Source organism: Nicotiana tomentosiformis, chromosome 4 (genome assembly GCF_000390325.3).
Source record: "Nicotiana tomentosiformis chromosome 4, ASM39032v3, whole genome shotgun sequence".
Classification (NCBI taxonomy): Eukaryota; Viridiplantae; Streptophyta; class Magnoliopsida; order Solanales; family Solanaceae; genus Nicotiana; species Nicotiana tomentosiformis.
This window is the reverse complement of record NC_090815.1, coordinates 35715724-35787812: the sequence shown is the minus strand read 5'-3', so window position 1 is coordinate 35787812 and position 72089 is coordinate 35715724. Positions and strand designations below refer to the sequence as shown.

Sequence of the window (72089 nt, the reverse complement as noted above, 5' to 3'; positions counted from 1 at the left end):
CGAATAAATTTACAGGTGAATATATGTTTCACATGTAAATATATTCGAACCGTACCGAATAAATTTACATGTGAATATATGTTTCACATGTAAATATATCAAACCTATTATTAGACCAGGTATAAATATATGTTTCACATGTAAATTTATTCAGTACGGTTTAATATTTATATATTAAGTTTAAAAATGATAATGGGTCTAATATTTATAAAGAATGGGTCGAATAAGTTTAAAATTTGAGCTCACTAATAACCATGCCGATAAAAAATGAGTCTAATATTTATATTTGTAAATAATAATATATTTATATAAGTAATTTACAAATTTTAATATATTATTATTTTTAAACTTAATATATAAATATATGTTTCACATGTAAATTTATTCGGTACGGTTCAATATTTTTTCGATTTATTTTTATAAAATAAAAAACCTACCCTAATTATCGGTACAGTTATAGATTTATATAAAAACATACGGTTTTATTTAAAAAAACCTAAAAATCCGTTCGGTACGGTACGATTATGTCGATTTAGTCAGTTTTTAAATATTTATTTACTCCCCTAATCATTACTAACTGAGGAAAAATAGCAGTATTAGACTCATTCTTTAACGCCAGGGTCATTAGTGAGCTCAAATTTAAACAAGGGTTATAATTGATCCATTTTGAATAACACAAGGGCATTATTAGACCCATTTTATAACGGCGGGGTCATTTTTGGACTCAAATTTAAATGGGGGTTATAATTGATCCATTTTGAATACCACAAGGTCAGTTTTGGGCCTTTTCTATAGAGTGTAATACTGCAATAAAATAAAGGCTGAAATTTAACAATAATAAAATCATAGAAGGTAACAGCTTAGTACACAGAAACACAATAGGGGATCTCCCGAGATACCGTCTCGTAGTCCCAAATGTAAATGTGCAGGGGGATCTCCCGAAATACCATTCCGTAGTCCCAAAATAAATGTGCAAGGGGATCTCCCGGAATACCGTTCCTTAGTCCCAAAGTAAATATGCAAGACAGGGGGATCTCCCGGAATACCATTAAGTAGTCCCAAAGTAAATATATAGTACATGGGGATCTCCCGGAATACCGTTCCATAGTCCCAATGTAAATATGCAGCGCGAATGATAGAAATACAACTAGATCACAAAATTCTTATAATTTAGACTAAGTACCAGTCAGGGAAGAAACAGGAAATTCACTAAGCATGTTGCACATAATTCACATAAACAATTAAGAAACGTAGACATGTTGTATTAGACTAAACATGATAGCTACACATATTGGAATAACTCAATTAAAAATGAAAATAGATTAGTACTCATTAAAATGGTATAACTCAAAATAACAGGAAAAAAAAACTTGTTGCTGCTCAGTAAGAAAATTTGGGTTTTACCACAACTAACCCGTGTACGTACTCCTCACCTCACGTACACAACGCTCACCTATCACAATAGTTCCAAATCTTAAGTGGATTTCCCCCACATAAAGTTAGGCAAGCCACTTAGGTCGAACCAAGCTCAATCAATCGGTCACAATGCCTTTCTCGCGAATATCCGGCTCTGAATGGCCCAAATCTAGCCAAAAGCAATTACATATCATAAATACAACAATAATAGACTCATCCAATTAATGAAATCAACATTTTAAAGAAAATTCCTAAATTAACTCAAATATTGCCCATGAGGTCCACGTCTCGAAATCAGGTAAAAGTCATAAAATACGAAAGCATATTCACTCACGAGTCCAACCATATCAAATTTACTAAAATCCGACACCAAATGGTCCTCCAAATCCACAAATCAAATTTTCAAATCCCTAGCCTCCAACTTTCACTTTTCACCTTAAATACACACTAACTAGGTGAGAAAATACATGGCAAAGCAATATTATTGATAAAAAATAAACACAAGGGACTTACCTCAAGAAATGCCTCGAAAATTCTCTCAAACATCGCCCTAAACCGAGTTTGCAAAGTCAAAAATGACAAAAATCATGAAACCCTTCGGTTTTAACCACTGCCCAGGTATTTCCGCACCTGCGGAACCTGGGCTCGCACCTGCGGGTGCACTTGTGCGGAAAATATGTGCATCTGCACAATTCAGTTGCCCCCTCTGCCTTCGCACCTGCGACGAAAGGGCCGCACCTGCGCGTGCGCCTGCGGAAATCCCTACCGCTTCTGCGTACCTTGCGCACTTGCGAACAGCCTTGCGCATTTGCGGGCATCGCAGATGCGGCCTTTTTCCATGCACCTGCGACCCCTGAACAATCCACCCAAGTCCTCTTATGCGCCAATTTGCTCGCACCTGCGGGCAGCCTTGCGCAGGTGCCATTACAACAGAACCAGCAAAAGCACCAGATTTTTTCGAAGTCCAATTTCATTCCGTTAAGCATCTGAAACACACCCGAGGACCCCAGGACATCAACCAAACCTACCAACCAATCCTATAACACCATACGAACTTAGTCGAGCCTTCAAACCACATCGAACAACACCAAAAATCATGACTTAAGCATGGATTCAAGCCTAAGAACTTAGAATTTTCCAAATTCTACAAACGACGCCGAACCACGTCAAATCTAGTCCGAATTACCTCACATTTTACACACAGGTCACAAATGACACTACAAACCTACAACCACTTTTGGAAATCCATTCCGAGCTCGATATCAAAATTTCCACTTTCGGCCGAAATCGCCGAAAATCTAACTTTCGCCAATTCAAGCCAAAATCTACTAAAGACCTCCAAAACACATTTCGGACACGCCCCTAATCCCAAAATCACCCAACGGAGCTAACAGAATCGACGGAATTCCATTCCGGAACCGTATTCACACACTTCCGACTACGGTCCAAATTCTAAGAGTTAAACTCTCATTTAGGGACTAAGTGTCCCAAAACACTCCGAAACTCAAAACAATCATCCCGGCAAGTCACAATAGCATAAATAGATATGGGGGAAGCAGTTAATAACGGTTCGAGGCTCTAACTCTCAAAATGACCGGTCGGGTCGTTACATCCTCCCCCTCTTAAAACAATTGTTCGTCCTCAAATGAGCATAGAGATATACCTGAAGTGGTGAAAAGATGAGGATAACGGCTGCGCATATCCTGATCGGTCTCCCAAGTCGCCTCCTTGATCGGTTGTCCCCTCCAATGAACCTTCACGGAAGCAATGTTCTTTGATCATAGCTTTCTGACCTGTCTGTCTAAAATAGCCACTGGCTCCTCAACATAAGATAGATCCTTGTCCAATTGAATTGAGCTGAAATCCAACACATGAGACTGATCGCCGTGATACTTTCGGAGCATAGAGATGTGGAATACTGGATGAACTCCTGCTAGACTGGGAGGCAAGGCAAGATCATAAGCAACCTCCCCAACTCGACGCAACACCTCAAATAGACCAATGAACATTGGGCTCAGCTTGCCCCTCTTTCCAAACCTCATAACGCCCTTCATAGGCGAAACCCAGAACAAGACTCGTTCTCAAATCATGAATGCCACATCGCGAACCTTCCGATCCGCATAACTCTTTTGTCTGGACTGGGCTGTGCGAAGTCTATTCTGAATCACCTTCACCTTTTCCAAGGCATCCTGAACCAAGTCCGTACCCAATAATATGGCCTCGCCGGGATCGAACCAACCCACTGGGGACCAACACCGCCTACCGTACAGAGCCTCATACGGTGCCATCTGAATGCTGGACTGATAATTGTTATTGTAAGCAAACTCCGCAAGTGGCAAGAACTGGTCCCAAGCACCCCCAAAATCTATCACACACGCACGGAGCATATCCTCTAATATATGAATAGTGCGCTCAGACTGCCCGTCCGTCTGAGTGTGAAATGTTATGCTCAACTCAACCCTAGTACCCAACTCATGTTGTACAGCTCTCTAGAATCGTGATGTAAAAGCCTACCCCAGTCAGAGATAATAGATACAGGTACGCCATGAAGCTTGACGATCTCACCGATGTAGATTCGAGCTAGATGCTCGGAAGAATAGGTAGTCATCACAGGAATGAAATGAGCCGACTTGGTCAACCTATCCACAATCACCCAAACTGCATCAAACCTCGGCTGAGTCCGTGGGAGTCCAACAATGAAATCCATAGTGATCCGCTCCCATTTTCACTCTGGAATCTCTAACTTCTGAAGTAATCCACGTGGTCGTTGATGCTCATATTTTACCTGCTAGCAATTCAGACATCGAGCCACATACTCTACTATGTTCTTCTTCATTCTCCTCCACCAGTAATGTTGTTTCAAGTCCTGATACATCTTTACGGCAACCGGATGAATAGAGTACCGCAAACTGTGAGCATCCTGAAGAATCAACTCACGCAAACCATTTACATTGGGAATACATAGCCTTCCCTGCATCCTCAATGCACCATCATCTCCAATAGTAACCTCCTTAGCATCACCGTTCTGGACCGTGTCCTTAAAGACAAACAAATGAGGGTCATCATACTGACGCTCCCTGATACGATCATAAAGAGAAGACCGGGAGACCATACAAGACAATACTCGACTCGACTCAGAAATATCCAATCTCACAAACTGGCTGGCTAAGACCTGAACATCCAACGCCAATGGCCTCTCTGCGGCTGGTAGATATGCTAAACTCCCCAAACTCTCTATCCAGTGACTCAAATCATCGGCCACCACATTGGCTTTCCCAGGGTGGTACAAAATAGTGATATCATAATCCTTAAGTAGCTCTAACAACCTCCGCTGACGTAAGTTAAGATCTTTTTGCTTAAACAGATGCTGCAAACTCCGATGATCGGTGTAAATCTCACAAGGAACACCATAAAAATAATGCCGCCATATCTTCAAGGCATGAACACTAGCTGCTAACTCAAGGTCGTGGATAGGATAGTTCTTTTCGTGCACCTTCAACTGTCTGGATGCGTAGGAAATCACCCTACCGTCCTGCATGAACACCGCGCCGAGACCAATCCACGATGCATCACAATATACAATACAAGACCCCGAACCTGCAGGTAATACCAATACTGGGGTTGTAGTCAAAGTTATCTTTTGCTTCTGAAAGCTCTCCTCACATTCCTCTGTCCACCTAAATGGAGCACCCTTCTGGGTCAGCCTGGTCATTGGTGCTACAATAGATGAGAATCCCTCTACAAAGCGACGGTAATACCCCGCCAAACCAAGAAAACTTCGGATCTCTGTAGCTGAGGATGGCCTGGGCCAACTCTGCACTGCTTCAATCTTCTTCAGATGCATCTGAATCCCCTTACTCGATACTATATGACCCAAGAATGCCACTGAGTCTAGCCAAAACTCACACTTTGAAATTTTTGCACATAACTTCTTTTCTCTCAAGGTCTGAAGTGCAGTCCTCAGGTACTGCTCATGATCCTCCCGACTCCGGGGGTATACCAAAATGTCGTCAATAAACACAATGATGAATGAGTCAAGATAAGTCCAGAACACATTGTGCATCAAGTGAATAAAAGTTGTTGGGGCATTGGTCAGCCGAAAATACATAACAAGAAACTCATAGTGACCATATCTGGTCCTGAAAGCAGTCTTCGGGATATACGGATCCCGAATCTTCAACTGATGATAACCTGAACGTAAGTCAATCTTGGAAAACACTCTGGCACCCTATAACTGATCAAATAAGTCATCAATACGAGGCAATGGATACCTGTTCTTCACTGTGACTTTTTTCAACTGGCGGTAGTCAATACACATACACACAGAACCATCCTTCTTCTTCACAAATAAGACAGGAGCACCCCAAGGTGACACACTGGGCCGAATGAATCCTTTATCAAGCAATTCTTATAACTGCTCTTTCAACTCTTTCAATTTAGGAGGAACCATACGATATGGAGGAATAGAGATGGGCTAAGTGCCCAGCAACAAATCAATGCCAAAATCAATATCTCTGTCGGGCGGCATACCCGAAAGATCAGCTGGAAATACATCTGGAAAGTCCCTAACTACTAGAGCTGACTCCACTATAGGGGTATCAATACTGACGTCTCTCACATAAGCTAGATACGCGTCACACCCCTTCTCAACCATTCGTTGAGCTTTAAGAAATGAAATAACTCTGGTGGGAGTATACTCTAAGGTACCTCTCCACTCTAACCACGGTAAACCTGGCATAGCCAGCGTCACGGTTTTAGCGTGACAATCAAGAATAACATAATGGGGCGACAACCAATCTATGCCCAAAATAATATCAAAGTCCACCATGCTGAGCTATAATAAATCGGCTCTAGTCTTAAAACCACTAAGATCAATCAAACACGATCGATACACACGGTCCACAACAAGAGAATCTCCCACAGGAGTAGATACATAAATAGGGGAACTCAAAGAATCCCGAGATACACCCAAATAAGGAGCAAAATAAGAGGACACATAAGAATATGTAGAGCCTGGGTCAAATAATACTGATGCATCTCTATGACAGACCGGAACAATACATGTAATAACAGAATCAGAAGAAACTGCCTCTGTACGAGCAGGAAGTGCATAATATCTGGCCTGGCCTCCCCCTCTAGGGCAACCTCTACCTCCCCGACCTCCACCTCGAGCTGGTTGAGCAGGTGGGGTGGTAGCTGGTGCTGTAATCATAGCTTGAGGACCCGGTGGAGCACGTTGTGGCTGAAAAGTTTATAGAGGTGCACCCCTCCTAATCTTGGGGCAATCCCTCACCATGTGGCGAGTGTCGCCACACTCAAAACAAGCTCTGGGAGGGTGTGCCTATTGTGACTAGCTCGGGCCAGGTCTGCTGGACTGGCCGCTAAAAACACCCCATGCAGGAGGCACACTAGATACTGGTAGTGCATAATAAGGCTCTTGGGGTCTAGAAGGAGCTGGAACACCGTTGGAGGCTAGAAGAGCTGAATGAACAGGGCGGCTCACATAACCCCTACCATGGCGAGCTGCTGGGACACAAGCACCAGAATAAGAACCAGTCTCTCGAGACCTCTTGGCCTCCCTCTCCTCTCTATCCCGGGCAAGCATGCCCTCTAATTTCCTGGCGATACTCACAACCTGCTGATAAGAAATATCCATCTCCAACTCTCTTGCCATACTAATCCTGATACTCGGGTGGAGTCCCTCAATAAATTATCGAACCCTTTCACGAATTGTGGCAACCAAGGCCGGTGCATGTCGGGCCAAATCACTGAAGCGAGATGCATACTCTAACACAGTCATAGCACCCTGGCGCAACTGCTCAAACTCCACGCGCCATGAGTCCCTGAGGCTATGAGGGACATACTCTCTCAAAAACATGTTCGAGAAATGAGTCCATGTAAGCGAAGCTGCCTCAACAGGACTACGCAACTCATAAGCATGCCACCACTGATAGGCTGCTCCTCTAAGCTGGAATGTGGTGAAAGAAACCTTGCTCGTCTCCGCTACACCCATAGTACGGAGAATACAATGACATTCCTCCAGAAAACCCTGAGCATCATCTGTAGCCAATCTGCTGAAAGTAGGTGGGTGGTACATCTTTGTATCTCTCAAGTCTGAGTTATTCCACCTCAGAAGCTACTACCCTAACCTCTGGCTGAGCTGGAGCTACATGCTGCATTGGTATAATATCTGGAACATGGTCGACCTGAACCCGCTGCTCTGGAGTATCAACGATGGGAGTCTGTGCTCCTCCCCCGGCTTGAGATGTGGCAGGAGCAAGTGGAATCAATCTAGCCTGAGCTAAGGTGCTGAACATGCTCAGAAGCTGGGCTAGAGTCTCCTGGAGGGCTAGTGCAGGAACATGTATCTCAGGTGTCTGCCCTCTAGCTTGAGCTACTGGGGGCTCCTCTGTAGCAGCTCATGCGGGTGCTCTAACTGCACCACGTGGACGTTCTCGGCCTCTACCCCAGCCTCGGCATCTCGCGGCTAGCAGAGGACGCCGGTGCCTGGCCATCAGATCCGCTTGTACGTGTCCTCACCATCTGTGAGAGAATAGAATACAAAAATTTAGAATCTTTGAAGTCAACAATTTTCGCACAACAAGGAATCAAAGTAGTGAAATTATCCTAGCAGTTCCATAGCCTCCCGAAGATAAGTACAGACGTCTTCGTACTGATCCATGAGACTCTACTAAACCGATTTGTAGAGTGTCTGTCTCCGTAAATTCTCATTTTAATATCTTTGAAATCATAGTGTTTCCCCTCAATTAAATAGCAAAAGATGGAGTTTACAAAATACATGATAATATCTTTACAATTCCAATACAGTGCAATCCATAATCATCCCAAAACCCGGTGTTACAAGTAGATGAGCATTAACTAGGAATGTAAAATAAAATACAACAGCTATCGGAAATACAAATTGGACAGGAAAAATATAAGTACTCTGAAGGAGACTCTGTTGGCTGCGGAGCATCGTATATAATGCATCTCACCTAAGTCCCCGCCATAATCGCGCCTCTACGCCCACAAGGCCGCTAAACATATGTGTACCTGCACAAAACTGTGCAGCAAGTGTAGCATGAGTACGTCAATCAACGCGTACCCAGTAAGTATCCCGCCTAACCTCGAAGAAGTAGTGACGAGGGGTCGACTCGGACATATACTATGGGCTATAATATCAAGTACAATAAAGAAGTGAATAAATATGAAACCGAGTAAATATATGAAATAAACATGTATAAAATGTGTGGTATAATTCCCCTCTTTACAATTTTACTCAAGCTCTCATCTAGCAGGATCCCTCTATAACCGGAGCATATATATAGAGATAGTGTATCTCGTCAAAGAGGTTGTGATATTTCAAATCAAGGAAAAACCTCAGATACATTGGCCTCTTGCCAAATATTACGCACGATTCCATGAGGATAATATATATAGGAAATGGTGAGGCATACGACCCGATCCAACATAAAATAAAATTGTGCACTGCCGAGGGTCGAACGACACGAACCATAGATGTATCTATTAACCTGCCGAGATGAACGGCCCGCTCCCATGAGAGTGTGGTATATAAATTCTGCAGAGGCGAACGATTCGATCCCATAAGAATAGTAGGAAATACCCTGCTCGCGAATCATACGTACGACGCGGTCAAACGTAAATTTAAGGAATCACCCCGCTCGCGGATCATACTTGCGACGCGGTCAAAAATAAATTTAACATTAAAATCATATCACTTTCTTGATTCTTTTCAAAATAAGGGAAATTAAGCTTGTAGCTTTTTAAGGAAATTACCCCGCTCGTGAAACATACATGCGATACGGTTACACATAGATTTCTTAAGTTATTATGTTGTTCCTCAATTATTTTTAGAGATACGAAGTTCAAATGAAACCTTTTAAATATTAAGTTCTTCAATTTCAACTCCTTTCAAAACATTTAATAAGCAGACTCAATCTCGCTCCCTTTCAAGGCAGACAATAAACATAAATCAATAACAATATCAACAAGGCATAATGAGAGCCTAAAACTACCCGGACATAGGCATAGCTAGTAGCTACGTACGGACTCTCGTCACCTCGTGCGTACGTAGCCCCCACAAATAGAAGCACACAATAATTTAGTTCATCTATGGGGTTAATTCCCTCTTATAAGGTTAGAATGGAGACTTACCTTGCTCCGAAATTCCATAACCGGCTCCAAGGACGCTCCTACAATTCAAACCGATGATCGTCACTGAAAACCTAGTCAAATATGACGCAACCGAATCAAAATATACTCTAATACTCGTAATTAATCATTTTATAACAATTTCGAACTCCGTTCGAAAAGTTGTTAAAATCACCCTCGGGCCCACGAGCCCGGATTCCAAAAATATTCAAAGATAAACTTTACCCATAACCCCACGAACTCAAATATATAATTTATTCTCCATTTCATGCCCAAATCGTGATCAAAATCCAACAATACCAATTTCTAGGTTGCCTACCAAACCCTCATAATTTTTACAATTTTCCATGTCTAAATCCATATATAAATCATGTATTTAACTTGCAATATGTGGGAATCACTTACCTTGACATAGATGATGAATGTCACGACCTAATTTTTCCTCTGTGTGACGTTATGACGGCACCTAGTCTCTACAACTAGGTAAGCCTAACATTTTTGCGGAATAATGAAATAAAAATATAAATTTAACCAACTACTCAAAAATAAACAACAAATCCCAAAACCCGGAACATCGTGAATCACAAACTACAGAAGGAAAAATCTAGTGTCTCTATACATCAGAGTCTAACAAGGAAAAATACAAAAGATAATGGACATGAGAAAGAGTAGAAGCGGACTCCGAGGTCTGCGGACGTGGAAGATATACCTTGAAGTCTCCAAAGGTGTCCCGACTCACTGATATTATGGCTGATAAGGTACACCTGGATCTGCATACGAAAAACATGTGCAGAGAGTAGCATAAGTACACCACAATCGGTACCCAGTAAGTGCCAAGCCTAACCTCGGCCGAGTATTGACGAGGTCAGGTAAGGGCCCTACTGGTAAATATATAATAAAACAATATAGATTGTAATACCGCAATAAAATAAAGGCTGAAACTTAACAACAATGAAATCATAGAAGGTAACAGCTTAGTACACAGAAACACAACAGGGGATCTCCCAAGATACCGTCTCGTAGTCCCAAATGTAAATATGCAGGGGGGATATCCCGGAATACCATTTCGTAGTCCCAAAGTAAATATGCAAGACAGGGAGATCTCCCGGAATACCGTTCCGTAGTTCCAAAGTAAATATGCAGCGCGAATGATAGAAATACAACTACTTCATGAAATTCTTACAATTTAGACTAAGTACCAGTCAGGGAAGAAACAGGAAATTCACTAAGCATGTTGCACATAATTCACAAAAACAATTAAGACATGTAGACTTGTTGTATTAGACTAAACATGATAGCTACACATATTGGAATAACTCAATTAAGAATGAAAATAGATTAGTACTCATTAAAATGGTATAACTCAAAATAACAGAAAAAAAAAACTTATTGCTTCTCAGTAAGAAAATCGGGTTTTACCACAACTAGCCCGTGTACGTACTCCTCACCTCACGTACATGGCGCTCACATATCACAATAGCTCCAAATCTTAAGGGGATTTCCCTCATATAAAGTTAGGCAAGCCACTTACCTCGAATCAAGCTCAATCAATCGGTCACAATACCTTTCCCACGAATATCCAGTTCCGAATGGACCAAATCTAGCCAAAAGCAATTACATATCATAAATACAATAATAATAGACTCATCCAATTAACGAAATCAACATTTTAACAAAAATTTCGAAATTAACTCAAAATTTGCCCATGAGGCCCACGTCTCGGAATCGGGTAAAATTCATAAAATACGAAAGCCTATTCACTCACGAGTCCAACCATATCAAATTTACTAAAATCCGACACCAAATGGTCCTCCAAATCCACAAATCAAACTTCCAAATCCCTAGCCTCCAACTTCCAGTTTTCACCTTAAATACACACTAACTAGGTGGGAAAATACATGGCAAAGCAAGATTATTTATCAAAAATAAGCACAAGGGACTTACCTCAAGAAACGCCTCGAAAATTCTCTCAAAAATTGCCCTAAACCGAGTTTGCAAAGTCAAAAATGACAAACATCACGAAGCCCTTCGGGTTTAACCACTGCCCAGGTATTTCCGCACCTGCGGAACCTGGGCTCGCACCTGCGGGTTCGCTTGTGCAGAAAATGTGTGCATCTGTGCAATTCACTTGCCCCCTTTGCCTTCGCACCTGCGACGAAAGGGCCGCACCTGCGCGTGCGCGCCTGCGAAAATCCCTTCCGCTTCTGTGTACCTTGCGTACTTGCAAACAACCTTGCGCATTTGCGGGCATCGCAGATGCGGCCTTTTTCCAAACACCTGCGACCCCTGACCAATCCACCCAACTCCGCTTCTGCGCCAATTTGCTCGCACCTGCGGGCAGCCTTGCACAAGTGCGATAACAGCAAAAGCACCAGATTTTTCCTAAGGCCAATTTTATTCCGTTAAGCATCCGAAACACACCTGAGACCCCCGGGACCTCATCCAAATCTACCAACCAATCCTATAACACCATACAAACTTAGTCGAGCCTTCAAACCACATCGAACAACACCAAATATCATGAACTAAGCACGGATTCAAGCCTAAGAACTTAGAATTTTCCAAATTCTACAAACGACACCGAACCACGTCAAATCTAGTCCGAATTACCTCAAATTTTACACACATGTCACAACTAACACTACGAACCTACAGCCACTTTCAAAAATCCATTCCGAGCTCGATATCAAAATTTCCACTATTGGCCGAAATTGCCAAAAATCTAACTTTCGCCAATTCAAGCCTAAATCTATTACAGACCTCCAAAACAGATTACGGACACGCTCCTAAGCCCAAAATCACCCAACAGAGCAAACGGAATCGACGAAATTCCATTCTGGAATCGTCTCCGACACAGTTCCGACTAAGTGTCCCAAAACACTCCTAAATTCAAAACCAATCATCCTGGCAAGTCACAATAGCATAAATAGATATGGGGAAAGCAGTTAATCGGGGTTCGAGGATCTAACTCTCAAAATGACCGGTCGGGTCGTTACAATGAAGATGGATCTCCAAAATCCCCCCAAGACCGGCTCCCATGGAGAAAATGAAGTAAAAATGGCCAAAAAACCCATTTTAAAACATCTGCCCTCCAGCTTGAGCTACTGGGGGCTCCTTTGAAGCAGCTCGTGCGGGTGCTCTGGCTACACCACATGGATGTCCTTGGCCTCTACCCCGGCCCCAGCCTCTCGAAGCTCTAGCAAGGGGCACGGGTGCCTGGTCATCAGACCCGCTTGTACGTGTCCTCACCATCCGTGAGAGAATAGAATACAGAAGTTTAGAATCGTTGAAGTCAACAATTTTCGCACGACAAGGAATCAAAGTAGTGAAATTTTCCTAACAGTTCCATAGCCTCCCGAAGATAAGTACAGACGTAAATTCTTATTTTAATATCTTTGAAATTATAGTGTTTCCCCTCAATTAAATAGCAAAAGATGGATTTTAAAAAATACATGATAATATCTTTAAAATTACAATACAGTGCAACCCATAATTATCCTAAAACCCGGTGTCACAAGTGCATGAGCATTAACTAGGAATGTAAAATAAAATACAACAGTTGTCCGAAATACAAATTGGACAGGAAAAATATAAGTAATCTGAAGGAGACTCTGTTGGTTGCGGAGTGTCCTATAGAATGCAGCTCACCTAAGTCCCCGTCATAACCGCACCTCTGCGCCCACAAGGCCGCTAAACATAAGTGTACCTGCACAAAAATGTGCAGCAAGTGTAGCATGAGTACGTAAATCAACACGTACCCAGTAAGTATCTCGTATAACCTCGAAGAAGTAGTGACAAAGGGTCGACTCGGACACTTACTATGGGCTATAATATTAGGTACAGTAAAGAAGTGAATAAATATGAAACCGAGTAAATGTATGAAATAAACATGTATAAAATGCATAGTATAATTCCCCTCTTTACAATTTTACTCAAGCTCTCATCTAGCAGGATCCCTCCGTAACCGGAGCATATATATAGAGATAGTGGATCTCGTCAAAGAGGTTGTCATAATTCAAATCATGGAAAAACCTCAGATACACTGGCCTCTTGCCAAATATTACGCACAATTCCATGAGGATAATATATATAGGAAATGCCGAGGCTTACGGCCCGTTCCAACATAAAAGTAAATTGTGCACTGCCGACGGTCGAACGACGCAAACCATAGATGCATCTATTAACCTGCTGAGGTGAACGGTCCGCTCCCATGAGAGTGTGGTACATAAATCCTGCCGAGGCGAACGGCCCGATCCCATAATAATAGTAGTAGAAAATACCCCGCTCGCGAATCATACGTGCGACGCAGTCAAACGTAAATTTAAGGAATCACCCCGCTCGCGGATCATACTTGCGATGCTGTCAAATATAAATTTAACATTAAAATAATATCTCTTTCTTGATTCTTTTCAAAATAAGGTAAATTCAGCTTGTAGCTTTTTAAGGAAATTACCCCCTCGCGAAACATACATGCGGCGTGGTTACACATAGTTTTCTTAAGTTATTATGGTATTCCTCAATTCTTTTCAGAGATACGAAGTTCAAATGAAACCTTTTTAATCTTAAGTTCTTCTATTTCAACTCCTTTCAAAACATTTAATAAACAGACTCAATATCGCTCCCTTTCAAGGCAGACAATAAACATAAATCAATAACAATATCAACAAGGCATGATGTGAGCCTAAAACTACCTGGACATAGGCATAGCTAGTAGCTACATACAGACTCTCGTCACCTCGTGCATATGTAGCCTCCACAAATAGATGCGCACAATAATTTAATTTACCTATGGGGTTAATTCCCTCTTATAAGGTTAGAAAGGAGACTTACCTTGCTCCGAAATTCCACAACCTACTCCGAAATTCCATAACCGGCTCCAAGGCCTCTCCGAAGATTCAAACTGATGCCCGTCGCTCCAAAATTAGTCAAATATGAGGCAACCGAATCAAAATATACTCTAATACTCATAATTAATTATTTTATAACAATTTCCAACTCCGTTCGAAAAGTTGATAAAATCATCCTCGGGCTCACGTGCCCGGATTCTAAAAATATTTAAAGATAAACTTTACCCATAACCCCACGAACTCAAATATATAATTTATTCTCCATTTCATGCCCAAATTCGTGATCGAAATCCAAGAATACCAATTTCTAGGTTTCCTACCAAAATCCCACAATTTCTACAAATTTCCATGTCTAAATCCATATATAAACCATGTATTTAACTTGCAATAGGTGAGAATCACTTACCTTGACATAGATGATGAAGATGGAGCTCCAAATTCGCCACAAGACCGGCTCCCATAGAGAAAATGAAGTGAAAATGGCCACAAATCCTGTTTTAAAACATCTCACTGCTCAGTCCGACTCCTTCTTCGCGAACACGGCAACACCTTCGCGTTCGCGAAGCTCAGCCAACCCATCCCCAGAAAACCTCCTTCGCGTTAGCGTTCCTCACGACGCGTTCGCGAAGGTTTCCACCCTCACTGCTTCACGTTCGCATACCCAGCCTCGCGTTCGCGTAGGCCAAACATCCTCAGGCCCAGTCCTCATTTCCTTCTACGCATTCGCGACTCCCCACTCGCCTTCATGTAGGTTCCTCAAGTTCTTCACCGCGTTCGCATCTCAACCTTCGCGTTTGCGAAGGCCAATCTCAACAGCTCTATAATTTTCCTCTTCGCGAACGCGGGACTTCCTTCGCGTTCGCGAAGAAGGACACCAGCAACAGCAGTTCCCAAGCAGCTCCAAATGATCCGAAACCACTCCGAAACACACCCGAGGCCCCCGGGACCCCATCGAATCATACCAACCAGTCCCATAACATAACACAAACTTGCTCGAGACCTCAAATCACATCAAACAATATCGAAATCATGAATCACACCCCAATTCAAACTTAATGAAGTTCGAAACTTCAACTTCTACAATCGATGCCGAAACCTATCAAATCACGTCCGATTGTCCTCAAATTTTGCACACAAGTCACAGTTGACATTACGGACCTACTCCAACTTCCGGAATCAAATTCCGATCCCGATATCAAAAAGTGCACTTCCGATCAAACTTCTCAAAAACCTTCAAATTATTAGCTTTAGCCAAATGACTCCAAAATGACCTACGGACCTCCGAATCCACTTTCGGACGCGCTCCCAATACCAGAATTACCATACAGAGCTATTCCCAAACTCGGAATCCCAAATGAACATTGATAACATTAAAATGCACTTCAACCCAAATTTATGAAATTTTTCCAAAATGCCAACTTCCACGATAGGCGCTGAAACGCTCCTAGGTCATCCAAAACCCGATCCGGACATACGCCCAAGTCCAAATTCATCATACGAACCTATTGGAACCTTCAATCCCAATTCTGAGATCGTTTACTCAAAAATCCAACCTTAATCAATTTTTCTAACTTAAAACTTCCGAAATGAGAATTTTCTTTTCAAATCATCTCTGAACTTCTGAAATTTCAATTCCGACCACGCGTACCAGTCATAATACCTGAAGTTAAGTTACTCATGATCTCAAACTGCTGAACGACGCGCTAGATCCCAAAACGACTGATCGGGTCGTTATAGGTTTTATTTAGTGGTAGATTTTTATTTTTAGTTGGTCGGGTTAGGTGTATGAGTGAATTTTCTATGTTTCGTTTCGATGTTAATTATTTATTTGGTCCAAAAATATAAAAATTCCATGTGGACTGCTACGTCACATTTTTCCACCGAAAAGTTTGATAATTCTGGTTGAATGACCATTTGTATGCAATAAGAATAATTGAGTGACTTTTCTATTACAAATGAAAGAAAAGTGACTTTAGTCTATAATTTTGGATAGTTGGGTGATGATGAGTGATAGACTCCAAATTTGAGACATTTTGTGTCCTGGGTGAATGTACATGCTCGTTCCTCCAAAATCACAAAATCTATGGAGTATGTTTAGAGAACTTGGAAACACTAGATTCCATATTTGTTGCTGATCAATTGGAAGGAGAGTTTTACAGAAATCCCTAAAGTAAAGAAGTTACTAGTTGTTTGCTAGTATTCAGGGCGTAATGTAACGTCTATTGAAATGTGTCATTTCTTTTTCTTCGTATTCATATGTCAAGAACTATTAAACTCTTATATCTTTTCGAATTTGAAAAGGTATTTATCGGTAATTTTAAAATTAAACAGAATATATCATTTTTAGGATTCATATTAGTTTTTGTGTTTAATTATTATATTCGGTTAACCTTGAAAGCATACATCAACAAAAAATTATTATTAAACGACTAAGAAATTAACTATCATATGTTACTAAAAATTTCTCTTATAAAAATATTTTAATAGATCATATGTTTGCCAGTCCTTTTTAATTTTTATTAAATATATTCACTTATCAAAACTTTATCTATAATTTTAACAAAGTAAGATTGAAATTATATTCATGTAACAACCAAAACTCAAAAAGGCCGAACCAATCCAAACTGATATAGTTGGTTTAGTTTGATTAGGATAAAAGCCTAATCAACTCAACCCATGCGCATCCCTATCTACAATACTGGAGGTAAGTGAATAATATGAGCTTAAGAGGCTCTGGCTGTGTGCCTTGCATTTACCCACTTTTGATGATTCTCTTGTATGATATGTACGAGCAAAATTGGTGAGAGTGCAAATACATCTTGGTTATCTGCCCGGTTCCTTTATAATTTGCCTTCATTTGTTTGTTTTTCTTTTCTAGTGCATATTTGTTGTTTCCTCTTTTAATTTATTCACATCTCATGTGTTTTGCCACTGGAGGCAGATAACATAGAAAATACTTCGCTTTTTATTATAATTTATCCATTTAAAATACGGAAAAGGACCTAAAGTACCTTGAAGTTTTGAATTTGGTACAATAATGGGTTCCTTCCATCTTTGCGAATAAAAATATACCTACCGTTTAACTTTTGGCTCGGTCATGCCCCTATTTCTAACAACATTTAATTTTTAAAAAAAAAAATTAATCCACGTGTAATATATTTATTGGTTGAACTTAAAGACCAGCCCTAATACATTAACCCATCTGTAACCCGCCCCATAAATGACCCCCTCCCTTTAATTCGTTTTAACCCAAAGAACCAATTCTTTAAAGACGCAACAAATTCTTCTTCCTCCTCTTTTCATTAGGGTTTTTCAAATTCTCTATCTCCCATCTCCTACCTCCCAACTTTGTATCTTCTTCTAAAATTTACATTAATATATAACTATTCTTCCTTTAGGTTCAAACTTCTGAATCTTCTTCTCTTGACCAAGGTGATTCTCATACATGTTATTGCGGATTAATTGCCAACTATTTTACTGCTACAATACCTATGAATGGTGGTCGTAGATTCTACAAATGTTATCGTTCTGAGAAGAATGGTTGTCGTTATTGGGAATGGTGCGATGAACAATTTCCACGCCATGTGTCAATGTTTATCCATAATCAAAAAATTTCATTTAATGCCCTTCGTCAAGAAAGGAACAAGTTGAAGCAAACTGCGGCTGATATGGTTCGTAACAAAGTTGCAGATCTGAACAAAGTATCTGCCTTGGAGGAGAAAGATTCCAATTTGGAATTAAAAGTGAATCGATTGAGAAAATTACTCCTATAGTCATGGGCTACTTTTGTGTTTTTTGTCGCGGTCAAGATGATGAATTGAGAAGTTGGTGACAAATGTTGATGAAGTATTTCAAGATTCTGCATATTTCTACTTTTTTTTTATGTCAAGTAGTTATTGTTTTGGTCATTTGTGTCGATGTTGGATGGGTTGTTAAGTGGAGGAAATGATCAGATTAGTGTTTTGATAGTAAAGGTAGTAGTATTTGTTTTGGTTATTAGCGTTGGTTGATCTAGTGTTAGTAGTTTTTAGGTAATTTGCAGATTAGTGGTTCTTTGGGTTAAAACGAATTAAAGGGGGCGGGTCGGTAATGGGGCGGGTTGCAGGTGGGTTAGTGTATTAGGGCTGGTCTTTAAGTTCAACCAATAAAAATATTACACTTGGATTAAAAAAAAGTTTTAAAAAAAACTGTTAGAAATAGGGGCATTGTTGGGCCAAAAGTTAAACGGTAGGTGCATTTTAATTCAAAAAGGTGGAAGGAAAGTATTATTATACCAAATTTGATACTTCAGGAGCACTTTAGGCCCTTTTTCGTTTAAAATATAATGTATAGTCGAGTTCAATATGTGCATTATATTATGACAAGTGAGCTTACTTTTTTTATTCTAAGCCCAAGTAGCTTGTATATAGAGCTAGTAAAACGGGCCAGCCCAACCCAACCCAGCCCAAGTTTCGTGGGCTTTTAAATTTGGAAGGCTAGGACGGTCCGACCCGCTACATGAATGGGCCTTAAAATAGCCAGCCCAGCCCAGCCCTAAAGGGTTGCGGGCTAGGGCGAACTGGCCCTTCAATTATTTTTTAGAAAAAAAGAATTTCTTTAAATCCTTAAATATTTTTTCATGACATAGTCGATTAATCGTGTAAACAACTTCTATTTTCTTATAGCGTACAAAAAGCTTGATATTTGATGAGGAATCTCGTAATTGAAATGCAAATTCTCTATATCTCTAGCTCTTCTTTTTTAAAGTTATATGAATATTTTCTTAATGCTTTTCTTTTATTTTCCTCTGATTCGGGGATTGCTTCAATAAGTTTATATGCTGAGATTTTTTAACTTAAGATTAACATCATTTGTTGATTTCATCATTGTAGTCCTTAAATTTTTTAAGATTCCTGAATTTTGCTAGTGGTCAATTTGTTTTTTGTGCATTTAAAATTGATCTTTTTCTATACTGAAAAGCAGTTTAAATATTAATAATATATTAAAGTAATCCAAACTGATAATTGGCCACTTAAAGTAATATTTTCTTTTGAAACAAGATTATTATTGGCCACCTAAAACTTTTCGAGTTCGTTATTAATTAAGCAAAAGAAAAACTAGTTTTGTCATATTACATGCATGTCAAAAATCTAAATTCTAGTTGATATGGAACGGTAATTGAGCAATCTAGGGTTGGGGAATGGGGATTACAGTTAATAGTTTTTTTAGTGTTTACTTTTTTAAATATTAAATATTTAATAGCTAATTAATTTAAATTTAATTAATTTTTGTCCCACGAGTCGTCCCAGGCCCAGCCTCAGTCAAGCCTCAAGGGCCAACGGGCTGACTTGGGCCGAGCTTATAAGCCTCAGTTTTAAAGAGGTTTTTACCTTCATATACTACATATGAAACTTTATTACCCTCCCTAATCAAGTTTTAACTTAATTACATGTCCATATACAATTTACCAATTATATACAAATTATTTTTAAATGAGTAACCTCTTATATTAGGAATTGAATAAAGAATTAGTTATTTTCCATCCATGTTCTCTCTGTCTCCTGCGCTTTCTCTCTCTCTCCGTCTCTCTCTCCTGCGCTTTTTCTCTCTCTGTCTCTCTCTGTCTCTATTCTTTCCCCAATTTGTCTTCCTCCGGTATTCTCTACTTTTTATCCTTTCATGTTGTATATATTTTTAATGGAATTCATCAATGGATTTCAATCATTTTACTATGGAGTTTTAACTTAGCAATTTCTTTCATGTTGCACAATTGGTGTTCAAATTGAAATTGTCAATCAATAAATTTTGAAAGTATTTGACTCTCCACTATTGACAACCATTAAAAAGTTTTGAAGCTTTGATTTCGAATTTGGCAAATAATCATTATTTGTTTGAATTGGGTGTTGTTGCAAACAATTGGGAATATTGTTTGGAGTTTATATCTCAATTTTTGAGGGTGTTTGGTAAAGATTAGACTTGATTTTGGCTGAATTTCAGATTGAAACTCGTCGTCGAAGAAGAAGAAGAAGAAGAAGAAGAAGAAGAAGAAGAAGAAGAAGAAGAAGAAGAAGAAGAAGAACACATGACATACAATATACTTACGAAAGTGTAGTTAAGTTATATTATAATTGTATGTAAATTGTATGTTGTTGTAGTTATATATATATTTTTATTTAAATATTATATGAAAGTTGAAAAATAGTTGGATAATGTATGAATCATTGTATAAAATATGTATTTAAGTTATCAATACTATCTTTTTACATAAAGTTGTTGATATGTATCAAAATTGTATTAAGAGAGAAGGTTTTAATTGGAATTTTAGGGAGGAAGAAACGCACACCACATACAAATTATATACAAAATACATACAAAAGACATATTGTATAAAATTTGTATGAGAATTATATTTAAGTTGTATGATGTTGTAGTTGTATTTAACTGGGTAGAAATAATGTATGAAAGTTGTAGATAAGTTGTAAGTAAGTTGTATACCATATAATTAGTTGTATGAAATTTATTTTTACTATGTATGTTGTTGTAGATATTTAAATTTGTACGAATTTTATTTTTAATTTGTATGTTGATGTACCATACATTCTTCTTTTCTCAGTTGATTTATTAAGGAAAGAAAAGTAGAGAATGAATTCCAAATCGACTCATGTGCACTGATTCATCTTTGTTTGAAAGGAAAAAACTTGAATATTGATGGGAACTAAATGATTTTGGTGGAGAAATTTCAAATTTTACATTAAAAGCGACATCATCGCACTTCGGAGAAACTGACTTTTATGTGAGATTTGAATTTTATGTGAGAAATTAACTGGGTAGCATAGATTCTTGTTGGAAATACTAATACAAAGTTGAATCCAAAGTTTGGAGGCGATTGAATTTAATTTAAAATTTGCTAAAACTTTGAATCTGCTCAATTATGCTTTAAGTTGTATGATGTTGTAGTTGCAAGATCGGCAACCTAGGTCTACTTCTCCTAATAAAATTGGACCAAAGGAAAAAAGAAGTTGGGCATGAATTACGCTGCAAATTCCAGTTACAACAAGGAAGTGGCTGGGATTTTGAATTGTTATGAGACCGGGTTGAATGGGGATAAATTGGGCAAAGCTATAAAGACAAGTAGTGAGGAAGGCTTAATTATTGTGTTACGCAATATTATTCCAAGTAGAGATAGAGAGTAGAGTTATTGTTTCTAAAGTTAGTACGTAGAGTTTTTCTTTGCATCTAAATGTTCATAATTAGTAATTGACCTAAGTCTTCTCAATTAGTAATTGACCTTATAAGAAAAGGAAAATACAACAAAGCGTCTAATACATTAATCATCTGAACCGCACAAGAAATTCTTAACGATTTTATTGAACTTCCCTCCCTGTTCTAGTTGGGGTACATGAGATGCATTCTTAATGATTTCCAATCTAGCCTTCTCTCCTAGAAACCTACAATTTATGAATCAAATAAAAGTCATCTAAATAAGGAATTTTAGTTTTTCTATAGCTAATTACGGGCAGGAGGAGATTGGGGTTGTCAATGATAAGGAGATGTAACTGAGCAGGTGGCAGAGAACATGAAAGAAAAGAGGAGAAAAAATAGGAAAAAAATATAACTAAATCCCTAATTTAAGGCATTAATAATGGATTGTATATAATTTGTAAGTAATCCTTATCTAGGGCGGGCAATATATAAAATTAGGATTGTCACGACCCAACTCCATGTCAGGCCGTGATGGCATCCAACACCGTTGCTGGACAAGCCAACAATGAACAATTTAGTGATTTTCCATTTTTGTTTATTAAGCAATTCCAACATTTAGCTTTACTTACATTTAAAGCATTTGATAAATAACGGATTTTTAAGGCAAACAAACGGAAACATCTAAAAGCAGTTATAACTATTAAACTACAACCCAAAAATCAAAGTCTACTAATACATGCCAAGATCTAGTGTCACAAATATGTGGGCAATTAGTAGAATATACAAAGATGACTATCCCACTGTCTGAAACATAATAGACAGATAAAAATAAAAGAGAAATTCCGGCATGCTGCTGAACGGCTCAGAAGGGGGAAGCTCACCATAAAGTCTCGGTCCAAGATCAGGTTTGCGCGCCGGGCGGGTAACTAGATGCACCAGCCTCAGATCCTGTACAATTAAGTACATAAGCATAGTATGAGTACATAAACAATATGTACCCAGTAAGTATCCCGCCTAATCTCGAAGAAGTAGTGACGTGGGGTCGACTTGACACTTATTAGGGCCAATAATAATATAATTAAAGTGTTATGCTAAGTATAGATATCATGAATAATTCAGACAGTTCAATAACGGGAAGAGATAAGTACTTCTTTCAAAAATTAAAAATTTCAATTTCGGTCATATCATTTAACCACTTACATCTCAAGGCATTTAAGCAGTATAAATCACGGAGAGTTTCAAATAATTAATATGCGCAATTATGTCGAGGTCGTACGGTCCGGTCCAACATAATATTAAATTGTGCACTGCCGGAGGGTCGAACGGCGCGAACCATAGATGCATCTATTTACTACCGAGGCGCTCGGTCCGATCCACAAATAGCAATTTTTTATTAAGAAACACGAATTCTCATTTTACAATCAAGTATTCTAATAAACTCTTTAAATAGGTGAACTTAGCCCTTTTTCGAATTCTTTTGTCAAATTCTAACATGATTTGACTAATTGAATTAGCAAGTAAGGGCACAAACATTTCGAATAAGGTATGATACGGTTCCTAAACCACACGGACAATAGCAAAATAGTAGCTACGTACGGTCTCTCGTCACCTCGTACGTACGTAGCCCCCACAAATAGGTACACACATTTATTTAATTCAAGAACGCGCCTTAAAGCCTACTTCCCAATTCAAGAACGCGCTCAAACCTCCAAATTTGACGCCAAACGACTCGAAGCTAGTCAAACATTTCATAAACTAATCAATCTATGCTCAAAAGTTCATAATTCCACCATTTAAGTGATTACCCAACCTAAATTGTAAGATTCCTAAAATTTATCCCCGGACCCACATGCTCGGATTCCAAAATTTTTTAAAGAAGATTGTTACCCATAACCTTAGAAATATGAATATATGATTTTTACTGTATTCCATAACAAATTTCGTGGTTAAATCTCATTTTTATCAAAAATCTAGGTTTTCACCTAAACCCATGATTTTTACTAATTTACATGTTATAATCTACCTATAAACTATGTATTTAACTCATATTATGTAGAAATTACTTACCTCACAAAGCTAGGTCTAAATCCCCTCATTCAAAGCTCTCAAATCACCCAAGAGTGAGAGAAAATGTGATAAAAATGGCCTAAGTCCGTATTAAATGAGCCCTCACTGCCTAGCGACTTTCGCACTCGCGGTGCTTTGGGCCGCACCTACGGTCCCGCACCTGTGGCAAATGCCACGCAGGAGCGCCTTTCCCTCATCTGGTCAGGCTCCGCATCTGCAGACAAGAAGGACCGCTTCTGCGAGCCTAGCCGCACCTGCGACCATGTCTCTCTCGCACCTATGCTCACGCGGGTGCGCCCAATCTTCCGCATCTGCGGATTTTGGGATGCCCTCCATTTCTCGCTTCTGCGACTCATGGCTCGCACCTGCGGCTGACCAAGTGCAGGTGCGATTATGACAGATTTGGGAGCTTCAGTTGTTGCTCCAAGCTCCCAACTTGGTCCGAGCCTCGTCCGATTGACACTAAGGGCCCCCGGGACCCCGCCCGAACATGCCAACAAGTTTAGAATTATAAAACGAATTAGCTCGAACTCTCGGAATGCCCGAAACAACATTAAAACTAAGAATCACACCCCAAAACCAATTGAATCAAACATATGAACTTCAAGTTCTTCTATTCACTCAAAATGCGCCAAAACGTACTTAGACTACTCGAATTGACACCAAATTTTGCGTGCAGGTCTTAAATTATATTATGGAGCTATTCCCGGTCTCAAAATTCCGTTTGGACCTCGATATCACAAAAATCACTCCAAACCAAATTTAAAGAACTTCTAAAACCTTCAAGAATCAACTTTCACTATTAGGCGCCAAAACGCCCCCGGGTCATCCAAAACCCAATCCGAACATACGCCCAAGTCCGAAATCACCATACGAACCTATTGAAACTGTCAAATCTTGATTCCGAGATCGTTTACTCAAAATATTGACCGAAGTCAAACTTGGTCTTTCAAGCTAACCTTAAGAAACCAAGTGTTTCGATTTCAACCCAAACTCTTCTAAATCACGAACCAACCATTCCTGTAAGTCATAAATCAGTAAAAGAAAGTAGGAAAGTCTTATTTAGGGGAACAGGATTCTAGCAAGTAAAACGATCGGTCGGGTCGTTACAAGGACAATTTTGGTAAATAAGTTTCAAATATTATATAGGAAGGAAAAAATCCCAATTTTAAATGGGCGCAAAAAATTCTAGCCCAACCCTACCCAAGTAGCGGGCTGAGTTGGGCTGGCCTCACGGGCCAAGCCTATTTTGACGGCTCTACTTGTATACCACTATAAATTTAGGAAAAATGACACTATATAGCTGCTGTAAAAATAATAGCCGAAAAATATATAAAATTTATAATTCTTTTGTATATATATACATTCTATATGTTATATACAAAAATTATATAATTTTTATATATTTTTTTGGCTACTAGATGTAAATAATTTCTGACGCAAGTTAAAAGTGATAATAACCCTATAATTTTCTTCCATGAGGTTCACATTGTCTCCTAGGAAGATGGTCCTTCACATTTTTCTCCTAGCATTTAGTGAAATGTAAATATCGTGACTTATTTGTTGAGACACTTTAAAGGTTTTAAAACGATGTTTTTTTTCTTTAAAAAAAAAAAAGAAACTGTAGAAATGCATAACCAATTAGAAAAATTTTATGCCGTTTAGGCTTTTGTTTTTACTGTGATCATTTGGACTTTGGTATTGGTATTAGTCCGCGCTTTTCGGGGGCACAAACCTTATTAAGCTCAATGGGTATTTTGCATAAATTACTTAATATTTTAGATATGTATTGGTCTTATTTTCTAATTTTGCTCGACAATTTACGAGTAGCATTGGGAAAAAAAACTCAACTTCTCATATGTCAACATTAAAACAATAAGGGTTTGTTTAGACAGTCATGTGTAATTACTAGGCTGTATAATTATTAGAGTAGTAATTACACCTTCTAGTAATTGCATAATATAGTAATTACAATAGCGTGTTTGTTTGTCATAATGTATTATATTTGGTTGTACAAGTGTAATTACATAGTTATATAAATACTCCTATTTTTTAGATTAACATATAAATAGTTTCACTGTGATAAATATTTATATATGTAATAAATATTGTTTATTTTGATGTATTGAAAAACATATTTTTTAAGAAAATATATTAAATAATTACACATCATAAAAATAATTGTATCTTTCATATAAATAATATTGTAAATTAAAAGTGAACAACGAAAATTTCAATAACAAGTTAAAATTCTTTACCATGTACATGTGCACTAAGCAATACATCATTATTTTGATCTTTTTGCTATATCTGCACATCTCCTTATATATCTAATCACTGTTTTGTTCTTTTTCAATGCTTTATATATATTCTACTTTCATATATATATATATATATATAGATAGATAGATAGATAGATAGATAGGGGGCAAAGCACTTCTAAAGAGAAAGAATATACATTAAGAAAGGGAAAGAGAAAAATATCTTACCTGGGTCCTGGAGTTGCAAGACACGTTGGGAAGAAGTGGAATGCTCTGCCTTTTTTGCTCCCAGATGAAAAATATATTGAAAGGGAAAAAAGGAATTGGAAAGTTTGCCTTGTAATTACTGTAGGCATGTAAAACATTTATTGAATTTAAATTTAGTAAATAATTTGGATTATATTTTAAATATACTAGTCCAAATAAATATAATGGACTAATATAATTAAATAAATTATATAAGTCCAATATTGTTAAATAGATAACTCTTAATCCATTGAGTCATCCCATTAAGTGGGGCTACAAGTGACGAGCCCACTTCTTTAAGTCCAAGATGCCATCTTCCTAGATGCCCAGTCGGCGCCACGTGTCAAATGACGTGGCACGCCAAGTGAAATGGAAGAGCCAATAAGATCGTGCCACATGTCAAAATGACAAGGCATGCCAAGTCAAATTAAAAGGCCGATGAAACCGTACCACATGTGCAAGTGACATGTTCTGACCAATCAAATGCGGTCTTGTCACGCTTCGATCTGATTGGTCGGAAAGAGTTTGTTCCCATCACAACTCTTCCCTCCCACAACTATAAATATGGGTTTTCATAACCCAGAAAGGGGACCAGAAGTTATAACAAGAAGACACAAGGGAGCTCATGGATCAGAGGCCACAATTCTCTGCATACTGCAAGTGTTCAAACATTCAAGCACTTTAACACAAATTTCAAGTATTCAAGATCAAGAAAGAAGTCAAATCAAATACAAGGCGTTCAAGATCAAGGCTACTTGTTCGTGATAGAATTCGTGGCGACTATCAAAGCGTTCATGATGGATAAATCAAATTCAAATTCAAGATCAAGCTCAAAGGCCATTGAATTTATATTTGAAAAGTAAAATCAGAGGAATCATAGAGATTGTAACACTCATACTATTTGAAATCAAATACAACGATTATTGCAATATTTTTTGGTCTCGATTATTTTCTTGACGTAAATTTATTATCTACAATTACATCATGTAATTACACCTAATTCTTTACCCCCTCTTAAGAATTGGAGAGTGTAATTACTCCCTCCCAATTACACCAAATTTCTCACTAATCAAGTAATTACTTGATCAAACAAACACATTAAAATAAATTATTACACTCAATTACACCCAAATCTAATTCCCTTATGTCTTTCCAAACAAGCTCTAAACGAAGGACGGAACAACATTTCTCGGAAACGTATATGTGAAGCTGTAGATTAGAATAGTGAAGGAGATATAAGTCTAAACATTGTTTTAAAAGGTGAATGCGCAGAGCTAGATATTTTGCTTATATTATAGACCCGCAGTCATTTTATATCTAATATATTGTAGTAAATAAAAGAAAAATTATAAATTATTTATAGAAAAACATTTAAAAATTTATATAAAACGTAAAAAAAGCTTGATTTAAAGTTTTAGGTGCAATAATAATATATGCCTATGAAGATGTAAAAGATGAGTCAATTACTTAAATGATCACTTAACTATCCGAAATTATCTAGTAAGTCATCTCTCTTCCGTTTGTAACAGAAAAGTCTAACACTCAGAAGGCCACTCGACCAAGTTTTTTAAACTTTTGATTGTCAAATACCTATTTTCCCTATAACTTTTGTCTTCTTTTTATTTTTAATTTTGTAATATTATAATTTTTTTCTCTTTTTGATCTTCATTATAGACTTACCTATAGAACAAATAAATTTTATTTATAAAATATTAGTTTTCTAGCATATATAATGTCGGAATAATAAAATAATTGAGCATAATTTCAAGAATATATAATGTTATTATAAAATATACCTCTACTTTAAATAATTATTTTTTATATTACGTGCATGAAATATATATTTTGAAAACTTTTATTTTCTTTCATTTTCAATTTTGTAAATAATATTTTGAGTTTTTGTTATTAATATTAAAATTATTAGTACGAACAAATTATTCTAATTATATTTTTAATATGCTTAATATTTTATTATTCCAACATTATATATGTTTAAATACTTTTTTTTCTTTTATAGATAAGTCCATAATATAAATTAAAAAGAGAAAAAAAATTATAATATTAAAAAGTAAAAAAAAGGGATAAAAGGTGATAATTTAGAAGGTAAAATAGGTATTTAGCAATCAAAAGTTTGAGAAATCTAATTGAGTGACCTTCTGATTGCTATATGCATATTTAAGTGACTTTTCTCTTGCAAACAAAAGAAAACTAACTTTAGTAGATAATTTCGGATTGAGTGACCATTTGAGCAATGGACCACGTAAAAGAGCTTGATTTAAAAGCGACGTGAGTGCTAACTTTACCTTTGATGTGCAGAAAGATTGCCATCACGCTCGATTTGTTTTTTGAATATTTATATGTGTCTGCTAATGCAGAGATACGTGCGAAATATGAACTATTACAATGACCAAGCTGAAAATTGTTATCTTCATTTTTTCCTGAGCTCAGCATCTTTTTTCTTTTTTAAGCAAATATGGCACTGGGCTGGTTGCCTAGTGACTAATATATATTAATAAAATCCCATTAAAATGGGTGCATAATAATACAAATAGTTTGTAGTGAAATAAAATACTGAATCACAGCTAGATAATTCAAATATAGTAGCTATTACAAAGGTGTAAATTATTTGCTTTCCATTAGTATGTAGTGCAGATGAATCCAAATGTCCCGTGCAAAAAGAAGTAGCACCACTATCGCTCTCACCAGGCGCCAGAATTTGCATGATCAAGGCATTTTGTGAATTCTAATGGATCACACTATTGTAATGAAGCAATCCAGATCTGTACTGGCAGACACATTTGTTGTTCCATGTGAAATTCCTTACTTTTGGTCCTTGGTAATAAGTCGTGATCTCTTATTCAAAATGAAGGCATAAGCTATTTGTCACTACATGCATCTGAGAATCTTATATCCAAATTTGATGGACACAAGTATTGCTGCAGTTTGAAGTAAGTATCAGTAAAAAGATTTAGTGGACAGTACCAAGGATGTTTCTTTATGTCTATGTTGCCTTAGCTTGCTGCTTTGAAAAGCTCTGTAATATTTCAATTTTTTTTTATCTCCAGATTGAGTGTGAAAACACCCTAATACCACTAGATAATGATCCACAAAAACCTAACACATAAGATTTTGTTGAATCAGCAGTTCATCATGTGATTCCTGTGAGTAGCAAACACTGTCCAGTTCAAAGTGTTTATGCTTATGCACAATATTAATTGAAACCATAAATACTTGACAGTGCTAGTTTGTTCAATTTGAATTTGAGCCATTGCTGCCTTGTCGCATTGTGTGCAAACTGATGTGTTGGTTGCCTGTATTGGAGATGTCATACAGTGCCAAGCCACCTCCATTATGCGCCTGTTTCCTTGCCAATAGTACCATCATTGAGGGGGCAATTTCCTTGCTATCCTAATCCTAAGATTAGGAATCCGCGCTTTGTCTTGATTGATTAATGTTTTTCCTTTTCTCGGCAATTCAAAGAAGGAGTGAAATGAAACTGGACCTGCATAAGAAAAAACAATGTTAGTTAAATAATCTGCCACTGTATTTCCTTCCCTTAGTACATATTGGAAGATGACATTGAACTGATCCTTCTTCTCCTTTATCCTCCTCACATCTGTTCCAATGCACCATGGGGGATCCCATTCCCCTTCAATTATCTTCTTCATTGTCAAAGAGTCAGTCTCAATTATGAGAGGGTGTAGCTGCTTTTCCACACAGTAGGCCAAGCCTTCAGCAATGCTTTTGCTTCAGCTATAATGTTGGATGTTTCACCTATTTCCTTAGTTGTAGCATACACTAAATCTCTATGACAATCACGTATGCAAAAGCCATATGAACTAGGTCATGGATTCCCCCTAGAAGCACCATCTGTATTACACTTAAATCAACTCTCAAATGGAAACTCCTATGTTACTCTCTTGGTCATTACATAATGTTTGTAACCTTCAAAGAACTTGATCATATCCGGCCACATTAATAGAATATTTTGCATCCAAGGGTATCTGGCCTTTGCAAGACTATGTAGAGTCTTATTTACCTCATGAATGATCCCATTGTAAGATATAGATCCTCCATATTTCATTGTATTTCTTCTCTTCCAAAGCTCTCATGTAACCACCATAGGTACTGCCTGAATTAGTGGCTTAATCTTTTGGAAACAATGTGTTTCCAGCATGCTCTTATAACTTGATGTACCTGCACCATGTTGACAATTATACCTTCTTCTTGAAGGAATATTTTCCACACCCTGTTTGCAGTTTCACTTTTAAGGAATAGATGTTGGATTGTGTCTTCTTTTGGATTCAAGCAACACCAACACTTGAACACCACCATATAACTATTTCTCCTCCAAAAATCATCAGTTAGTATCTTACCTTTCCACAATCTCCATAGGAAGAATGAGATTTTAAAAGGAAGACCTTTAATCCACATAGTCTTGTATTCTGCATTTGTAGGTGCCCTATGTCTTATGTTCTGCCAAGCACTTCCCATTGTAAATCTCCATGTGGATGTTGGCATCCACTTAGGAGACTCCCAGTATTCATCATTGCCATTAAAGTTCACTTCTTGCCTTATATGGTCTGCAATATCTGCAGGGAACGATTGCTCAAGAAGATGATCATTCCAACTGTCTTATTCTCTCAGTTGAGCCACTTCCTGCAGCTCTTCATTAATAGGAAAATCTGGAGGTACAACATTATATAAAGCACCTAAACCAGTCTAATTTTCATTCCACACATTGGTAGAACCCTTATTCATCTCCAATAATATGTCATGTTCTACCTCTTCCTTTGCTTCTAATATTTTCCTCCACACATGTGAACCTTGTCTAAATAGAACAACTGTAGGTAGTTCTTTCTTACAGTACTTATTCTACATGAAGTTTAACCATAGGGACTTATTTGTTCTCAACTTCCACCATAGCTTGGCAAATAAAGCCTTTGATATATCAAAAAGTGATCTAAAACCTAGACCACATTCCTCTTTTGGTAAGCTTAAGTTAAGCCATTTTGCCCAACGCCTGCTTCTTCCTTCTTCTTTGTTACTCCAGAAAAATCTCGCAAAGGTTTTGTGCAAATAGTCCAACACATTGTGAGAAGGGTCCAGCACTGATAGCATATAAGTGGGCATACTTTGAAGGACACTAGTTATAAGTGTTGCCTTGCCACCATAAGATAGTAGCTTTCCTTTCCAGAAATGCAACCTTGCTTTCACCTTCTTTATGACATCATTGTAGTATTCCTTCCTCTTTCTTGTGTAGAATACAGGGCATCCTAGGTAAATGAATGAAAATTTTCCTTGTTAAAATCTTGTAATTGTCCCTACATTAGAGGAAATAGATCTTGCCACTTTAGCATGTATGAAATATGAGCTCTTTGTTCTATTTATAAGTTGTCCAGAAGTGTGCTCATATTGGGTGATAACCTCCACCACCTTTTCTATGGAATATGGATCAGCAGAAACAAAGATGATTGTGTCATCAGCATAAGCCAAATGATTTAATGGATCAGTCCACTTTGGCATTTCAAAACCTTTAAAGCTTTTATCTTCAAACAACTTATTTAGTGATCTTGATAGTACCTCAGCTGAAATGATGAACAAAGCTGGTGATAAAGGATCTCCTTGCTTGAGACCTCTTGTGGACTTGAAAAACCATGTTGATTGTCCATTAACAAGGACTGAATACCAATTGTTTGATAGCAGATTCTAAATCATGTTGATAAAGTGCTCAACAAATCCCATTTTTCTCAACACATGAAGTAGGTATTTTCATGAAACCCTATCATAAGTCTTAGCGATATCCAACTCGATCACAACATTAGCTGGCTTTCCCCTTAACCTTATATCAGTTACACTCTCCTGAGTAAGTAAAATATTCTCAAAGATAGTCCTTCCTTTAACAAATCCAGATTGATTGGGGGAGATCAGAGAAGGAAGAATCTTCTCCAACCTATCATGCATTACCCTTGATAAGATCTTGTTTATGAAATTACTAAGACTTATTGGTCTTAAGTCTGAGAATGTGGTAACTAAAGCTTTTTTTGGCAGTAGTACCAGATTAGTGTGAGTTAGTGTGAGTTACTGATTTTGGTAATGGAGCTCCACTATAAAAGATCTGCAGCATGTTAGAGATGTCTTCACCTACTATATCCCAACACTCTTGATAGAAGATTCCGGTAAAACCATCAGGTCCACTTGTACTATCTCCACTCAAAGCAAATACTGCTCCCTTTACCTCTTCTATAGTAGTCATTCTACATAGCTCCTTGTTTTGTTCCATTGATACCACAAAAGGAACATTACTCAGAATATCAAAGCTTGTTGGATCACCCTCATGACTAAACTGATTTTTGAAGGAAATCTACTGCTTCCTTGGCCAATAAATGGTCCTGCGTTTCAATCCATACCCCATCTCCATTCTGGATCCTATTAAATTTAAATTTCTGCCTCTTGCCATTGACATGGTTGTGAAAGAATCTAGTATTTCTATCCCCTTCTGCAAACCATATCATGCCTGCTTTCTGTTTCCAATATTGCTCCTCAATGCTCAAGTATCTTTTCAATTCTGCCTGTGCCTTTTGGAGGACAATTTTATTGTCAATTGTTGGTTCCTCCTCAAACAACATTTCCTTGATTTTAACTATATCTTCCCTAATGGCCAGCTGCTTAAATATATCTCCATATGTCAGCTTACTCCAATTAGAAAGTGCTATCGTCACCCTTCTCACCTTTTGTTTGAACATCCATAATGGATCTCCAATGAAGTCTGCTACCCAATTCTGGCAAACTACATCCTTGAAAGTCTCATGCTTTATCCAGAAATTTAGTAATCTAAAAGGTTTCACAAGATGTGTTGTGTTAGCTCCCCAAATCATCAGCAAAGGTGCATGATCTGAACCTGTTCTTATGAGATGTTCCATTTCAATGTTGGGGAAAAGACTTTGGAAAGGCAAATTGACTAATATCCTGTCCAACCACTTGAAAATACACTTAGCTTCTTATTTCAAGAACATATTGCCTGGAAAATTTATTTGGATTGTTTTCGAGAAGATATTGAATCCATGTTAGTTGTCCTGTAAAGCAGTCAATACTTTCTACATTGCATATAAAATTTCAAGTTGGCTAGATGTTACAATTACACAACTCCGAGGTGTGACATATGACTATAATATACTCAAGATCCACCAGTCTTTTTCTTGAATAACTTATTCTTGGTGGACTGGCCCCTCTAAACCAAAAGTCGATCAACCCCAATAAAAAATGACTTGATGGGGTGGAGTTTGTTAGTAGCCCTTGTGAATTTTCAAGAGTTTTTGCTGAACAAAAAAGTATACTAACTTGATTCTTCCCACTGGAAAAACGCCCAGAAACAGATCTAGAAAGAAATGGCTTATGCTGTTGTAACTTCACTTATGACAACTCTTGAACAAGTGTTGCAATTCAATCCATGTTTGATATCTGAAAGCAAGCTGCTTATCGATTCTCTTTATGGAAGACTTTCTTCATTGCAAGCTTTTCTTGAGGATGCGGGAAAACGGATCAATGATCAAGAAGCGTTGACTATTTTGGAGAAGAAGATCAGAGATGCAGTGTATAAAGCAGAAGACACAGTTGATTTGTGCTTAAAAAGAATCCATGTGGCTGACATTGATAGCAATCAAGACAACGCTCGTCGTATGCTTTATGACGAGTTGCAGCAAATAGGAAAGGTAATGGATTCCATACAAGAAGAACTGATGAAATTCAAGAATGAGAACCAACATATCAAAGATCTCCCTGCAATAAATTTTTTCCCTCTCCGCTCATCCGGACATGTCGTGGATGAGGAAAATGCTTTTGTCGGAATGGAGAATGTCTTCAACAAGGTACTCAATCAACTCATTGGAGGGAATGCACGGGAGCTGAATGTCGTCTCAGTTGTTGGTATGGGCGGTATTGGTAAGTCAACTCTTGCCGGAAGTATTTTTAGGAATACATCAGTATTCTATCACTTTGATGTCTCATCATGGGTAACTGTCTCTCAAGAATATGATGTTAGAGAAATGCTTTTAGATGTTTTAAGCTTTGGTACACCGTCTCTGAAGGCAATGTATAGTAATTTGAGCAATGACCAACTATTAGAGCAAGTGTATAGAAAACTAAAAGGCAAGAGGTATTTGATAGTTTTGGATGATATATGGAGTATAGAGGCCTGGAACCTAGTCATAAGATCATTTCCCGATGATGAAAATGGAAGTCGAATCATGTTAACTACGAGGCTCTCAGAAGTAGCAATTTCTGCTGGTAATGGTTACACTTTTAACATGCCTTTCCTTAATCTGGAAAATAGTTGGAAACTATTGGCCGACAAGGTATTTGGTATCGCAGGCTGTCCTCTTCGATTGGAGTCAATGGGAAAGCAGATAGCACAACAGTGTCAAGGATTACCTCTCTCTCTCATTGTCATAGCCGGGCTTCTCCCCAAGATCAGTAGGACATATAAGGATTGGAAAAAAGTTCTCGAAAGCATGAAATCACATGAAGGTTCAACCTCTGAGCAGTGTTTAGCAATATTGGCTTTGAGTTATAACTACTTGCCTTGTAGCTTAAAAGCTTGTTTTCTTTATATGGGCGCTTTTCCTGAAGATGAAGAAATCCCTGTGGATAAGTTGATCAAAATTTGGGTTGCTGAAGGTTTTCTGAAGCCAAGTAGCCATAAAAAGTTGGAAGAGGTGGCAGAAGAGTGTTTAGAGGATCTAGTTAGCAGAAGTTTGATTATTGTTAGTAGACGAAGAGCCAATGGCAAAATTAGAAGTTGCAGAATTCATGATCTCCTTAGGCAATTATGCTTGAGAGAAGGAAAATCTGACAAGTTCTTTCATGTCATAACTAAAAGTTTTGAAATGTCTGCAGAAGGAATGGAGATTGAACATCGACTGTGTTTGCACCCAGATGGTTTAGAAAATCTCAGTCTTGGACTGGAGAAAGGTAATTTTGATTCAGTTCGGACCATCTTGTGCCTCGGTGAACTCCATTCTTGTTTCAACTCTGGATGCTATAAAATAGTGGATCCCCGTTTTGAATTGCTAAGGGTATTGGACGTACTGAATATTCACTTTCCAAGTTTTCCCTATGAGATAACAGAATTAGTACAGTTGAGATATGTTAGTTTTACCACTGGTAGTGAAGTTCCGGCGTCCATATGCAATCTGTGGAATCTACAAACGATGGTTGTTATTTCAGTTGCAGAAAATGAATTAACCCTGCCATTGGAAACTTGGAAGATGTCAAGTCTGAGACATTTCAATCCAGGGAGAATGTACATGCCTGCTCCTCCGAAGGCACAAAATTTTCTTGGTTTAGAATACTTAGAAACACTTCATCATTACGAACTGCTGATTCCAGTTGGAAGGAAATTTTTATGGCCGTCACTAATGTAAAGACATTGGGAGTTTTGATCAATCCAGATCTTAATGAATGGTCTAATTTTAGTGACAGTCTAATCTGTCTAGCTAATCTCCGGAAGCTAAGAATTCATCTAGCACTTCCCCCTTATGTACAGTTTTTCCGAAGGCTTCCTGCTCCGCAATTGAACGCTTTCCCTACAAAACTAATGCATTTGACACTTGAAGCAACACATCTGCTATGGAAGGATATAAGTTTTCTCGGTAAATTACCCAATCTTGAGGTTCTCAAACTAAAATATTTTGCGTTTCAAGGGAGCAATTGGAATCTGAATGAAGGGGGTTTCAAGAAACTCAAGTTGCTACACATTTTCATGACAAACTTGGTTCGCTGGAAAGCTACCAGTAATAGTCTTCCTAGCCTTGAGTGTCTAGTTTTAAGGCATTGCTATAAATTGGAGGAGATTGCTATTGAGATTGGAGATATTCCCACATTAGAATTGATCGAGTTGCATCATTGTAGCCACTCTGCTGCCACTTGTGTAGAGGAAATTCTTGAAGAACAAAAAGGCCTGGGAAATGAAATACTGGTCGCCCATGCCTACAATACCGGAGGTATGTAAAAACTCATAAAGCTTAAGAGACTTTTGATCTGTATTTCCCATTTCTATTGACTTCACCGACATACAACTTGTAGTGCAATACTTTGACATGAGAGGTGAAGTTGATGAAGAAGATGATATCGCTTCCACCTACGGCTCAGATGTAACGTATAATCATATGAGCAATATGCATGTAGGTGCAAATACATCTAGCTTGTCTGCTTTTGTATTCATTACTTTCATCCGTTCTCACAATTGTTTTTCTATCCCACTGCTGAACCATTAAATTGAGTGAAGTTTCTGCCTTACTGAAGCTACCTAATTCCTGAAATTCCCTTCTGTATGCTGCTGGCAGAGAAAATTCCTTACCAAGGCGAGGGAAGAAGTAGTCAATGTGGAACATACAAGCGAAGATATTAATTTTGATGTTGAAGAGCTAGCATGTAGTCGTTGGATCACGACATGCTTAAAATATGAGGAGAAGCCCAAACAGTTGAGGTTAGAATATGGATCAGAACGTGTACAGGGGGATAGTTCTACCGATAAATTACCTCAAGGAGCAAGAGTAGCTCGTGATCTTATTAGAAATCTTAGCCGAAGATCTGAGGAGAAGGCCAAACAGTTGATCTTAGATTATGCAGGATCAGAATGTCGCCAGGGAAATGCAGATCTTGAAGTGAATTTTTCGCCTCCATCCTCTCCAGGTAGTGAAGACATTGATATTACTCTGAATGATAGAAGATATCGCAATTCCAGTAAAAAATCCCAGTTATATTCAAAGTTGAAGAGATTAATTGGGCAAAAGTAAAGATGAATCCAGTTCCTGCTAGATCTTTTGTCCAAGCAAGACTAGATGATCAGGAATGCATGTTACACTGTAGCCATCACCAGTTCCAAAACAGGCAGTACAAGATTTTCTTGGATTATATAGGTTTTTTTTTTTTTTTTGAGTTTGACTACTTGATTTAAATATTTTGAGTTGTGTGATATACGCACTTCTGTGATACCCCGAATCATTTTCTAGTTGCTGAGCCACTTAAGTTATGTAACGTACTTAAATGTTGTTTTTTTTATGTTTTGACTGTGTTTGATCACATGAGATGTTAAATTCAGTGGATTGGAATGTGTGGAAAGTTTTTTGGTCTAGCTCAGAGTTAACTAGGATGATATTCGGAAAAGAAAAAGAATAGACCGATGTAGTGAGCGCTATTGCATTTGGACAAAAGTGCCATAGTGGAAAGCAGCAGTGGTTTTCAGCTAATTCCAGCGCCACAGCTCTGGCACTTAGGAGGCTGTCGCTATGGCGCTAGAAAATAAATTAGGCACTGGTTGGGCTTAAACCTTATAATTAAATAATGTCTAATCAGTTGAATCTACAGTACTGAATTCCAGACAACTAAAACTTTTAAGAGCTTGACACTACTTGGGGGAAAAGGAATTGAAACCCCCTGGCTCCTCTCCAAGACCAAATCAAGGTTTTCAAAGGATTAACTGTCACGACCCCAAATTCCCTCCGTAAGATGTCGTGATGGCACCTAGTCTCTAAGATTAGGTAAGCCTATCAATGCGGAATAATAATAAATATCTGAAATAAATAAACTACAATTCAAACAATTTCAACTCCCAAAACCCGGTAGAAATAAGTCACAAGCTTCTAAGAATTTATTCTCAATCTATATGTCAAAGTCTAAATAAAATATAAGGAAGCAACATAAAATGATAGAAGGGGACTCCGGAGTCTGCGGACGCTGGCAGATATACCTCGAAGTCTCCGTACGCAGGTAACTCACTGACGTTTAGGCTCGTAAGATGTACCTGAATCTGCACAAAAAGATGTGCAGAAGCGTAGTATGAGTACACCACAACGGTACCCAGTAAGTGCCAAGCCTAACCTCGGTAGAGTAGTGACGAGGTCAGGTCAAGCCCTATTGGAGAATAAATAATGGCATGGTAAAATGTTTAAACAATATTATAAGATAAAATGACAATGAAAATGAATCAAGTAGTATTTCACATTAAATTATATCAAATAATGGCAAATAAATACCTCGTGAAAACAAAACATAATTCTTTTCAATTTTAAAAAATATCACAACAATAATCAAAGGCAACTGCGGCCATAAATCAATATCAACAAGGGCACTCCCGAGGTACCGCCTCGTAGTCCCAAATCATAAACAAATTCACAATATCTCATTTCCTTATATCACCGCGGAAGCTATCACAATTTATTTAAAGAAAATATTTTTTTTCCGTAATAGCATCCCGCGTTTTAGCCACCCTTATCACACCGCATGACTTCTAATAGTCACCCCTACTAGCCACGCATATCAAGCCACCCTTATCTCACCGCATGCGTTTCAACACCCTGACCTTATACCACCGCATGCGTATCAATATCACAATATATCACAATTTGCACCTCAAGTGCTCAAATAATTTAACTTGGCAAAATAATTCAACAACAATATTTTTTCATAATAAAGAGCTCACGGCTCATGCCAAAATAAATCATCAATAATAGTTTGCCACAATAAAGAGCTCACGGCTCATGTCAAAATAATTCATCAATAATATTTTTTCATAATAAAGAGCTCACGGCTCATGTCAAAATAATTCAACAATAATATTTTTTCACAATAAGGAGCTCACGGCTCATGTCAAAATAATTCAACAATAATATTCTTTCACAATAAAGATCTCACGGCTCCTCACAGTGAGTATAAAAATATTCAGGAGTAAATAATTTAGAAAAATAATATTTTCAAAATCTTTACTACGTTGTTTCAATATCAAGTTTAAAAATGTCAAATACTTCATATTAATAATATTTAATTTAAAGAAAATCAACCTTCAAATAATGTACATAATAAAAGAAACCAAGTTTCAACTAAACAGGTAAAACAATTAGTAAGAAAATATCAAACAAATTTGAAGTATATATCTCAGATCAATGATGAAGAATATAACAAGATAAAATAATTTAATAAATGCGCAACAATGATCTACACAATTTAAAAATATAATCTTTCGCAATTTAGCCCGTGTACACACTCGTCACCTCGTGCACATGACTTTCAATACATTTCAATAATCACATCAATACCAATCCTAGGGAAAATTTCCCCCCCACAAGGTTAGACAAGTCACTTACCTCAACTTGCTCCAATTTAATCAAGTATTATGCTTTTTCCTCGATTTTCCGACTCCGATCGACCCGTATCTAGTCATAATTAATTCGATACAGTCAACAAAAATGATAGTAATCAATTTCATAAGAAAATATTACATTTTCATTAAAATCTGAAATTAGCTCAAAATTTACCCGTGGGGCCCACATCTCGGAATCCGGCAAAACTTATAAAATCCGATAACCCATTCAATTACGAGTCCACCTATACCAATTTTACCAAAATCCGATAGCAACTCGACCTCCAAATCTTAAATTTTCGTTTTTGGAAGATTTTGCAAAAATCTTGATTTTTCTTCCATAAATTCACGGATTCATTATGCAAATGAGTATGGAATCATGAAATATAATCAATATAGGATAAGGAACACTTACCCCAATGTTTTCCCGTAAAAATCGCCCAAGAACCGTACTCCAAAAATTCAAAACGAAATGAATGAAATGACCATTTTTGGTCCTTAAGTTTCTGCCAATCCGTCATTAAAAGTCCATTTTTCCGTCACTAAAAGTCCATTTTTCGTCACTAAAAGTCTACCAAAAATTGCTCTACCAGCCTTCCTTCAATTGATCATAACTTCATGTAAAAATATCCAAATGATAAATGGTTTAACTTTCTGGAAACTATAATCCAACGACTACAACTTTCATGTTTTGAAAATGTTTTGATTCTTTATGAATTGCGAGATATAAGCTTCCAAAGTCGGCTCCACGCATCAGAAATTTCTGGCGAAACTGCTCTACTAGCCTTTATTTAATCCTGTCATAACTTTCTGTACAAATGTCCAAATAATGAATGGTTTAACTTTCTGAAAACTATAATCAAACGACTTCAACTTTCATATTTTGCAAATATTCTGATTCCTTATGAATTGCGAGATATAAGCTTCCACGGTTGGCTCCACGCATCAGAAATTCTGGCGAAACTGCTCTACCAGCCTTCATTCAATCCATCATAACTTTCTGTACAAATGTCCAAATAATGAATGGTTTAACTTTCTGGAAACTATAATCAAACGACTATAACTTTCATGTTTTATAAATGTTCTGAGTTCTTATGAATTGCGAGATATAAGCTTCCAAAGTTGGCTCCACGCACGAAATTTCTGCAACAGAAATTTCCAGCACTCTTTGTCCGAAATCCATTCCGTTTACCTTTCGAAATCCACCCGAGACCCTCGGGACCTTAACCAATTATTCCAATATGTCCCAAAATACCATACAAACTTAGTCGAGGCTTCAAACTACATCAAACCACATCAAAACGACGAATCGCACCTCAAATCAAAATCAATGAACTTTGAATTTTCAAATTCTATATCTTGTGTCGAAACATATCAAATCAATTCGGAATGACTTTAAATTTTGCACACAAGTCATAAATGACATAATTGAGCTATAAAAATTTTCAGAATCGGATTTTGACCCCGATATCAAAAAGTCAACCCCTCGGTCAAACTTTCAAAAAATTCAACTTTCGGCATTTCAAGCCTAATTCCACTACGGACTTTCAAATAAAATTTTGATCGCGCTCCTAAGTCCAAAATCACCATACGGAGCTGTTAGAATCATCAAAATTCTATTTCGGGGTCGTTTGCACATAATTTGACATCCGGTCACTATTTAAACTTAAACTTTTAATTTTTCATCAAAATTCTATATCTCGGGCTAGGGACCTCGAAAATTTGATTCCGGGCATACGCCTAAGTCCCAAATCACGATACAGACCTACCAAAATTGTCAAAATACTGATCCGAGTCTATTTGCTCAAAATATTGACCAAAGTTAACTCAGTTGAGTTTTAAAGCTCTAATTCATATTTAAATTTATTTTTTACCTGAAAACTTTTCAAAAAATTTTTACGGACTGCATACGCAAGTCGAGTAATGGTAAATAGTACTTAGATCACATAATTAATTATTAAATTTAAAGATAACATTTTGGGTCATCACATTAACGGTAAAAATTTCCCTTAGAAAATATATTTGCCATTGAACTCCATTGTGGGTTAGTACAAATCCTAATTTGGACTGAGGAAGAGTTTGACTTTTAGATATAAGTAATTAAGGTTTAAAGTTCTTGTGGGTTATGAGTTGGTACATAAACTTTAATGATATGATTTGCATTAACTGTTATATTTTCTCACCTGCTTGGAGAAGTATTTGTTGGTTTTGACTAATTTATAGCATTGAAGGACAAGTTGAGCGGTGGTCTGAACATTGACTTGTTTTCTAAATGGCATGTTACATAAATTGAGATTTTTTATGCAAGCAGTAATAGTCTTCCTAGACTTGAGGTTAGAGTCTTGAAGTATTGTTATAAATTGGAGGAGATTCCTAACAAGATTGGAAATATTCCCACATTAAAATCGATTGAATTGCATCATTGTTGCCAAGCTGCTGTCAGGGCCGGCTCAAGGCACAAGCCCACTAAGGCAAGTGCTTTAGGCCCCTAATTTTTGGAGCTCCCATTTTCTATTAATAGTAGTTACTAATGGTAGGAATTGGGTGTATAAGTATCTTTTTTCTTTAAACAATATCGAATTAAACTAAAAATATAGAATTTTAATAAAAAAGGAAAGGCAATTTTTTGTTTATAGTTTATGTGACCTGATTTGTGAATAGAGATCATTTTTGGGCCATTTGCATTTGACATAAGTAGTGGGAATGTAACCCAAATTATGCGTCTTTTTATCTTTCTCATTGGAAATGTATGCTTTTACTCATTTTTTCCATTCTTCCAAGAGTGTCATTATTTTGTCAAAAAACCAAGCTTTAAGGGCATTGAAACAAGTAAATTATATTGTGATGACCCGATAGGTCATTTATAGTTTTATCCTTCATTTATGTGTTCTGAGACCTTTAATACCTCCGTTTAACCTTCCTCGATTTACGTGCACAATCCGTGTCCTTTTTTCGGAAAGTTTTTATGAGAAAATTAATGAAAATGTGAAATCGTGCCTTAAAACTCATTTGAGTTGACTATGGTCAACGTTTTGTGCAAACAGACCCAGATCAGTGTTTTGATGGTTCCGGTGGGTCCGTATCGTGATTTGTGATTTGGGCGTATGCCCGAAATTGAATTCGTAAGTCCATAACTTGATTTAACATAATTTGTTGAAAACTAGCAATTTAAAGGTTTAAAGAATTCCTAAGTTTGACCGTAAGTTGACTTTGTTGCTACCGTGTTCGAATTTCGGTTCTGGAACTTAGTATAGGTCCACTTTAGTATTTATGACTTGTCTGCAAAATTTGATACAAAAAAAATTAATTTGACGTGATTCGGACGTTCAGTTGTAAATTCGCATGTTTTTAAGTTTCTTTAAAAATTTCATTCGTTCTGGTGTAAAATTCATAGTTGTAGGTGTTATTTTGGTATTTTGATCACGCGAGCGAGTTCGTATGATGTTTCCTGACTTGACTGCATGCTTGGTTTAGAGCCCCGAGGGCTTGGGTGAGTTTCGGACGCGTGGCAGAGTGTTTGAAAGAGTAGAACTTTGCTGGTTTTGGTGCACAGGTCTTAGACCTCGCATTTGCAAGATTAGGGTCGCATTTGCGATAGTAGTTGAGCTCTGTCACGTTCGCATTTGCGATTGGGGGCTGGGGGAAGCTGGTTCGCATTTTCGATCAAAAGGGTCGCATTTGCGGAAGGTCCTAGTTCGCATTTGCGATGCCAGCAGAGATGGGGGAAGTTCGCTTTTGCGAGAACTTCTTCGCATTTGTTATGACATCTGCGCCTGGACAAAAAGCTGAGAATGCGGGATTTAGCTTATTTTTCTCAAACTCTCAACCCTAAACACCCTATAGACGATTTTTCCAAGAGATTTTCTTCCTAAATTCATTGGTAAGTGACTTTAATCTATTTCTTTTCAATTACCCATTACATTTCATAAGTTTTTCAACATCAAATCCAGGATTTTCATGATAGAAATTAGGAATTTGGGTAGAATTAGGGATTTTGTTAAATTTGGAATTTAGATCTCGAATTGAGGTCGAATTTCGAAACAAATTACATAACCGGGCTCGGGGGTGAATGTGTATTGGGTTTTGGTCCGAATCTCGAGTTTTGAACAAACGAGCCCGGGGTTGACTTTTGTTGACCTTTTGGAAAATGAGTAAAGATCTTAACTTTATGTATTGTAATTAATTTCCCTAGTATTATTTGACGTTATTGAGTCGATTTTGGTTAGATTCAATTGGTTTGGAGGCGTATTTTAGAGGAAACGCCCTGGTTGAGCTTTGATTTGCTTGCAAAGCGAGGTAGGTGTTGGGTCTAACCTTGATTTGATGGAATTAGGAACCTTTGAGCTATGTGCTATGTGAATTACATATGTAACGGCATATATGCGAGGTGACGAGTGTATATACGCCGTCAAAATACTTGTTTCCATGCTTTACTGTATTTCATTAATTATTTTATTTTATGTCTTAACTGTTACATGCTTTACTTGATTCCTATGCCTAACTTGCTACTTGTCACTTATTTCTCTCATATTAAAATGTTCGTTTCTTCCATGCTTTCATGATTAATTGCTACTTGCCTTAATTGTCTTACTTGTACACTTTAATTGTCATATATTCTTTAATCGTAGAGATGCTTGTGAATTGAGTTGTTGAATTGCTTGCATTTATTGGTTTTGTTTATGGATCGGGTTGCACTCCGCAACGGGTGGAATAAGGGAGAATTGATATTGATATAGTGGGATCGGGTTGCACGCCGCAACGAATTTTACATGTGATTTTGATAAAGTGAAATAAGAGAGGATTATGATATTGATTCTGATTATATGGTGGGATCGGGTTGCGCACCGCAACAGATTTTATATGTTATTCTTGATAATGATATGGTGAAATAAGAGAGGATTGTATTTGTACGGTGGGATCGGGTTGCACGCCGTAACAAATTGCATGTTTTGTATTCATTGTGCATTGTGTTAGCTTTCGGTGATTTCGTACGAGATTCTGAAGACTGATATTTCTAGTTTTGCTGATTTCGAGGATTGAGTTTACTTTCATAAGTTAACTGCCTTATTTTTCCTGTGTTTCTTTCATGTTATTATTATTATACTGAATACAGGTTATTATAAGTGACCCGCCTTAGCCTCGTCACTATTTTGTCGAGGTTAGGCTCGGCACTTACAGAGTATACGGGGTCGGTTGTACTCATACTACACTCTACACTTCTTGTACAGATTTTGGAGTCGGTCCTAGCGGCAGTCAGTAGATTGCTCAGATTGATCACCTGACGGAGACTTGAGGTATAGCTTCTCGGTGTTCGCAGACCTGAAGTCCCCTTCTACCTTATCTTTGCTGTTTATTTCATTTCAGACAGTTTTACTTTCATTCAAACCATTATCTGTATTACTCTAGTCGCTCGTGTGCTTATGACACCGATTCTGGGATTGTTATCAAGATATTGTGGTTATTATGGTTTTTCTCACTCTATTTCAGTTTATTCAGTTTAATTGGTATCAATTAATTTGATTTGTTAAAATGGCTAAAAACTATTCTAATGTTGGCTTGCCTACCAAGTGAAATGTTAGGCGCCATCACGATCCCGAGGGTGGGAATTCCGGGTCTTGACAAGTTGGTATCAGAGCATTAGGTTGCCTAGGTCTCACGAGTCACGAGCAAGCTTAATAGAGTCTGGAGGATCGGTTCGGAGAAATATGTACTTATCTTCCAGAGGCTATGGAGTTTAGGAATAATTTCACTTCTTTCTTTCTCTATCGTGCGATTTTATTCTATCATTGATGATTGAACTATTCTTCTCTTATTCTCTCACAGATGGCGAGAACACGCACTGCATCTACAGTTGGACAGGAGCCGGAGCCCTCTGTAGAAGCTACTACTAGGGGCAGAGGTCGAGGCCGAGGTAGAGGCAGAGCTTAGCCTAGAGCTCGAGTAGCAACACCTGCAGTGGAGCCTCAGATTGATCAAGAGGAGGAGGTTCTAGCTCAGACTGTACCCGTCAGACCAGCTCAGGTTCCGGAGGGATTCGTAGCCACTCTAGTGCTTCAGGACGCTCTAGTTCATTTGGTGGGCCTTATAGAGAGTGTGGCCTAGACCGGTGCATTCCCGGTAGCACCAGCCGTCTCTCGGACTGGCAAAGGAGCATAGACTCCCGCTACTCACACCCCGCAGCAGGTAGCTCCCCAGTATCAGACTCCAGCAGCCCCGCCAGTTGGGGTGGTTAAGCCGGTTGTTGCGGCATAGGCCGGTGATAGGCCCACCATGTCTTTTGAGGCCCTGTTGAGGTTGGATAAGGTTACCAAGCTCTTCCCTATTCACTTTAGTGGTGCATCTGGTGCATCTTCTGAGGACCCATAAGATTACTTGGGTCGTTGCCACGAGGTGTTGCGCAACATGGGTATAGTTAAGACCAATGGGGTTGATTTTGCAGCATTTCAGATGACTGGTTCCGCCAAGAGGTGGTGGAGAGATTATATGTTGACTAGACCAGCAAGGTCGCCTGCACTTACCTGGGATCAATTCTCACAACTATTTCTAGAGAAGTTCATTACTGTCACTCTAAGATAGGACTACCGTAGGCAGTTTGAGTGTCTTCAACAGGGTAGTAAGACTGTTACCCAGTACGACACTCGATTTGTGGACCTAGTTCGCCATGTCACTATCTTGCTTCCTACTGATAGGGAGAGAGCGAGGAGATTTATTGATGGGCTCACTTTTACTATCAGGCTACAGATGGCCAAGAAAACTGGAGATGATATTACCTTTCAGAGGGCTGTAGATATTGCTAGACGAATTGAGATGGTCCGTGCTCAGGAGAGGGGGTCGGTGTCTGACAAGAGGCCTCATCATCCCGGTAGTTTCCGTGGCGCTTCATTTGGAGGCAGGGGTACTTTTGGTAGAGGCCATCCTCCCGGGCCATTTCAGTAAGTGCTTCAGGCATCTCACAGTACTTCAGGGAGTCGTGGTCCTTATGTGCCTCATTCTGGGCAGCCAGCCTACAGTGCACCATCAACTCCTATTAGTGCGCTTCCGATTCAGAGCTATCACCGTAGTTTTTCGGCCCATTCGAGTTAGCTTCAGCTTCAGTAGCCACAACAACATGATGGGTGTTTTGAGTGTGGAGGTACTGGTCATATCATGAGGTTCTATCCGAGATTTTTGGGCGGCATGCCACAACAGAGTTCTCATGCCATGATTCCGATACCGGTTGGTCCACCATCCGCTCAGCCAGCTAGAGGTAGGGGGTCAGGCAGCCAGAGGTGGAGGTCAGGCCATTAGAGGTGGAGGTCAGGCTGTTAGAGGTGGATGCCAGCCAACTAGAGGTCGTCCCAGAGACGTACTTCAGAGTGGTGGGGCCAAACCCGATGTTATGCTTTCCCAGCTAGGTATGAGGCCGAGTCATCTGACACCATTATCACAGGTATTGTTCTAGTATTTCATAGAGATACTTCAGTTCTATTTGATCTGGGCTTTACTTATTCCTACGTGTCATCCTACTTTGCTTCATATCTGGTTGTGCCTCGTGATTCTTTGAGTGCTTCTGTGTATGTGTCCATGCCTGTGGAAGATTCTATTATTTTAGATTGTGTCCACGCCTGTGGGAGATTATATTATTTTAGATTGCGTCTATCGCTCGTGTATGATTACTATTGGGAGTCTTGATACTAGCATAGATCTTCTACTTCTTGATATGGTAGATTTTGATGTTATCTTCGGTATGGATTGGCTATCACCTTATCATGCTATATTTGACTATCATGCCAAGACGGTGACCTTAGCCATACCGGGGTTGCCTTGATTAAAGTGGAGAGGGACTTTTAGCCACTCTACTAGCAGAGTTATTTCTTATATGAAGGCTCGACATATGGTCGAGAAGGGATGTCTAGCTTATTTGGCTTATGTCCATGATTCTTGTGTAGGGGTTCCTTCCATAGATTTAGTACCAGTTGTTCGTGAGTTTCCAGAGGTGTTTCCTGCAGATCTGCCGGGGATGCCACCCGACAGAGATATTGAATTCTGTATTGATTTGACTCCGGGCACTCAGCCCATTTCTATTCCAGCATATCGTATGGCCCTGCAGGAGTTGAAGGAATTGAAGAAGAAGTTGCAAGATTTTCTTGCTAAGGGATTCATTAGACCTAGTGTCTCGCCCTGGGGTGCACCCGTGTTGTTCGTGAATAAGAAAAATGGATCGATGAGGATGTGTATAGATTATCGGCAGTTGAATAAGGTCATTATCAAGAACAAGTATCCGTTGCCGAGGATTTATGACTTATTTGATCAACTTCAAGGTGCCAAGGTGTTTTCGAAGATTGATTTGAGGTCTGGCTACATCAGTTGAAGATTAGGGCATCTGATGTCCCTAAGAAGGCTTTTCAGACTCGATATGGGCATTATGAGTTCCTAGTGATGTCATTTGGGTTGACAAATTCCCCAGCAGCATTTATATATTTGATAAATCGGGTGTTCAAGCCCTACTTGGATTCTTTTGTGATTTTATTCATTGATGATATCCCGATCTACTCCCGCAGTCGAGAAGAGCATGAGCAGGATCCTCGGATTGTACTTTAGACTCTGAGAAATAGCCAGTTATATGCCAAGTTCTCAAAGTGTGAGTTTTGGTTAGACTTAGTCACCTTTTTGGGGCATGTTGTATCGGCAAAGGGCATAAAGGTGGATCCTAAAGAGATTGAGGAAGTTCAGAACTGGCCTAGACCTACTTCCGTTACATAGATCCGGAGTTTCCTGGGTTTGGCGGGTTATTATCGCCGGTTCGTGGAGGGGTTTTCATCCATAGCATCACATTGACTAGATTGACCCAGAAGGGTGCCCATTCAGATGGTTGGACGAGTGTGAGTTGAGCTTCCAGAAGCTCAAGACTGCTTTGACTACGGCTCTAGTGTTGGTGTTGCCCACAGATTCAAGATCCTACATGGGGTATTGCGATGCATCTCATATTGGGCTCGGTACAGTATTGATGTAGGATGTCAGGGTGATTGCATACGCGTCGCGACAGTTGAAGATTCATGAGAAGAATTACCCTGTTCATGACTTAAAGTTGGCAGCTATTATTCATGCGCTGGAGATTTGGAGGCACTATCTTTACGGCGTGTCGTGTGAGGTATTCCCGGATCATCCGAGTCTACAGTATTTGTTCATGAAAAAGGATCTCAACTTGAGGCAGATAAGGTGGTTGGAGTTTTTGAAAGACTATTATATCACCATTTTGTATCATCCCGGGAAGGCCAATGTGGTGGCCGATGCCTTGAGTAGAAAGGTTGTAAGCATGTGTAGCCTTGCCTATTCCAGTTGGTCAGAGGCCGCTTGCATCAGATGTTCAGGCTCTGGCCAATCAGTTCGTGAGGTTAGATGTTTAAGAGCCCAATCGTGTTCTAGCTTGCACAGTCTCCCGATTTTCCTTGTATGAGTGCATAAGAGAGCGTCAGTATGATGATCCCCATTTTCTTATCCTTAAGGACATGGTGCGGCACAGTGGTGCCAAGTAGGTTTACTGTTGGAGATGATGGGGTTTTACGAATGCAGGGTCGTATTTGTGTGCCCAATGTGGATAGGCTTCGTGAGTTGATTTTTGAGGAGGCCCACAGTTCCCGGTATTCTATTCATATAGGTGCCGCCAAGATGTATCAGGACTTGCGGCAACATTATTGGTGGAGGAGGATGAAGAAGGATATAGTTGCATATGTAGTTCGGTGTCTAAGTTGTCAGCAAGTAAAGTACGAGCATCAAAGGCCTGATGGTTTGCTTCAGAGACTAGAGATTCCTGAGTGGAAGTGGGAACGTATCACTATGGATTTTGTTGTTGGACTCCCACAGACTCAGAAAACGTTCAGCGCGGTATGGTTCATAGTGGACAGGTTGACCAAGTCGGCACATTTCATTCCAGTGGTAATTACTTATTCTTTAGAGCGGTTCGCTCAGATCTACATCGCCGAGATCATCCATATTCACGGTGTGCCAGTGTCTATCATTTCTGATCAAGGTATGCAGTTCACCTCGCATTTCTGGAGGGCCGTACAACGTGAGTTGGTTACATGGGTTGAGTTGAGTAATGCATTTCACCCCAGACAGACGGGCATACTGAGCGCACTATTCAGATATTGGAGGATATGCTTCGCGCTTGCGTTATGAAGTTTGGGAGTTCTTGGTATTAGTTCTTGCCAATTGTAGAGTTTGCCTACAACAACAGCTACCAGTCGAGCATTTAGATGGCTCCCTATGAGGAATTATACAGGAGGCAGTGTCGTTCGCCAGTTAGATGGTTCGAGCCGGGAGAGGCTCGATTATTGGGTACCGATTTGGTATAGGATGCCTTGAATAAAGTCAAGATTATTCAGGATCGACTTCGCACCGCTCACTCTAGGCAGAAGAGTTATGCCGACCGTAGGTATATCAGACCCTTTGAGATTCTGGAGAGAGTGGGTGGGGTGGCCTATAGACTGGCATTGCCACCTAGTTTGTCAGCAGTCCATCCAGCGTTTCATGTGTCTATGCTCCGGAAGTATCATGGTGATCCGTCCCATTTGTTAGATTTCAGCTCAGTCCAATAAGACAAGGATTTGACTTATGAGGAGGAGTCAATGGCTATTCTGGCTCGGCAGGTCTGACAGTTAAGGTTTAAGAGTTATCCTTTAGTTCGAGTGCAGTAGAGAGGTCAACCGATCAAGGCAGCCATATGGGAGTCCGAGTCGGACATGCAGAGTGTATATCCACACCTTTTCTCCAGTCCAAGTACCTTTCTATGTCCGTTTGAGGACAGACGTTTGTTTTAGAGGTGGAGAATATGATGACCCAATATGTCATTTATAGTTTTACTCATTATTTTTGTGTTTCGAGACCTCGAATAGCTCCGTTAAGCTTTCCTCGATTTGCATGCGCAGCCCGTGTCCTTTTTCCGGAAAGTATTTATGAGAAAATTGATGAAAATGGGAAACTGTGGCTTAATACTCATTATAGTTGACTATGGTCAACATTTTGTGTAAACGGACCCAGATCAGTATTTTGAAGGTTTCGGGGGGGGGGGGGGTCTATATCATAATTTGGGACTTGGGTGTATGCCCGAAATCGAATTCGAAAGTTCCTAACTTGATTTAACCTAATTTGTTTAAAATTGGCAATTTAAAGGTTTAAATAATTCCTAAGTTTGACCGTAAGTTGACTTTGTCACGACCCAAAACCTAACCCGTCGTGATGGCGCTTATCGTGGAACTAGGCAAGCCGACTCATTTCCAAAACAAACCGATATATTCATTTCAAAGTTAATTTCAAGGCTATTTAACATAAAAACCTTCGTAAGGGAGTTCAAATCAAAACAAAAGTGCGAAAAAGAAAAAGCCCGACATCGGGGTGTCACTAGTCATGAGCAACTACTATAAACTGTTTGATAACATTAAGACTAACATAGTCTAGGAAGAATCCAAAATATAACTAAGGGGAAGATAAGGAAGGAGAAAAACAGGGTTGCGATCGCCAGGCAACTACCTTGCTATCTTCGCCGATCCGCTTCTGAATATATCAACAACCACTACCATGGCCAGTAATGCCTGGATCTGCACATAAGGTGCAAGGAGTAATGTGAGTACACCAACTCAGTAAGTAATAATAGTAAATAAAGACTGAGAAGTAGTGACGAGCAATAATGCAAGTAAAGTTCATATCCCAAAATATCAGTAAAATACAGCATGCTTTTAAAACCAGAGTTTAAATCAAATTAGCTCTTTTAAATCCAGTTCCAGTAAAAACATTTAAAGATATCTTTCAACAGTTTTCAAACGAAGGCTCAATGCAAAGGTGAGCAAAAATAATGAAATCATAATCAGCCCCTCGGGCAACATCACTCATATACAGCCCCTCGGGCAAACCTCACAATCACTCGTATACAGCCCTTCGGGCAGACCTCACCATCCCTCATGCTTCCCAGTCACTCAGCACTCGGCATTCGACACTCGCACTCAGTAGGTACATGCACTCACTGGGGCTGTGTACAGACTCCGGAGGGGCTCCTTCAGCCCAAGCGCTATATCAAGCCAATCATGGCATAAATCAATGAGGCCCTCAACCTATATCAAACATGCTGCGGTGTGCAGCCCGATCCTATAAATATCCTCACAAATCAGGCCCTCGGCCTTACTCAGTCATAAACTTCTCCAGCCTCTCGGGCTCTTAGAAAATAAAGTATTTAGCCCAAACAACATTTATATGATGCATCAGAATAGAGTAATAGAGACTGAGTTATGCTGTAAATATGTATAAACATGACTAAGTAAAGATTATTAATCAAAGACAATGAGAGGATAGCTAGAAAAGACCTCTAAGGGTCCAAACAACACTGGCATAAGGCCTAAAAATGGCATCCAACCCGGCTCACAGAAATTCTTTCTAAAACACATAAGAATCATATAGTTTCAACAAAATATTCAACTTTACAGTTGATACTGGACGGACCAAGTCACAATCCCCAACGGTGCACGCCCACACACCTTTCACCTAGCATGTGCGCCACCTCCAAATAGTAAAATGATACAAAATTCCAGGATTTCATACCCTCAGGACCAAATTTACAATCATTACTTACCTCAAACCGATCAAATCCCTACTCCGCGATGCTCTTTCCCTTCGATTCGGCCTCCAAATGCTCCGAATCTATTCACAATCAGTACAATACTATCAATTTATGCTAAAGGAATGAATTCCACAAGAAAAACTACCGATTTAGACAAAAAAACCGAAATTGGCTCAAACCCGGCCCCCGGGCCCACGTCTCAAAATCCAACAAAAGTTACAAAACCCGAAAGCCCATTCACTCACGAGTCTAGTCATATCAAATTTACCAAAATCCGACAACAAAATCCCCTTCAAAACCTCAAAATTCCATCTCAAGAACTCTTCCACTTTTCCCCCAATATTTCACCCCAAATCACAATTTAGATGATAAAAATCAAGATATAATTATGGAATTTAACCAAAACTAAGTGAGAAACACTTACCCCAATCAACTCCCTGAAAATCCCTTAAAAACTCGCCTAAATTCGTGGTCTCTAGCTCAAAATATGAAAAAGAGGCTCAAACCCTCGATTTTGAAATTTAACACTGCTGCCCAGATTTCCTTAGTCGAGATCGCGGAAAAGGCCTCGCGATCGCGAAGAACAACTTTGCTCCCTCAGAATTTTACTCTACGGGAACGCGTAACACCTTACGCGAACGCGATGCACTAGCTGCTCACACCTACGCGATCGCAATTATCCTCACGCGACCGCGAAGAGTAACAATCAAACTCCACTGCTGCCTCACTTCTTCTTCGCGAACACGGCCTAGCCCACGCGCTCGCGGTGCACTGCCTGATAGCCTTACGCGATCGCGTCTTGTCACGACCTAAAATCCCACCACAGACGTCATGATGACGCCTAGTCTCTAAGACTAGGTAAGCCGATTTCTATTACATTTTGAAGCCATTTTTTTTTTTAATTAAATAAGTAACCAGAACTAACAGCGGAATAAATATAAATATACAACCTCCCAAGACTGGTAGTACTGAGTCACGAACTCTAACTGAATACATGAAATGATCACGAGGACCGAATATACAATACTATTTGATTACAAATTAATAGTACAATGAAATGAAAAGACTCCAAGGGACTGCAACGGCCAAGTAGCTCTACCTTGAATCCTTACGATCGCGCTTTAACTCTGCTCAAGTCCGATATCTCCAATACCTGGCTCTGCACAAAAATGTGCAGAAGTTTAGTATGAGTACACAACGGTCGATACCCAGTAAGTATCAAGACTAACCTCAATAGAGTAGAGATGAGGTACAGTCAAGACACTCACTAGTCTAATAACATGTGTAATATAATATACAAAATACTAGGAAACATATAGCAATAAGGGCAGGATAAAACAACCAATGGTATGCGCAGCAAGACAATAAGAATACCATAAATATCACTCAATAATTAATAAATACATGTATGCCCAAATAAATTCAAGTTTTTTTAAAATAAATAACCTTCACATATAATTCTTCCAAATAACTCTCTTTCAAATGTAGTTTTCTCAAATAATTATTTTTCAAATATAATTCTTTCAATAAATCTTTTCAAATATAATTTTCTCAAATAAGTATCTTTCAAATACAATTCTTTCATATAATTCTTTTTGAATAAAAATCCTTCCAAATAAATATTTTGAATATAATCCTTTCAATTAAAAAGTCACCATGTGACACCTCATTTCATAATCATAAAAATACGAGTCTCAACCCATTTTCATATTTTTCGTAAACACGGGTCTCAACCCATTTTCATATTTTCACAGCACCTCGTGCCCATAATTAAATCATCATATTTTCTCCGTCATCTCGTGCCCTCATTTTATATCACAACTGCACGGACAATTCACGTGCCAAATATTCTCATTATTTACTCACGACACCTCGTGCCCACATTTTATTTTATAATCCGCTTGGCAATAACCACATGCTCTCAATTTCAACATAAATCATATTGTTATCAATTTACCGACAACAAGACAAATTGCACAAGGTATAGAAACAAAGACAAAAAAATCACAACATCACATAAAAATCATCAACACCACAACCCCACATCATCACATATCGTTTCAGTCAATAGCCACCCGTATTGCTCTTATTGCCACCCTTATCACTCCTATAACCACCCTTATCGCTCTGCCCAGACAATATCAATAGCCACCCTTATCGTTCCTATTGCCACCCTTATCGCTCCGCCCAGATAATATTCCAACAAATACGACCACAGTGAAATGCCACCCTTATACCCACATAATATCAATGGTGGAATGCCACCCTTATATCTTCAAAATAGTAATTAACACAACACAACAATTTATACAGAAAATTATCACGGCAACATAACAAAAATCAATTCATATCACAATTTGCCCAATGGCTACAATCAAAATTTCAAAGATACAACCAAGTCAATTAATTTCACAACAAATAGCCGAAGGCTCCATACAATGTGTACAACACCCAAACAATCAACAGAGATAGAAATTACTCAACATAAAGCAAAGTCTTCATTAACTCTAAATTTTCAATAATTATATAAATACCTCTTCTTAATCTCATTTAATTAATTATTTGCAGAGGGAAAAATCCAAAATAAAATTAAATCTCAATAATTATCAAACCAGCAAATTCACGGAATTTCATAAATAATCAAATTGAAATTATTTGATTAACATAAAGCAAAGTCTTCATTAACTCCAAATTTTTAATAATTAAATAAATACCTCTTCTTAAGCTCATTTAATTAATTATTTGCAGAGAAAAAAATCCAAAATAAAATTAAATCCCAATAATTATCAAACCAACAAATTCACGGAATTTCATAAATAATCAAATAACAATCACATCAAATTGTCATATAACAACAGAGTCAACAACAAGAATTTAGGCACGACAAATAGATGATTAAATATATACCGACAATTATCCAATTTACTACACAATATGCTCAAGACTTTAACTCAATAAAATTTGCACATATAAACCAAGTACGTACTCGTCACCTCGCGTACATGGTTTTCAATTACACAAATTACACATAAGACTCAATGCCTAAGGGGAAATTCCTCCACTCGAGGTTAAGCAAGACACTTACCTTTTTGAACTTATGCCGATATTCCAAAATCGCCTTCTTGCTTGAATTGACCTCCGGACCGCCCAAATCTATCCAATTTAATTGTATAACTTCATTAAATTTCATTGAAAACAATAACCCGACATAATTTTCATAAAATCTGAACACCCATTCCGATACGAGTTCAACCATACCAATTTTATTGAATTTCAATAACAAATCGACCTCCAAATCTTAATTTTTGTTTTGAAAGATTTTATAAAAATCTTGATTTCTTCCATTTAAATCCGAACTAAATGATGAATATAATCATAGATTCATGAAATATAATCACTTTAGGATATAGAACACTTACCCTAACCAAGCTTGTGAAAAATCCCTCCAGAATCGCCCAAATCCGAGCTCCAAACATTCCAAAACGAAAATGACGAAATGACCATTTTTGGTCCTTAACATTCTGCCCAGTTTGCGCACCTGCAGACCATTTTATCGCACCTGCGAGCTCGTTTTTGCGAGCCAATTCTTGCTTCTGCGACGTCCACTGGCGCTGCCCTCGCACCTGCGGAAGATCTTCCGCCTCTGCGCTCATGCAGGTGCGAGAAATTCTTCGCACCTGCGGCCTCAGTCCAGACCAGCCAATTTCGCTTCTGCAAGCTTCATCTCGCTTCTACGATGGTCGCACCTGCGCCCAAATTTCCGCAGGTGCGATTCCAACTAGTCTGCCCAGAAATAGAAGAAATCCCAGCATTTTCAACAAGTCCAAATTCGATCCAAACCTCGTCCGAAACTCATCCGAGCTACCCGGGACCTCGTCCGAATTTACTAATAAGTCTCGTAACACAATACAGACCTAATCGAGGTTTCAAATTACATCACACAACACCGAAATTACGAATCACGCGTCGAATCAAATTTTGAGTTTTCAAATCTTCCAACTTCTATATTTTGTACCGAAACGTATCGAATCAATCCGGAATGACTTCAAATTTTGCACACAAGTCATAAATGACGAAATGGAGTTATTCAAATTTTCGGAATCGAAATTCGACCTTGTTATAAAAAATTCACCCTTCGGTAGGATTTTCCAAAAATCTTCTATTTTTCAACTTCCGCCAAAATGCGTCGAATTGTCCTACAGACTTCCAAATCCGAATCCGAAAATACGCCTAAGTCCGAAATCATCATAAGAAGCTATTGCCATCATCGAAATTCCATTACGGGGTCGTTTGCTCAAAAGTCAACTCCCCGGTCAACTCTTTCCATTTAAGCTTCAAAATGAGAATTTTTCTTTAAATTAAATTTCGAATCTTCCGAAAATTGAACTCGACCACACACGCGGGACATAATACATATTGTGAAGCTTCTCGAGACCTTAAGTCACTGGACGGGGTGTAATTTCTTAAAATGAAAAGTCAGGTCATTACACATCTTCATCTTCGCGAACGCGAAGAGAAATTTTAGCTGACCTCTCAGATGACCTACGCGATTGCGATATCTCCCTTGCGAACGCGATGAAGAAAAATTTCTACAATAACACCAGCAAATCTGCGAACTCCCTAAGTCTAAAAATGACCCGTTGAGCATCCGAAACACGTCCGAGGCCCCCGGGACATCAACCAAATATACCAACCAATGCTAAAATACCATACGAACTTAGTCGAGCCTTAAAATCTCGTCGAACAACATCAAAAACACGGATTATGCACAGATTCAAGCCTAATGAACTTTGAAATTTCTAAATTCTACAAACGACGTCAAAACATAACAAATCGCATCTGTATGACCTCAAATTTTGCACACAAGTCGGAAATGACATCACGAATCTACTCCAACTTCCGAAAATCCAATCCGACCCCGATATCGAAATTTTCACTGCCGGCCAAATTCGCCAAAATTCTAACATTCGCCAATTCAAGCCAAATTCTACTACGAACCTCCAAATCATATTTCGGATGCACTCCTAAGTCCAAAATCACCTAACGGAGCTAACGAAACCATCAAAATTCAAATCCAATATCGTTTACACATAAGTCAACATCCGGTTGACTTTTCTAACTTAAGCTTCTACTTTAGAGGCTAAGTGTCTCAATTCACTCTGAAACCACTCCGGACCCGAACCAACTAATCCGACATATCATAATATAGCTGAAGAAAACAAAAAGAAGCAGAAATGGGGGAAATTGGGTTATAACTCTCGAAACGACCGGCTGGGTCGTTACAGTTGCTACCGAGTTCATATTTCAGTTTCGGAAGTTGGTATAGGTTCATTTCAGTACTTATGACTTGTCTGCAAAATTTGGTATAAGACGGAGTTGATTTGACATGATTCAGATATTCAGTTGTAAATTTGCATGTTCTTAAGTTTCTTTAAAAATTTCATTCGTGTTGGTATCAGATTCGTAGTTCTAGATATTATTTTGGTGTTTTGATCACTCGAGCGAGTTCGTATGTTATTTTTAGACTTGTGTGCATGCTTGATTTAGAGCCCCGAAGGCTCGGGTGAGTTTCAGACGCGTGGTAGAGTGTTTAAAAGAGTAGAACTTTGCTGGTTTTAGTGCACATGTCTCAGACCTCGCATTTGCGAGGTTAGGGTCGCATTTGCAATAGTAGGTGAGCTCTGTCACGTTAGCATTTCTGAAAAAATTCTTCGCATTTGCGATTGGGGCTGGGGAAGCTAGTTCACATTTGCGATCAAATGCGTCGCATTTGCTGAAAGTCTTAGTTCGCATTTGCGATTCCATCAGAGGTGGGGGTAGTTCGCTTTTGCGAGAACTTTTTCGCATTTATGACATCTGCGCCTGGACAAAAAGCTGAGAATGCGGGATTTAGCTCATGTTTCACAAACTCTCAACCCTAAACACCCTAGAGGCGATATTTCCAAGAGATTTTCTTCCTAAATTCATTGGTAAGTGACTTTAATCTATTTCTTTTCAATTACCCATTACATTTAATAAGTTTTATAACATAAAATCCAGAATTTTCAAGGTAGAAATTAGGGATTTTGATAGAATTAGGAATTTTGTAAATTTAGAATTTGGACCTCGAATTGAGGTCGGATTTCGAAACTCTGGCTCGGGGGTGAATGAGTAATTGGGTTTTGGTCTGAATCTCGAGTTTTGACCAAGCGAGCCTGGGGTTGACTTATTTTGACATTTTGGAAAAGAATAAAGATCTTAACTTTATATATTGTAATTGATTTTCCTAGTATTGTTTGACATTATTGAGTCGATTTTGGTTAGATTCGATTGGTTTGGAGGCGGATTTTAGAGGAAAGACCATGGTTGATATTTGATTTGCTTGTGGAGCGAGGTAAGTATTGGGTCTAACATTGATTTGAGAGAAATAGGAACCCTTGAACTATGTGCTATGTGAATTACATGTGTAGCGGCGTATATGCGAGGTGACGAGTGTATATACGCCGTCAAAATACTTGTTTCCATGCTTTCCCGTATTCATTAATTATTTCATTCCATGTCTTAACTGTTACATTCTTTAATTGCTTCCTATGCCTTAACTTGCTACTTATCACTTATTTCTCTAATATTAAAATGTTTGTTTCTTCTATGATTCCATGATTAATTGTTATTTGCCTTAATTGTCTTACTTATACACTTTAATTATCATATATTTGACTTGTCTTGTTGCTTTGTATTAATTGTAGCATTCCTTGATTTGGTACGAGGTTCCTTTATGGCTTGTTTTCATATTCTTTAATCTTAGAGATTCTTGTAAATTGAGTTGTTGAATTGCTTGCATTTATTGGTTTTGTTTATGGATCGGGTTGCACGCTACAACTGGTGGAATAAGGGAGGATTGATATTGATGTGGTGGGATCGGGTTGCACACTAATTTTACATGTGATTTTGATATAGTGAAATAAGGGAGGAATATGATATTGATTCTGATTATATGGTGGGATAGGGTTGCGCGCCGCAATGGATTTAACATGTTATTCTTGATATTTATATGGTCAAATAAGGGAGGTTTGTGTTTGTACGGTGGGATCGGGTTGCGCGCCGCAATGGATTATGTGCTTTGTATTCATTGTGCATTGTGTTAGCTTTCAATGTTTTTGTACGAGATTTCAAGGACTGATATTTCTAGTTTTACTGATTTTGAGGATTGAGTTTACTTTCATAAGTTAACTCCCTTATTTTTCCTGTGTTTCTTTCCTGTTATTATTATTATACTACGTACAAGTTATTGTAAGTGACCCGCCTTAGCCTCGTCATTACTTTGTCGAGATTAGGCTTCGACACTTACATAGTACATGGGGTCGGTTGTACTCATAATACACTCTGCACTTGTGCAGATTTTGGAGTCGGTCCTAGCGGCGGTCAGTAGATTGCTCGGATTTATCACCTGACAGAGACTTGAGGTACAAATGCTCGGTGTTTTCCGCCCTGAAGTCCCCTTCTACCTTATCCTAGCTGTTTATTTAATTTCAGACAGTTTTACTTTCATTCAAACCATTATTAGTATTATTCTAGTCGCTCGTGCACTTGGGACACCAGTTCTGGGATTGTATCTAGATATTGCGATTATTATGATTTTTCTCACTCTATTTAAGTTTATTCAGTTTAATTGGTATCAGTTAATTTGATTTGTTAAAATGGCTAAAAACTATTCTAACGTTGGTTTTCCTAGCAAATGAAATGTTATACGCCATCACTATTCCGTGGGTGAAAATTCCGTGTCGTGACATGCATATTATTTCTCGTTAATTTTCGGATTTTCAAGCGGTACAAAAAGTAAATTGAAGTAGTAAATTATCAGCATAAAATCAAGTTTCATATACGTGTATGGATTGATTTAAAAATGACGTTGTAGAAACTAATGTTGAAAAAAATCATAAGAAAAACTCAATTATAAAAATAATTAATAACTTTACATCTCAAAAGCTAAAACTAGACTTCATTAATTATATATGCAGATTTTTCAAAAAACAAAACCTCATATTAATGTTGGGCTTTAGGCCACCAAATATCTCGAGCCGCCCCTGGCTGTTGTCACTTCCACAGAGGAAATTCTAGAAGAACAACAAAGCTTTGGAAATTAAGTACTTGTGGTATGTGCCTACGATGTTGGAGGTAAGTAGAGAGTGTAGGAAAATGATACGGAAAAATGACAACGATATTACAATAATATTATTTGTAAGCAGATACACGAATTAGCTTAAGTCGTGTTAGGCACCGTCCTAAGAAACTATTCCGCTAATGTGAAATATTTTTCCAGGATTAAACAAGCCTACCTTTATTTATTTAGAGGATACATGAATCAACAAAGTTAAATAATAAATCCAGTCGTTTCAAAAATTAGAGAGAAGACTTAATAATAATAATAGGTAATGATTGTAGGAAGAAAGCAATGATTAGCTAACTATAAATAAGGAAGAAGCAAAGATGAATTCTCGGTTGAGAAGTGAATGAGTATGGTGGCTAATCCACAACTTATTTATAAGCAATTAGGGAGGTTGCATGTATGACAAGTGGAGAGTCTTTTAACACTTGTCCATATATATTAGTCCACTTGGCTTTAATATTAACAAGTGTACTTAGGCTTCCATGCATGAAGACACATGGTAGATTTGCATAGCCACTTGTCAAAGCCCTTCAACACTTAGCTTTAAGGCTTCATGCAAGAAGCCACTTGAAAATAGATAGAACACTTATAAAATAAAAAATACATGGCTATTTAAAATTTTGAAAATACCCCCACAGAAAGTACTGTCTCTGTTCCAATTTATGTGGCACTTTTTGCTTTTCAAGATTTAAACTATATGAATTTTGACCAATATTTTAAAATATATTTTTTCATTATATTAACATAAGAAGAACTACAACTTATAGTACTTTTGGTGTAATTTTTGAATATCTAAATTTTTATTTTAAACGATTGAATTGATCTAATCTAATTTAGCTTCAAATATTAGTCAAATTGACTCTCGATAAGTGAAAAGTGCCTAACTAAGTGTCGTCGTCCTTTCCTCAACATTTTTCTCGGAAATACTTTCATGGAGAGAGGACAGACAAACTCACTACACTTAGTGACGCTCCTACTACCTGTGGGAAGCGATAAAGAAAAGGGAAGGAGAGTTTAGAATCTAACGGCTACCAGGAAAATGAGTATGAGTTTAAGAGGCTTTTGCTGTGTGCTTTGTTTTTAATTATTTCTGATGACTTCTTTCGTATGATACATAAAGTCTTGATACATAAATTGTCCGGTGACTTTTTATTATGTTGTCACTTTCCAATATATAGTCTTGATTTTTATATTTTTGCTTCGTCCAAATATATGTTCTTTTATTATTTTTCATAAAATGTATCAATATTTTTAGAATTTTTTAATATTATATGAAATAAGCAATTAGATTTTTCTTCTATTTTATTTTCAATATAAAGTTTTGATCTTTATATTTTTTACTATATTGCTTGTAATTGTTTAAAATTCCAATTAGAATTTTCTTCTATGTTTAAGTTCAAAAATAGTAACTAATTATTAATAACACATAGTGCATAATCTATTTATTTTTAAATTTAAATTAAAAAATTAATTATTACCTAACCTAACTAATTTTGTCCTAAAATTGCCAAGTGTCTTTTTATTATGATGTCACTTGGCTTACTATGGTGTATTTGCCCCTCCTATTACATATTAGATAAAAGATTTCGTGATTAGTCAAATAGTGCCACATATGAAACAAATAGAGTAATACTAATAATTTGTTATATATATTGTTCAAAATTATAAGTTGTTCCTAGGTTTTTGCCTAGGCTCATATTCTCAAGTTCAATAGCTTTACACTCTGTTTGGATCATTGTTATCCATCATTTTAAAATATATCATATTGTACTGTACTGTATTATATTGTATCGTTTTATGAATATAATATTTGGATAGATTGTATTGTTTGTTGTTGTTAAATAATATTTTATTATTTGGTTTGACTGTATCGTATTGTACTGTAACTGATAAGTTTACTAAAATATCCTCAATTGTTTTAAATATTTAATTATCAAAAATTACACATAAAATAATTTAAGATAAATAATAACACTTTGCACACTTGAAAACATCCAATATTATACAGCTAATTGAAGATAAAGTAATTAGAATTGGAATTAAAAATCAAAATAAAAGAAAGAATGAAACAAAAGGAAGGCAAAACCTATACCTCACGCTGGAGTTGGAAGCGGCAGAAAGAAAAAATGGACGAACACGTAGGTTATAGGTTAGAGTTAAAATATAAAAAAAAAGGTAAAGGGTAAAATAGAATTATAAATTAATAAGTTAGGACATAATTGGAAAGAAAAATAGGAAACAATCCCACTGCACCAAATCGATTGTTTCAAAAAATGAAACTTTTCATTGTTCCGGAACAATGCATTTAACAATACAATACAACCAATTTTAACTAAGTAATCAAAACAAACATTATTTTGGGATAACAATACAATAGGATAGAATGAGTAACAATCATCCAAACAAGCTGTTAGATTATAAGTTGCCTTTACCATTTTCCTCAAAGGATAAATTCAATAAAAGTTTGCCACATTGGGAGATTGTGGGGTTTATATTTTCCAGATATATTTTTACGGATAGGTACTTTCAATATATTGGAGAAAACCTGTTATCTAGTTCCACAAACAGATTGAGTGAAACATGGCTCATGCTGTTGTAACTTCACTTATGACAACTATGGAGCAAGTCTTAAAATTCAATCCAAGTTTGGTTTCTGAAAATAGGGCACCCCTTGATTCTCTTAGTCGAAAACTTTCTTGCTTGCAAGCTTTCCTTGAGGATAATATGGGAAATAAGATCAATGATCAAGAATCGTTGACTTTCTTGGAGAAGAAGGTTAGAGATGAAGTTTATAAAGCAGAAATTACAGTTGATTTGTGCCTACGAAGAATCCATGTGGCTGATACTGAAAACAATCGAAACATTGCTCGTTCTAAGCTTTATGATGTGTTAGAGCAAATAACAAAAGAAATGGATTCCATACAAGAAGAGGAGGTGTTGAAGTTCAAGAATGACCATCAACATATCAAAGGAACAATTTCTTTAGCTGAAAGAATAAAAATGATTTGAAGATTTTTCTTCTTTGTATTTTCAATAAGTGTGTGTATTTCTGCAGTACATACTTAGGGTTTTATACAAATAGGAATGAATCTAGGGTTGCATACTATATTGCCAAGTGGTAATGTCCTATTAGCTAGTATAAAGTTGTACATAAAATAAATACATGAATGAAGCAAATAACTAAAATACAGAGTACCATGTGTTGTGCACTATGTGAATAATAGTGCTAGAAAAGTGCATGCCCATAAGTGGGTTGGGGCAAGCAGGCAAGTAGGCCCAATGCATTTTGCATTGATGACCCAATAATTAGGCCCAAAACCGATAGTCTCATATATGTGCTTATTCAGATCTGTAAATTAGATCTTTCATCTTCATCGGCTCCAACACCCCCTTCAAGTTGGAGGGGGTAGAAAACACACCCAACTTGCCCAAAATACTATGATGAAGAGGTCCTGTGAGTGGTTTTGTGAAGAGATCTTCCAACTGGGCAGAAGATCGAACAAATGATAACGAAATCAGCCCAGCTAGGTATTGTTCGCGCACAAATGACAGTCGATTTCAACATGCTTCGTCCGTTCATGAAAAATGGGGTTTTTTGCTATGTGAATTGCTGCTTGGCTGTCGGAGTGAAGAGTGACTGGAAGGTCAATAGGAATTGACAGATCCTCAAAAAGACGAGCAAACCATGTAAGCTCTACAACCATGCGTCGCATATGTATTCGGCCTCTGCCGAACTAAGTGAGATGGAAGTTTGCTTCTTGGATTTCCAAGATATCGGAGAGGTACCAAGGGAAATGTACAAACCACTCATCGATTTCCTTGAGTCCGGGAAGGTGGCCCAATTAGAGTCACAGAAGGCTAGGAGCTTGAATGAGGAGGAAGAAGACATAAAAAGCCCAAGCCCGGGATCTTTGAGCAGATAGCGAAGCACACGGAATGCTGCATCTAGGTGTGGCTGGCATGGGTCCTGCATGTACTGGCTAAGGTACTGGACAGTGAAGGATAAGTATGGGCATGTGTGAGTAAGGTAGTTGAGTTTGCCAAGGAGATGGCGATACAAGGTGGGATCCTTCACTGGTTCCCCGATGTGAGTAGATAAATGAGTAGAGGGATCGAGTGGAGAAGGAACAGATGACAAATGGAGGGAGTTAAATTCACGGAGAAGGTCTAAAGTGAATTTGCACTGAGAAAGGATGAGTCCATCTGTTTCTCGGATAACTTCCATCCCTAGAAAAAAATGTAAGTCCCCAAGATCTTTAATTTTGAATTCTTGATTGATAAATTCTTTCAACGCATGTAATTATGCATTGTCATTTCCCATCTAGAGTATATCATCCACATAGATAGCCACTATAGAAATGGAAGAATCTGACTTTTTAAAGAATAAGGAATAGTCGTTTAATGAGTGAGTGAATCCCTTAAGTTCAAAGCAGTGGTAAGTTTAGCATACCACTGACGAGATGCTTGTCGTAGCCCATAAATCGATTTCTTTAACTTGCATGCATGAGTGGGGAAAGGAGGTGCAACCCCATGTGGGAATTTCATGTACACTTATTCATTTAGATCTCTATATGTCATGACCCGAAATTCCCACCGTCGGGACCGTGATGGCGCCTAATATTTCACTTGCTAGGCAAGCCAACGTTAGAGAATCATTAAACCAATCCTTATTCCATTCAGTAAATAACAGCAATTTAGCTAAGATGAAATATAGTGAGTGCGGAATGATATAAAAATGGCATTAATTACTACCAACCGGATCTAAAGTCATAATTCACGAACTTTTAAGATTTCACTACAAGTAAATATCTGAAGGAATTACAATTGTCTTCGATACAAATAAAACAGTAAAGTAAATGCATAAAAGGGGATGTCAGGGCCTGCGGACGCCAACAGGACTACCTTGGGTCTCCAAACGGATTAAGCCAGCAGCTAGACTCAGGGTCAACTCGGTCCGGTACCAAAATCTGCACCGAAAGTGCAGAGTGCAGCATCAGTACAACCGACCCCATGTACTGGTAAGTGTCGAGTCTAACCTCGGCAAAGTAGTGACGAGGCTAGGACAAGACACCTACAAATAAACCTGTACAATATGTCAATTTATACAACAATAACAACAATTAAAAAAAAAAGCAAGGCAAGAAATATTGGGAAAGGGACATGCCGAGGGGATTACATGGCGTGGAATCACAACAGGAATGAGAACATGATCAATCGATATATCTTTAACAGAAAGAAACAAGTAAACACAATAAAGGCAAATGCATGGCATCACCCTGTCACGACCCAGACTTTCCTACCGACGGGACCGTGATGGCACCTAATATTTTACTTAACTAAGATGAAATATAATAAGTGCGGAATATCATAAAAACTGTATTAATTACTACCACCCAGATCTGGAGTCACAATTCAAGTGCATTCTAGAATTTACTATAAGTAATAGGCTGAAAAAAATACAACTATCTAAATGAAAGAAACAGTAGAACAGAAAAGATAGACGGGGACTTCAAGGTCTGTGAACGCCGACAGATCTACCTTGAGTCTCCGGATAGAGAACCAATAGCAAAATCTCAATCAACCCAAGCCGGTATCAAAATATACACAGAAAGTGTAGAATGCAATATCAGTACAACTGACCCCATGTACTGGTAAGTGTCGAGTCTAACCTCGACGAAGTAGTGACGATGCTAAGGCAAGGCATCTACAAATCAACCTGTACAATTTAACAGTGTATATACACATAACAGAAATGAAGAACTAAACAGGAAATGTCGGGAGGGGAACATACTGAGGGGAATACAGAAAATGCACGGCATCACCCTTCGTACTTTTACTCTCAATCTCACCATAAAATTAATAGAAACGGTACGACATCATCCTTCATGCATTAACTCTCATATTATGGCACGTCATCACCCTTCGTGCATTAACACTCACAATATGGCACGACATTACCCTTCGTGCATTAACACTCACAATATGATATGGCATCACCCTTCGTGCATTAACACTCACAATATGGCACGGCATCACCCTTCGTGCATTAATACTCACAATATGGCACGACATCACCCTTCGTGCATTAACACTCTCCCTTACCATAATGCAATGCATGAATAACAACATGGAGATAGAATAAAAAGTACAAACCTTACTTCAACATTTAGTTCCATAACATCAATCTCAACTTTGAAACAACAACTCAATTATCACCAGAAAACTCGTAAACATGATAAGAACAATAAATTGAACAACACTAGTATAACACATAGCAATTAGGCATGGGAATGAGACAATATGAGAAAAACTGAGAAACATGAAAAAAATAGGTAAATTGGCAGCGCATAAGTACTCGTCAGCTCACATATACGCCGCTCACATGAATTTCACTTAGCAAGTAATCTAAGGTTCCTAATTCCCCCAAGTCAGGGTTAGACACAACACTTACCTTGCTCCGAAGGTCACTTAATTCTCAATCACAACTTTTTCTTTGGAATTCACCTCCAAACCACTCGTATCTATTAAAAAATAACTCAATAATATCAAATATTACTAAAGGAATCAATTACATTGCATAAATTTAGATTTCCTAAATTTTTCCCAAAAAAGTCGAAAATCGACCCCGGCCCTCTTGGTCAAAACCCGAGGTTCGGACTAAAATTCATTTACCCATTCACCCCCGAGCCCGAATATATAATTGGTTTTGTAATCCGACCTCAAATTGAGGTCTAATTCCCCAAATTTCCGAAATCCCTAGTTTCTACCCAAAATCCCTTATTCTACCATGAAAACCTTAGATTTTAGGTTGAAATCTTGTAAAATGTAGTGAAAGAAACCAGTTTAGAATCACTTACCTATGATTTGGGGGAAGAGATGGTCTTTGGAAAATCGCCTCTTGTGTTTTAGGTCTTGAAAATTTGGGAAATGAATGAAAATTCCCATCCAAAAGTCATTTTGTTTAGCTGCAGACGTCGCATTTGCGACCTGAGCTTCGCAAATGCGAAGCTCGCAATTGCGAAGGGGCTATCGCAATTAAAAAGCCTTTACAATCCTTCTGCCCTTCGCAAATGCGAGGAAAGCGTCGCAATTACGATCACTGACCTCGCAAATGCGGACAAAAGATCGCATTTGCGATCCATACCCCTTCTAGATTTCCTTCGCAAATGCGAAGAAAAGTTCGCAATTGTGAACACAGGCTGGCCCAACTTCTCTTCGCATTTGTGATGAGAAGTTTGCAAATACGATCTCAACAGTGATCGCAAATGCCAACCCTGACCTCGCATTTGCGAGGTCTGAGGCCTGCAATACAGTTGAAGTACACCAGCTATTTTTCTAAGTCCAAATCACTTCGTAGCCTATCCAAAACTCACCCGAGCCCTCGGGTCTCCAAACCAAACATGCACGCAAGTCTAAAAATATCATACAAACTTGCTCGAGCGATCAAATCGCCAAAATAACACCTAGAACTACAAATTTAGTACCAAATCAAATGAAATTCTCAAAAACACTTTAAAATTTCTATTTTCTCAACTGGACGTTCAAATCACGTCAAATCAACTCCGTTTCTCACCAAATTTCACACACAAGTCTTAAATATCATAATGAACTTGTACCGGGCTCCGGAATCAAAATACGGACCCGATACTAACAATGCCAAATATCAATCAATTCTTAAAAACAAATAATTTCCAAACTTTTAATTTTCATCAAAAATTCATAACTCAAGCTAGGGACCTTCAAATTCAATTCCGGGCATATGCCCAGGTCCCATAATTTGATACGGACCTACTGAGACCGTCAAAGCATGGATTTGTGCCCGTTTATTAAAAATATTGACCTAAGTCAACTAAAATTAACTTTTAAGGCAAAAATTCTTATTTTCATCAATTTTCAACATAAAAGCTTTCCGAAAACCCGCCCGGACTGCGTAATAAATTGAGGAGGGTAAAAATGAGATTTTTAAGGCTTAAGAGCGCAGATTCGAGTTCTAAAATATAAGATGACCTTTTGGGTCATCACACACCCTTCGTGCTTTTACTCTCAACCTCACCATAAGAAACAATAGGAAAGTGCACGACATCACCCTTTGTGCTTTTACACTCAACCTCACCATAATAAATAATAGAAACAACACGGCATCACCCTTCTTGCATTAACTCTCTCACAACATGGCACGACATCACCCTTCATGCATTATCACTCACTCACAAAAAGTTGCACAGCATCACCCTTCGTACTTTAACACTCTCCCTCATCAAGATAATGAACAATAACAACATGGAGATAGAAATATCAAGAACAAGTCTTACTTCAACACTCAATTCCACGTTACTAACCTCAACTTTAAGTCAATACTCAATCAATACCAATTTCCGTAGAACATAATCAGAGTTGTTCAACATAACGAATAGCTCGTCTAATCATGAAAAATATGATCAAGGAATACTACGATTACAATAATAAGACTCACTCGCATGTTATGGCTCGATAACAACGCATAGGTACTCGTCACCTCACCTATGCGTTGTACTTGACATACAAACACGTAGCAAATAGGCACATAATACCTAATCCATCAAGCCAAGGTTAACCACGAGACTTACCTCGCTCCGAATGCCACTCAATACTCAATAACAACATTTACTTTTACACAAGCCTCCGGACCAATAGAATCTAGCAAATTACCAACCAAACGATTCAATTTAAGCTTTAGGAACTACCCACGATTGTAAAGAATTTAATTTAGGCCATTTTTGAAAAAGGTCAACACCTGGGCCCGCTTGGTCCAAACCCAAAATTCAGAATAAAACCCGATTACCCATTCACCCCCGAGCGCGGATATATAATTGGTTTTTGAATCCGACCTCCATTTAAGGTCTAAATCCCCAAATTTCGAAATCCCTAGTTTCCACCCAAAAATCCCCAATCCCACCATGCAAACCTTAGACTTTAGGTTGAAATCTTATAAAATGTAGTGAAAGATTGAAAGAGACTAGTTTAGAATCAATTACCTATGATTTGGGGAAGAAATGGTCTTTGGAAAATCGCCTCTTGTGTTTTAGGTTTTGATGATTTCGGAAATGAATCAAAAATCCCATCCAAAAGTTATTTTGATTAGTTGCAGATGTCGCATTTGCGACATAGGCTTCGCAAATGTGAAGCTCGCAAATGCGAGAAAAGTATCGCAAATGAGAACTCCTCGCATCTCTGCTACCTTTGCAAATATGAACCATTTTTTCGCAATTGCGAACATTGAACCATCGCAAATGCGACAAAAATCTCGCAAATGCGAGAATCCCAGTCCCAGCCCATCTTCGCAAATACGGACAACCGTTCGCAAATGCAGCCTGTGATGATCGCAATTACGATCCTGAACTTCGCAAATGCGAAGATCCCCTTCCAATCCCACTGCTCGCAAATGCGAAGCTTCTTCGCAAATGCGATGCTCGCATCTGCGAGCCAGACCTCGCAATTGCGAAGTCTGCAGACCTAAAGCACACCAACTATGAATTCTATGTTCAATTCACTCTGTAGCCTATCCGAAACTCACCCGAGCCCTCGGGGCTCTAAACTAAAGGTGTACACAAGTCTAAAAACATCATACGAACTAGCTCGCGCGATTAAATCGCCAAAATAACACCTAGAACAATGAATTTAGCACCAAATCCAATAAAATTCTCAAGAACACTTTAACATTCCTATGTTTACAACCGGACATCCGAATTGTGTCAAACCAACTCTGTTTCTCACCAAATTTCATAGACAAGTCTTAAATATTATAATGAACCTGTACCGAGCTCCGAAACCAAAATACAAAACGGGTACTAACAATGCCAAACATCAATCAATTCTTAAAGACATTAGATTTTCAGACTTTTAATTTTCATCAAAAATTCATAACTCGAGCTAGGGACTTTCGAATTCGATTTCGCGCATACGCCCAAGTCCCATATTTTATTACGGACCCACCATGACCATAAAAATATGGGTTCGGGTTTGTTTACTCTAAACATTGACCGAAGTCAACTAAAATCAACTTTTAAGGAAACAATTCTTATTTTTATCAATGTTCAACATAAAATATTTCCAGAATACGCCCAGATTGCACACGCAAATCGAGGAGGGTAAAAATAAGATTTTTAAGGCTTAAGAGCGTAGAATTGAGTTCTAAAATATAAGATGACCTTTTGGGTCATCATACCATGTAGGAAATCGTTATTTACATCAAGCTGGTAAAGACTCCATCCTTTCTTTAATGCAGTGGCCAGTATGCATCTGATTGTGGTCATCTTTACCACAGGTGAAAATGTTTCATTGAAGTCTATTCCCTCTTTCTGTATGTCTCCTCTAATAACCAATCTTGCCTTTAGTCTTTCCACACTGCCATCTAAATGTTGTTTAACTTTATACACTCATTTGCATGGTAAAGCTTTCCTCCCAGGTGGTAACTCAACTATTTCCCAAGTCTTATTAAGTTCAAGTGCCTCAATCTCTTTGTCCATTGCTTCTTGCCACTCTGGGTGATGTGTTGCCTGTAAATAGTTGGTAGGTTCTTGTACTGTAGACAATGTATTTAGCATATGTTGATTTGTAGAAGATAGTCCACTAAAAGATATACAAATAGGTATAACAGGTGTGAGAAAGCAAGAGTTGCTAACATATATGAGTTGGAGTACATTACAGATGTAATCCATGAGATAAGATGGAGTTGTGTGTGGTCTGTTAGACTTCCTAACAAGAACATCCATCATAGGATCAGAATCCAAAGAAGGAAAAACTGGTGTTGATGTATGTGATTGAGTAGATGATACTGGAGAATCTGGAGACAACCTAGAAGAAGAGATAAAGGGAATAGGTGTTCTAGGATGAATTGAAGAAATGGGAGAGGAACAGAAATCAATTGATGATTCAGTAGGGTCTTGGGAAGGTTCATTGTGAGGTCTGCTAGCAGAAGGTGAAGTTTCAGGAGTCTGGTTACTTACAGTAACTTTAGCAGTGGGTAAAGAAATATAATTAGAAGAATTAGACTTAATAGAAGCAAATGGAAAGAATTCTTCATGAAATACAACATCTCTGGAAATGAAAGTCTTTAAATTCTTGAGGTTCAAGACTTTGTAACCCTTCTTTCCATGAGGATAACCTAAAAACATACAAGGAGTAGCCCTAGGTTCAAACTTAGTTCTATGATTTGAAAGAGTGGAAGCAAAACATAAACATCCAAAGCATCTAAGGTTAGAGTAGTTTGGCTTGCTTGAAAAAAGAACTTCATAAGGAGTCTTAAGCTTTAGGACACTTGAAGGAAATCTGTTGATCAAATAGGTTGTTGTAAGAAGGCAGTCACCCCAGTATGATATAGGTAGGTGTGATTGGTATAAGAAGGCTCTGGATGTCTCTAAAAGATTCTTGTGCTTTCTCTCCACAACACCATTTTGTTGTGCTGTGGACACACAAGTGGTTTGATGAATAATACCTTGTGACTGGAAAAATTCTGATTGAATGTTCCCACTTCCCAATTCAAAAGCATTATCATACCTTATAGTTTTCACCTTGCTGTTAAAGTGCCTTTCTACCATAGCTAGAAAGCTTTTTAGAATAGTGAATGCATTGTATTTGTTAGTTAGTAGGTAGGTCCATGTTCCTCTACTTAAGTCATCAACAATTGTAAGAAAATACTTAAATCCATCATATGTAGCACTATTGTATGGCCCCCAGGTATCCACATGAATTAATTCAAACACTTTTTTGGTAGAAATAGAACTAGAGGAAAAAGGAAGTTTGGGCTGCCTTGCCATAGGACAAATAACACATGGAGTGGAGAATTTGGAACACTTGGATATAGAAACTGATGAAATATTTTTCACATTGCTAAGGGGAATATGACCTAATCTATAGTGCCACAGCTTTTCCTTTACAATTGAATCAGAAAAACTAAAACATGAATGTAAACTATGATTGGAAACAAAATTCCTTCTTGGAATGAAAACTCTTCTAAACTTAGGTGAACTCCTAGACACTGCTGCTA

General features: G+C 38.1%; 3 protein-coding genes across 3 annotated transcripts; 2 read left to right on the top strand and 1 right to left on the bottom strand.

The window, feature by feature from the left end:
- Positions 1-32532: 32532 nt before the first annotated feature.
- On the bottom strand, positions 32533-33114 carry LOC138909501 (uncharacterized). The gene has a single exon (XM_070200705.1). The coding sequence runs from the start codon at positions 33112-33114 to the stop codon at positions 32533-32535; it is 582 nt and encodes a 193-aa protein (XP_070056806.1).
- Positions 33115-33579: 465 nt separating this feature from the next.
- Positions 33580-35434, top strand: LOC117277221 (putative disease resistance protein At1g50180). Its single transcript, XM_070200704.1, has 2 exons — positions 33580-35161; positions 35358-35434. Exons 1-2 carry the CDS (start codon positions 33580-33582, stop codon positions 35432-35434), a joined length of 1659 nt encoding a protein of 552 aa, XP_070056805.1.
- Positions 35202-37296, top strand: LOC104098221 (uncharacterized). Its single transcript, XM_009604892.4, has 3 exons — positions 35202-36192; positions 36275-36372; positions 36535-37296. Exons 1-3 carry the CDS (start codon positions 35595-35597, stop codon positions 36985-36987), a joined length of 1149 nt encoding a protein of 382 aa, XP_009603187.2. The 5' UTR covers positions 35202-35594; the 3' UTR covers positions 36988-37296.
- The last annotated feature ends 34793 nt before the right edge of the window (positions 37297-72089 follow it).

What these genes read in the sequence shown, in the direction of transcription:
- LOC117277221 (XM_070200704.1), top strand. Translation starts at nt 33,580, where the DNA reads ATGGCTTATGCTGTTGTAACTTCACTTATGACAACTCTTGAACAAGTG. An exon ending in CAGTCTTGGACTGGAGAAAG is followed by an intron (nt 35,162 to 35,357) that starts GTAATTTTGATT and finishes TACCACTGGTAG; the next exon opens with TGAAGTTCCGGCGTCCATAT.
- LOC104098221 (XM_009604892.4), top strand. Translation starts at nt 35,595, where the DNA reads ATGGCCGTCACTAATGTAAAGACATTGGGAGTTTTGATCAATCCAGAT. An exon ending in CCATGCCTACAATACCGGAG is followed by an intron (nt 36,193 to 36,274) that starts GTATGTAAAAAC and finishes TACAACTTGTAG; the next exon opens with TGCAATACTTTGACATGAGA. An exon ending in ATCATATGAGCAATATGCAT is followed by an intron (nt 36,373 to 36,534) that starts GTAGGTGCAAAT and finishes TGCTGCTGGCAG; the next exon opens with AGAAAATTCCTTACCAAGGC.
- LOC138909501 (XM_070200705.1), bottom strand. Translation starts at nt 33,114, where the DNA reads ATGGAACATCTCATAAGAACAGGTTCAGATCATGCACCTTTGCTGATG.